This window comes from Pholcus phalangioides, unplaced genomic scaffold, assembly GCF_987345545.1.
Source record: "Pholcus phalangioides strain wild (caught in Gottingen) unplaced genomic scaffold, Ppha-v1.0 ptg000011l_1, whole genome shotgun sequence".
In the NCBI taxonomy this organism is placed as follows: Eukaryota; Metazoa; Arthropoda; class Arachnida; order Araneae; family Pholcidae; genus Pholcus; species Pholcus phalangioides.
Genome location: NW_028301604.1, coordinates 23,395,103 through 23,446,696, shown reverse-complemented (window position 1 = coordinate 23,446,696; position 51,594 = coordinate 23,395,103). Strand labels below are relative to the sequence as shown.

The following is a 51,594-nucleotide window of genomic DNA, read 5'->3' as shown; positions in this document are numbered from 1 at the left end:
AAGAAATATTAGAACGTGTTAAGGGGTTAGGGCATCAGGAGAAAAGTGACACCACACCACCTAAATATCCTGGACTACTGGACGTGCTGGATTAGAGCACGATCGAATTCTCGAGAGACTACTGTAGTTGAAATGCTCAAATAAAAATTTATCAGATAATTTATATATTTTTAGTTTTGCTTACCGTTATTTTTGAAGACTCTGCAATCTATATCCTAAAGGAAATCTTGAGGATCGGCATGGAAATTTTTTTCATTACAATAACACACATTACAATTACATTAACAATAAACACTTTTCGGTCTGACACAAAGATGTTGTCTACCCAAGCCTCCTTGACCAATCCAAAAATGTAGCTCTTTTTTTTAGAAAGAAGGAAAAGAAACCCCCTTGATTTTTTTCAGCCGGGGAGGGAGTGTTAAAAGAGAAACAGAAAAATCACGTGATTCAGAATGCATGTCATTCAGCATTCATTTCAAACCCCACTTTTTTTTTGTCATATGGTCGTATGGTTCCAGTCATAGATTGCAAATGTATATGTTGTTTGAACCAGCTTATAGTATTTCATTCAAACAAGTGGGAGACAAAATCACAATAAGAGCTCTACTACATTCATTTTAATTAGTACGAGTGTCTCTTCCTGTCGATGTCGCCGCTTGCCGATAGCCATCTTGTCATCCATTATACTGTATACAAAAGCTTACACCAAAGCTGTCGTATTATCGGCGCCCATAAAAGCATTTAATACTGTGGAATGAGACATCTGTTTATGCCTTCACTCCAATTTTCATTTCGGGCAGACATTAGGACCTGCTGTTCTCACCCCTCCTCCTGCTTGTGCCCTTAGGGAAATACTGTTTGAAAATGACCCTCCCTGAATGATCGCTTTACAATGTCTCTTCTTTCTTTGTCGGGGAAGAACTGGCCCTTGAGAGCTGCGTCTTGTAAATTGTTCTTTTCTTTCAGTTCCCGTTTTTCTTCCATAACTCTTATAGGTACAGTATACATTAAAAAAAAAAAAAATTGCGGTTAAAAAAAAAAAATTGCGGTTAAAAAAAAAAAAAGGTAGAGCAGATACTGTACTTAGTTCAAGAGATTTGTTGATGCGCATGTAAATTCATATGTAGGATGAAGCACACAACTATTTGGAGGCCCCCCGCTCTGCCGAGGCCCCAGGCGCGCGCCTCATGCGCCTGTGCGGTAATCCGCCACTGACTGTGCATATATATCTATATATAATTGATTTTCTGTCTGTGTGTATGTTCTCTATACAAATCCACAATTTTAGATCGATCGTCGCCGAAATTTGGATATATACCAAACAGGGCCCGGATTGAACGATAGGCTACTTCAGAAGTTCGTCAGAGAAGGGCAGATACCCGAAATGGACGAAAAGTGGTCGGGCAACAATGGTTTCTGGGCCTCAACAATCACTTTCGGAATGTTTACTTTGATTACCGTGGTTCCCTAGTAATGCGTTTTACACGTGCCTTTACAATGGCTTGTCACTTCTTTAATCCTGCCAGTATTATATATTTATTCCTTTATAATGGTTTGTCACTTTTCCAATCCTCCCAATAAATGAAGAAAACACGGGCAGCACCGGGTATTGTAACTAGTATTATGCATGATAAAACTGCAGTGAAATCTCAGTATAACGATATTCTGCGGACGAAGAAAAATACCATAATAGAGGTATTATCGTTAATCGAGAGACTTTGACATTGAACTCTAGCCATCAGGGCCGCAACTAAATGCTTGATCAGCTGAGGTAAGCACATATTTTGACATTCCCCCCCCCCCGTAATTTTGAAGAAGAGGCTATAAAAGGTGAATTTTGCGCAGTCTTCTGGTCCTGGGCAAGATACCTGCTTGTCCCCCCCCCCCCAGTTGCGGCCCTGCTGACCATGGATCACGATCACCATTGGCGTATGCAAAGGGGGTTTAAGGTTTTAACCCCCCCCCCCAGAGCCGAGATTATAGGGAAAATTATTATAAAATTATTGCACGAAAAATCCTGGCCTGGGGGCCCGGCACTAGCATGTGGGGGCCATGGCACTACCAACTGCAGATGCAGGAGTCGTGCTCGTGACTGTACCACCTTTATTTCCACTAAGCCGCCTCTCCCGGACCCATCGCTCTAGATCCGTGCCTGTTTTAACGATGTGATGAGTTTTTCGTTTAAGACAAGAAATCCATATTTCCCGGCTGTTCTGTTCGAAACGATAAGTTTTGCTGATCCATATAGGGACCATGCCTATAAGGACCCTGTTTGTGCCCCAGATACGAAATAAGTGTGTATCTGTGTGCACCGGGTAATATCTAATCTGAAGTCTCACAAAGAATGATTGGTAACTGAATTACTCACGTTAAACATACAAAAAAATAATCATCAAAATTAGCTTAGAAGAAACGATTTAAATGCAACGAAATCTTTGTACGAATAAAAATTACATAACAAAATACTGTATAAGATGCTAGACTCCTCTCCTCCCCTACATTCTGGAGCAAAGCTTCTAGGCTGGAATCTTTAGCGGGCCCCTGTATAGTGAATTTATAGCTTGAAAAACAAATAATGATGAGAATCGTCCCAGTGCCCCAGGGTTGGAGTCTTGTCATTTCAACCCCAGTAGTACAACGATATCGTTAGGATATCGGGGGAAGGGGACCAGACCCCCAAGTCCCCTCCCCTCGCTACGCCCTTGTCGAAATCTCTACGATGTTCTATATCCGTGTGCTACTGGGTATCCCTTGATGGGAGGGGGGAAATATAACTAAAGAATAGTATTTTGTCTACGCAACAAAAAACTTGTTTTGTTGCGTAGATCTCAATCAAAATCTGCACAAAAAGTTTTATGCTTTTGATTGATCATCAAATAATGACTGACGGTGGGAAAAATGTGAAAATTGTTTCTGGAACAACGGAAAAGTCCACGAAGTGTGATAATATTGAAAAACTGAGATAGGCAACTCTAAAATTGAATTGATAATTTGTTTATCCTTTGTGCACAGTAATTCGAAAGCTGGTGATTGTGATGATTATGACGGACGTGTGTGAAGAGAGGGAGCAAACGTGCTTATCAATAATATAAGTTGGCAACATTCCAAATAGCAACCTTTGTTTCCGTTTCTCTGCCGCAGTCAATGCCGTTCGTACTTAAAACGATTGTGAGATGGCAGAGATCAGATATGCGTGTCTAACAATTTTTTCAGTTTTATTTTTTGAAATATGTTATAGCCGCACTCACGCTTTAGAATTTGCACGTGTTAAAAATTCAGAAGGAATAGTTTTTTCTCGGAAGCGTTTAAAACATTTCAATAAAGCATATCCATCTGATATAACAACATTCCGTCTGCAAAGTATTGATCTAAGTCCAGAATCTGTTTTGGCTCTTACTAGTGAACCCGGAACTATAGGAAGTCCGTGCAATGAAAGTCTATTTGTTGTTAAAAACATTCACACTGCAGAACTTCAACATTCTTCTTCAGATGTTGTTGTTAATGCGGAATTGCCTCGCGGATCAAATGGTTACTTATGTATATTTAATCCTGAAAGGACTGATTCAAAATTCTCTTGGAGTCACATAGGAAGCTACGCAGTTTGGCCGTTTGTGAGGAAAAGACGAGAAGATGCAATGTGAGTAAGTTTACGCATCAAAGAATGGTATGTCTCTATGTTGTGTGCGTGTGAGTTCCACTTACGTGCCCGTGGAAATTGAATGTTATCCATTCAAGTAATATATTCGATGTAAAAAAACACGTCATTATAATTTTTTTTCGGTTTTTTTTTTCAAGTTGCTGCATGAATTAATAAAGAAGTCCGTGATAATAAGTGCAACATTCACTGAGATATTTGAATTTGTAAAATGGAACAAAGGTGGAAAAAAACATTAAATATGAGTAAATGGTTTTACCCGAGTAATTTCGTTATTCTCAGTTTAAAATGTTATTTTATTTGATAAAAATATTAAATTTCATCAATGGTTATAGTTTAAATTTTAATTTATAAACTACTAATTTTTGAAAATATTGCTTAAAAAAAACAAAAATCTCATCAGTATACAAATGCGATCTAAGTATAGGTTTGCCAGACACAGGGCCATTTTAAGAGCATCGTGGGCCCCTGGGCCAAATGATTTTTCTGGGCCCTACGAGGTAAATTTTTGAAAATCTCAACTATCCCATTTTTGTGAGGTCCCCCGCTGTGCCCGGGTGGGCCCATGCCTTAAGCTGTCACTGGTCGGACATCCTCCTTTTTTATGTCATTTCAAAGAAACCACCTACATTTCAGAAAATTTGCCATTTTGTCCTTTTTAAGTTCCTGGAATTGTTTTTTTAAGAGTTATTTTTTCCCATTCTAAAACATCTCTTCATTAATACAAGTGCTTTTCATGTGGTTTTTTTTTCCCACACATTTACATGCTTTGACCCAATCACCCTTGAAATTCCCAGAATACAAAAACCCAAGTTGTCTACATGTAGGACAAATGCTATTCTATGGCCCAGCTTGTCCCATTATAATGTGAAAAAAGAGTCCAAAAAAAAACAGCTTTGGAAAACCGCCCCATTCAGTTTTAAGAATACCATTGTATGCTCACAACATTTAATGTCATTTACTAAGGAGGGGAGTTGTTACTTATTTCATTCAGGAACAAAGAGAACAGGATTTAAATGCACTCAGTGCTGATTCCTTGTGGTGCTATCTGCATCCGGGGCACCAGACTCCCCTGCTCTCTTAGTTGCGGCTCTGTGCACAAGGTGTGGCCACCAAAAGGAATTTTTTTTTTATCCTTTCAAAAAGCTATTGAAGACTTTTGTTGAAAATCTAATTTGATTTTTTTAATGACTACGATTGGAAACCAGATTCCAATTATAAACCCCTCCCAATTCTGTTTACAAACCCCTCCCAATTCTGTTTACAAACTAAGAGGATGGCTAAACATATTTTGCTTTATTTTAGGGACGGCTCAAGTCTTTTGCAACTCGTGCAAAAACAGGTTTGCAGCCCTGTAAAACATGGTTTCCAATGCAAATGGAAGGGTTTTGGGGCTACCCCTCCAGATATTATAGTGAATTTTCGCAGTAAAGAACATAACATCCCGGGAAGAGAAAAAAATGTGAAACGCTGCCCCCCTCCCGAAAATCCTATGTACCCTACTTCCCCAGTGTTCATATGAACACCCTGATGTGCACTGCGTTTACATTGGCACCTGAGAATGATTATCAAACCACCATGGCAAGCATGGCTTTAAAAAGGATCATTCATTAATAAATTTTAACTATAGTGCTCACTGGAAGAATTTTCAAGTGGGCCCTGGCTATTAGGTAGGCTTATGTTCTAATTCAAGGTAAAACATTTCCATACTATTCACGCATAAAGGCAGGGACGCCAGAAATCATTGGTGTTGCTGGAAGTGTTTTCTTTGCAAAGAAATATATAAGTACAGTATATTTATTCATTTATTTTTTCCCATTTTTTTACGAAGAGAGTTGACACCTTTTCCTTTCCCGTTTCTACAATCTGGCCTTTTTGTGCACAGCCCAATCTTTATTCTAGACTAGCTTGGCCAGTTGAACAGAGGCGTCCTTCACTAATGGCATTGCAAACCAAAAAAGTTTGGGAACTAGGGCAATTTTCATCACAGTGTTTTAGGAAATGGAAACATTTGTGAAGAGAACACCTAAAAGAAATGCAGAATTTATGAATAGCAGATTGGGTGGTCTTTTATTCCCATTAGAAGGAGAGATGTAGAACAGTTAAAAGTTATATATAATCAGCTCCGCTTTGTATGATCATCAATGGCACTCTTTGTACCGATCACATTGAGGGTTGTGACAAAGTTGACAGTGAAAGTTGTCTTTTCTTCAAGAGTGGGGGAGGTTGAAAACCATCAGTTTAGAGCAAAACTATAGGAAGCTAGGTAGTTATGTTAGTGGAGTCAGAAGACAGGAATCTAAAGTGATTGTTGTGCCTTGTTTGTTATGCTGTCAAGGGGACAGCATAACAAACAAGGCACTACAATCAATTATGCTGTCAAGGGGACAGCATAATTGATCCCTGTTCAAATGGCAAAAAAAATAGTGTGTGATATTAGTGAGAGATTAATTTCATTACTGTTGACACTTTAAATTCGTAAATGGCGGGGGCGTAGCACTTTCGAGGGGATATTTTGTGATAACCCTGGCTTGGAGTGGCGAGTCATTGAATGATCTTTCAAGCTGAATGGTTTTAATCACAAATCAATACAGTAAAAATTCTTCAGAAAGAATTTGGATTGCTTGACAAGATATGCCTACTGCCTTTCAGGAGGGGGGCCAAAAAACTCAAAATGAGTTTCATGGAGATGAAAATTTGGTGATCCTAGTGAAATTTTCGATTTTATTTTTGTTACACAGTATTAGTTTTCAAGTTATAAGATTTTTTCAGCATCTTAAGTTATTTATTTCTGTTCTTCTCTTTCCTTGATGTGAATCTTGAATAAGAATTAAAGAAAACAAATGTATTTCTGCATATAATCCACAAATGTGAATTTCGCTAGTTTCAGAGAAAAAAAAGACATTGTATTACATATATTGTTCGCAGCAGTGTATAACCCTCATGAGAAAACTTCATCCATTAATGAAATTTTAAAGAGTGGCCATGTTTTTTTTTTGTAAATATGAAAATCAATATTTTTTCCACATCTATGTCCCTCAAGAAATATTTAAAAAATTGTTTTTATACATACATTTTCAAAGTAATTATAACTAATCAAACATATCTGAGAAGAAGAAAAGCTTCAGATGACTACTAATTTAGCCAACTTCTCTAATTTGGAATAATTATCAAAGTAGTTATTACTTCTAATTTAGTCAGCTAGGAAGGAGGAGGGCAAGTGCAAATCTGGGGGATCTGGGGGGGGGGGTGACCCCTCAGGAGTTCAATACATCATTCTGTATCTGCCTCTAAGGAGCGGGGAGGGCTGCTGGTTTGCAGTTTTGCACAAGGCGCTGCTTGGTCTAAGACCGGCCTTGAGTGTCCTTTACCTCCGGCATACAGATAGGCCTATTGGCAAAATAAAATATGATTCAGAATTTTGAATTTAATATTGTAGGGAAAATTTGAAGCACAAGCAGAGATGGGCTTAAGGGTTAGGGGTGTTACACAATGAGGATGTAGGCCTACATCATAGGCGGAGATAGACTTGGAAGTCTGGGGGGGGGGGCAAGATGATGATGATGTCAATTCATCTATACATATATGCATTAGATCAGTCGACTTCACCTTTGATGCTGGGTGGGCAATGCCCCCCCCCCCGTATCTCCGCCTATGGCCTACATCGAAATCCTCAACCATTTCAATCTACTGCTAGATGTAGGTCTCCTTTAAATTTTTACACTTTTCTCTGTGTAATTCTTTTGCTAACCTGCAGCAACTTTTCAGATGTCATCACTCCATCTTATTTGGGGGGTTCTTTCTTGAACAATTAATATTACAGCAGTACCAATTTAGAATTTTTGTGGTCCATCTGCTATACAAAGGCCACAACAGACAAAATGCCCAAGGCTGAAAAAAGATGTCCATAAAAAATATGGATGTCAAATATATATCTAAACTATATAAATATACAGCAACCCAATAAGAACAATAAAAACCAATAATTATGAAAAAATATAAATATACTGCCCATAAAAAAAATTACTTATTAGTGAATATCAACAAACTAAAACAGAAAAAGAAATATAAAAAAAAGAAAAAACACAATTTTTGCGAATTTTGGGGGAAGATTTAAAAATTAAATTTTCTTTTTTTTCCTCTTTCTTTTTGTAGTGGTTAATATGAGGATAAAATAAAACAAAACTTTCGCATGATTTGTAGTAATTTTGGCAACAGCAAGGAGTGCAACTATATGCAATATATATTGCATGATTTTCCCAGATGAGTACAAATAAAAATCAATGTAATGTCGCAATGCCTAAGATCGAATAGATTCATCATTTAACTGATTAAGGAGCATAGGACAAATTAAAAGAAAAACTCAATGCCACTGATTGAAAAATATATTGCTTCTCGTGTGTATTTTGAAAGGTAAGTCAATTAGTAATAATAAGGATATCAGGTGGTAAAGAGTTGCAAAAGTTTGGGAGGAAGTAAGTAAAATTCTTCTTCAGAAGAGTTTTGTGAATAAGTGGTTGCAAGTATTTATTGTTTAATCTCTTTGAGAAACGAGAACTGTTTAAAGGCAAAACAAATTGTCATCTAAAAATAATTATAGTAGATTTGTAGAAGTAAAGCTGATGTAGGGGATGGATTCCAAGACTGTGAAAAAGTTATTTGGAAGGGGTTAAAAAGTCATTTTTGTGATGAGTCTTATTGCTCTTTTTTGGAGTTTCATTATTGGTGTAAGATTTGAAACCAAAATTATGGGTTTCTCATCTAAGTATGGATAGCTTCTTGATTTATCCCAATATGTTTATTGTATTTCTTTTGAAACATATCAATTGTGTTAGGATTCATGACCCCCCCGAGGTGAGCTGTTCCTCAGGTTACACCACAACTCCCTGCAATACCCAGGGCTGCAACTAGATGCTTGGTCACCTGGGGCAAGTGCGCATTTTGGCACCACATAGGGCACCCCCATGTAATGTTGAAGGAGAGGTTTGAGGATAAAATTTGCATCCCCTCTAGTCCAACGCCTGAGGCACGAGACCCGCATGCTCCCCTTTTGTTGCGGCCCTGGCAACACCACAACCTAGAATTGTCCCTTATCAATAGATACTGGTGTTCCCCTTGTCAAAGCAGTTGATTGGTGATGTATTAATAACTCATGGTCCATTCTATCCATCCTGTTTAAAAATTTTAACACTTCAATCATATCCCCCCGCATATGTGCTCTTCCAATGTAAAAATTTTCAAAAAATCAAGTCTCTCTTCATAGCTTAAGCCCTATGTGTCATCAAGAGCATGCATGGCTCTTCTCTGCACCCCCTTGACCAAGTCAATGTCCCTCTGTAAGTATGGTCTCCAAAACCTGACGGTATACCCCAGTCCAGGACAAACTAAGTCCCGGAAAAATGGAAGGGTCACTTTATAGGAGAATACAAAGAGACATTGATCATCAAAAAGGTCAAAATTCTCTGAAAAAAAAAAGGGAATGATTGCGGAAACCTGAAAAAGGAGGACAAAAGGACAAATTTTCTAAAACGTAGGAGGACGCTTGAAATGACACCAAAAAGGAGAACGAATAGCAACTCCAATGGGGAGTGATGAGAGCGAGGCAATCACTCCCTTCCCGAAAGAGCCTGGAATACAAAAATAACAATAATGGTTCTGTCTCTGTCCACGAAATACGGCGAGACGCATTATAGAAGAATGCAAAGAGTCATTGATCATCTTTGTCACACCACATTCATTTTCTGCACACGAGGGCTACAATTTATTGCCGTTAAAAAGCAGTATAAGCACCCTTCTTGGCACTGCTTTGGCACAGAGTCTAATGTAACCCCACGAAAGAGAAATAAAAAAGATTTTTTTCACAGCTCACCTGTTTTTTTTTCATCCTCCACCACACGGCAACAATCCGTTAGAAATATAAATAATCCTTGAAGCACATACACGTGAAAAAATCCAAAATGCGCGTAATAAATTGAAATAATCCAACGGAATTGAATGGGCGATAAACTCATACTACTGAATTTTAAATATAAGTCATGACACTACAAAACTAAAATCACCAGAAAAATAAACCAAAATGTTTGAAGTTACTAGGCCTCAGCCCAACAGAAGCTATTTTAACACCGTCAAGAATTAAAAAAATTGGTGCTGAATTCTGTTTTCACCACTACCAGAAACATGGCAATATTATTTCACTAAGCAGGATTAAATCCCTAGCAGACCGAGAAGGCAGTATAATCCAGTTGAAGCAGAAGGTAAACGTTCCCGAGGTGCCACAGTTGGCGGCTTTTTGAAGGGGTCTAAACTGCATCCCCACCCATTCAGAATAATAACACCATTCAACTTGTAAGTGAAACGTAGATTGTTTCAACCAAAATGAGCAGCCATGCACTTTTTAATGCTAAAAGACATGCTCCATTCATTTGCCCATGCCACAAAGTTTAGGTTGGTCTGGAGCAATTCCCTATCGCTTTGATTCCTCACTACCATCATTAGCTTCACATCATCTGTGAATTTGCTAGCAATCCCATCGATACCCCTGATAAAAAGGGAAAATATAGGGCCTAGGACACTTCCTTGAGGGACTCCACTTGTGACACCTGTCCAATCCGAGAATTCCCTGTTCACTATAACCTGATGTGACCTATCTCGTAACCAAGATTCTATCCAGTTCAGCAAGTTGCCCCCCTAGTCCTAATCTTGTGTTAATCTCATGTAAATGCTTCAAGAGTTTACCATGTTGGATCTGATCAAATGCCTTCTGGAAATCAAGATAAACATTTTTGCCCTTACCCAAAGCCTTAGTCACATGATCATAAAGGCAAAGGAGGGTGGTTGCATGTGACCTCCCCTTTCTGAACGCATGCTAATTATCCTACAATACATTATTCTCGTCTATCCACTTCACCAATTGCCTTTTGATAATTTCCAAAATTTTTAAGAAGGAGCTTTGTTAATCTCACTGGACAACTCATCAAACTTACTGAGCTTGTCCTGTCTTCTTGTGCAGTGTGTCCAGCCCATTTCCATTTCAAACATTTTAATTTTTTCCATGACATCATATGCCTTTGTTTGGCTTCTTATCCAAGTGAATCACTTTGTCTCTCCTTGTGATGCCTAGCATATATCTTTCCATGCCCTTTTGTGCTGTCTGTAATCTTTGTATCGTTTTGCTTGTGATGTAAGTGTCCATGTTTCAGCATTCCCAAATGCGCAGTTGATATATGGCTCTGCTCAGTGGCGCCATCTACTGGTGATAAATACAAATTCTCTTCCCCCATTGTTTATATTTGAGATTGGATTGCGGAAAATCACTTTAGCTGGAAATTAATTAACGTGTGATACCATGGTGATCTTTAAATCTTTGTAACCATTTGTGCTAAAATCGTTTTGCCTATTAAGCATACAAAATGTAATGCTTTCTCTTTCAGCAAGGGGGTCTGTCATTGGAACATTTTCCCGCCTCACTTCTTCAAACCCTTTCAAAAGAGCTGCTTCCACATCAGTATGAGCTTCTTCTCTGAATCTCTTCTTGGAGATGTTCAGCTCACCATCTGAAAACTTTCTTTTCAATTCTTCTTTTGTTTTCAAAATTGTGGGTACCGAACTTGGAAAAATTCTGAATTTCTTTGAAACACCTTTTTTTTCATTTTCCATTCTCAACCAACTGTATAGCTTCAATTTTTGAAGCAATACATAATGTTTTGTGTTTGGACATTCTCAAAAATTAACTCTCACGAAAAAACCACCACAACCAATATCCGAATCTAGCTACCAAGTAGCACGAGTGCACTAAAGGTGTTATTAGATTGTTGAAAATAAAACCATTTTTTTTCTAATGAGGTTTTCTGCAGGCAAAAATAGAACTTGATAAACAAAAAGAAAATAAAAGGGAAGCAAAGAGGATTATATAGTACTTAAAAACGCCCTAATAGAATGCCTTCCAAGAAAAAAAAAAGGGCATTATCAGTAGCAGCTACGCATTGTAAAAAGGTAGATTTACTGATAAGAAGATCTAGATAAGATTACAAAGAAATGTGGGAAAATTTGTGGTTAAAAACCGGTTCAAAATTCATTATAGCGTACTTTGCTGCAATCTGTGTTCATAATAAGCAATCAAAATAACACAGATAAACACTTCAAATTCTCTGAACACAGAAAAACTTCGTTATAAGTGAGTTTGACTGTATATACATTTGCTAATGCAATGACAAGAATCCAAACTTTATAATGGAAATTACAGGGGTACAATTTAACTGGTTTTTATTATCTTTTAAATTGAAATAATAAAAAAAATTAATAAAATGGTATCCCATAATTATGTTATATATGTTACTGCCAAAGCCTGAAGTTGGCCAGTTCTATATCGTATATATCACCCTATATATCGCTATGATTTTGGGTTCATTGTTACATTCAGTTCATTTTTTTGTATAATTATGGTTACCCTATGTAGGGGCCAGCCAAAGAAAACAAAATGATGATTTTTTGCGTTATTCTAATTTTTTGAATCAGAGTTGTACATGTTTTGTTTCAAAAAATAAAACCCCACAAATTTACAAGAGCAGATCATGAAATGCTTAAGTGGAAAAGTCCAAAGTAACAGTATGGTTATAATTTGCATTTTCCAAGAAGTTCTTTTTGAACATATCGATGTCAAAAAATTTGCATAAAATATATTTAATGCATTTTAAAATGCCAAATGAATTTTTCTTTTTGTTTCAAAAAATTACAACATTTGATTTGAAATGTATTATTACAAGAATATTTTCATGTAAATTCACATCAACTTGATCGAAAAAGTGTTGTATGTCTTTCCTGGTTATATATGTAAACCCATAGAATAGAATAGAAATTCTTGATCTAATCTGCATTTTCCATCTTCAGCTGCTGGAACCAAAAAAAAAAAAAGATGCCAATGAATTAAAACTTTTTAATAATAACGTGATCCTCACGTATTCCCAAGGGATCAGCATGATCCGTCCAGGGAATTTGTTAGTGTTAGTAAACATCCATGCCCGAACCGGGATTCGAACCCAGACCTGCACAGTGAGAAGATAGTTCCCTAACCACTCGACTGCCAGGCGGCACTTCTCTGAATGAAGGTGTACATTAGGCTTTCTATTTTTTAATTCCAGAAGTTGAAGAATTGTATGCAGATGGAAATTTCATTTGCCATCAAGATTTTAATCATGTCCAAGAAGCTGTATCAATGCTGCTGCAATTCTTATAGGAAAAATCTTGATGGCAAATGAAATTCCCATGTCTATACAAGTCTTCAACTTCTCGAATCAAAAGGTAGAAAGCCACTTCCACTTCCTGGATGTAGTACACTTACATCCAGAGAAGTCTTCTGATTCATTGGTCTTTTTTTTTTATTCCAGCAGCTGAAGACTTTGTTTGAAGATGGGAAATGCAGATTGGATCAAGAATTACATAATTTCCATCAAACATCATCTATATTTTGGTGGTTTCATATCTGATGATTGGAGCCCAGAAGTTTAGGCATTAAAAATGGTCAAAATAGGCAGGCAAAAAGGCACTAAAGATGCCTAAAATAGGCACTAAAAAAAAGGCAATTTTTTGAAGGAAAAAAAAACTACAAATAACTAAAAACAAAGGTATTAAGGGTCCAAAAACTAGCTGAAAAGTTGGTTGCACTTAATCCTATTGTTTTAATTACATTTTATGATAACTGCCTTATTATCCAAGTTAAATTTATTTCAAATTCAAAATAAAATGTTACTAGACCCTCAGGATTAGGCCAATTCCAGGGCTGCCATTACCAAATGCAGAGTCAGTAGAGATAATGATGTGTGGGGTTCTCTCGAGTTGCGAACCCCTGAAGGGGAACCCTTGTCAATTTAATCGAACACTAAATATGTATGTTTAATAAATTGCCATGGTTGTTTGCAATGCATTTTTGGTGCAAAAAGGATTAACAAAACAACATGGGCCCCAGAGCTCTGTCTGCTTCTATCCCGCCTTGTGTGAGCCATGACATCAATTCAAGACCTCTTGGGACAATCGTCGGTCCACAATGCACATGCAATGCAGTCCAATGCCTGAGTGAGACATATCATGTGAAGCCTGTGGGGAATTCGTCTGAAACAAAATAATTCACATGTAACACCATCCGGTCAAAGCCAAATTAATGCATGCCAACACCAATCTCTCAGATCATTGGGCATTGAAGTTTTCAATGCACAAAATATCCAAGTTTTACAGATTATGGCCTCTGAAATTCACTAATAAACTTAAAACTGTTAAAATAGGCACTTATGGCACAAAAATGTCAAAAAAGGCATTTTAACCAAAAAAGTTTGAAAATAGGCAAAGAAAGGCAATTATGGCATTTTGCCTGAACTTCCAGGCTCTACTGATGATACTGATCCTATCAAGAGATTGTGGAGTCGGGCTAAAAAACAGAGCTGATCAATTGCAAACCAGCTACTATTTGCTCTAAAATAGTGATAATGGAATTCATAGTTTAGGTCCAATCCAGATCTGTGCCGGTCACTGATCAATTCAATATCTTGATTAAAATTCATGATCAAGGCCAAAGATGGCTACAATGTACCCATACAATATCAGTACATGTTTTCTCATACTGTTCAAACAAATGCACACGTAATTTTGTGACTGCAAAAATATCCTGTTTTTCTACCCATAATGTGCAGATTAAACTATTCTAGGTTTACATACATAACCAGGAAAGACATACAAAACTTTTTCTATCAAGTTGATGTAATCTAAATTTGCATGGAGATATTCGTGTAATATTACGCTTCAAGTCAGTTGTTCTATATTTTTGAAATAACTTTCGAGGTGTTCTATTTTTTTTAAACAGAAAAGAAAAATTAATTTTGCATTTTGAAGTGCATTCAGTGTATTTTATGCAAATTTTTCAGGTCTTCATGAATCTCATTTGTCAGATCGCTGTAGCGACTGAAAAATTGGCATTGGTGCCTAAAGATTTTCATGTGTGGTAACTAAATTGGGATCTGAAGACAACACAGAATTTTCATAAATTATGTCAGCATTTCTGCTTACATAGAAAAAAAAGTGATCAAGTGAGTTGGACATTTCACCTGCCCTGACCATATGAGTGAGCAAGAGAGTGACCAAGTGAACATTCAGCCCAGGATATTTCACACCTGACATTTTGTCCCTTGTATAAATATTACGTGTGTATTTTCGTGGACTGTATGTTTGTTTTCAATAGCTAACTAGTTCTCACCAGAGACAGAGGATCAAGTCGTATAAGTTCACACCAATATAGAGTAACAATAATAACTATTTAATTGCAAACAGCTTAGAAACAATCATTAAGATGGGCGAACAGAGGTCCCGTAAACTACGTGTGTGTCTCTGAAGAAGAGAACCCAAACTTGACTTATTGAGGAGTGCGCTGTAAGAGAGAGAAGAAAAGACCGACCCACCCCGGAGAGGTCGATCCCCCACTCTCTCTCCCAAAGCGCTTCCGTACGGCGAATCACAAATACATGGATGCTTATACGCACGGGCTTTAACAATGTGAGTATGCTGCAAAAATTGAAACAATGTTTTAATACAGTGAAATCATGATATAGTGATATTCTGCTGACCAATTAAAAATCTCAGCTCGAAAGGAATATTGTTATACAATTACACCTTCATATATGTCATTTATGTTGCAAGGGGTTGTATTGTTATTAAAATAAAAATTAAATTTTAATACAGACTCCCTGTACTCAGAAACACAATTAGAAAGTTGTTGCTCTCTCCCCCCCAGGGTTTAACCAGTTTTGGTTTAAACCAGTTTTTTTGTTTTAAATAGTATTAACATTAAAAACAATAAAATTTCTGAAAAATCATTCAAACTTCTAATAATTAATTAAAATAAAATGTTTATCAATGTAATTAACACTATTCCCATATTTAATTAATCAATAAATATTTCTTATTTTAACAAAAACCAACTTTTGCAATTTAATTATTTTTTTCTTAACTCAATGGATTACTTGTGTGTGTTCTTTTAATGTTAATCGTCATATAATATAAAGATGTTTTCTCCAGTTACTTTCAGTATGCTTAATTAGGAAGCTATTTTGCAAAAACTGTGATTAAAAATTAGGTGAATATAATGTATTTAATGAAGTATAAATAATGCAGATTAATTAGAGATGATTTACGATAGACAAGGTGATTATAACTAAGGTTCTGATTTCAAAACACTGTAAAAAAAAGAACGATTGTCAGAATGACTTGAAAATTGACATGAATATTCCTGAAGAAATAGAATTTTATTAAGTGAAGGGGAAAAAAAAATACTTAAAAATGTAAAATTAATGACATCCAACACGTGGGAAATTTGCTCACAGAATGGAAACAATAGCCAGCCATGGCAAAATGATAACTTAATTATAGCATTACACGAGAATGATGTCACTCTCTGCTATCCATATGAAGGTTTTTAACATCCGACTGATGCAAAGATGAATTTTAGGAAAGAGAAAATTCAACTGCCCTTGCAGGGAATCGAACTCCAATCCTATCACTTGCTGGGTGAGTGCACTAGACTACAAAGGCAATGAATATCTCAATATTTCCTTAGAGCTCGTGTGTACTGAATGGGACTGTCTCGCTCTTTCCTAAAATTTATCTTCCCATCAGCCAGCTGTTGAAACCTTCATATGAATAGCAGAGAGTGACATTACATCCTCGGATAAGTCACTATCTGGTAGCAGTGTCAGCAATTGTGAGCTTTGGCCTGAATTAGGTCTGACCGTCCATGTACGGTCTCGTTCAGTGCACACAAGCTTTAAGGAAAGATTAAGATATTTGTTGCCTTCGTAGTCTAGGGCAGGGGTTTTCAACATAAAGTTTCTCGTGGAACCCTTGATAGTTATAAGGCTGTACCACAGAACCCTTGATGATTATGAGGCTGTTCTACGTAACTCAAACAAATGTTTGAACATTTATCTAGCAAAAAAATTTCCCTATAAATGTCTCAAAAGCATCATAGCCCCAGGGCAAAATGAAAGAGAGTTCAAGCATCACTTCTTAATATACATATTTATTGTCAGAAACCATTGTGCCAGACCTTATCGTAGAAGTCCCTATGTAATGTGGTCCTTGCAAGGAGGGGGTCTGACAGGGCTCGAGATGGTTCTTTATCTCTCTTTTTATTTTTCCAGGATGTCTACCATCAAGAAAAGTCACGGAAGTCCCGAAAAAGTCACAATTTTAGTGAAGGTAAGGGATTTTTTTTGATTCTCCAGAGATCTTTTTTTTTCGATTTTTTTTTCCCTAAAATCTAGGTTTTGTGGCATTCAATATTTTTTTCTTCTTTCAGGTTTTATTCCTACTTTTTTGCCATGGAGGGATGGGTGGGTGAGTAGAAACAAAAGAACAATATCAATGTGTAGCCACCCTACATTGGGGCAGACATTATATGGGTGAGGCAAAAAATCTGATGAAAAAGAACTTATCTTTCTTTGCTTGTCCGGACCTTTCAACATCTGTAATATTCCGCCTAAAGCAGTGTTCTCACTATTGCGTGATAATTCCTAGAAAGGGGGAGAACTGTAATAGACCACGGCAGTAGGGGGGTTCTCTCGGGAACAATATTGGTTTTCCGTAGAAAGGATATGACCTTTTCCCCACATCGTGGAGCAGGGCTGTTGGATCTTTGGCCGGTCCTCAAGCCAGAGTTTTCACTGAATGGGGCTCTGTAGTTAATTTATGGCATGAATAAACAATAATGGTGATTGTCCCGGGCCTAAGGGCAGCCTGTCAGCCCCATCCTTGTGTTATATCGAACCACTGGAAGAATATATGTATATGTAATTATCTAGATTAACCCAGGCTCCTAGTGGTCCAATATACATTTAGAATAAAACGATGACTCATGAAAAGAAAGAATCAGTTAAATTTCAATAGCATTTAATATTTAATCAAATGATCATATGAAAAGAATGAGTTATATTTATACAAATAAAAAGTCAATTAAAAAAAACCATTTCCACGATACCAAAATCTGCATAATACATAGACAGAATACTATATGTTCAATTATAATAATTTTAACTTGATGTTGGAATAACTCTCTTTTAATCACTCTTTATACCCAATTTCGCCATCTGCCCCCTGTTAATTCCTCATAATTTAGGTTTTAATTGAACCTCCATAATTTACTAAAAATGTAAGAATTTCTTTCCTACCTTTCCTCCATCACTTTTGTCACGGATGATCGCCGCTCCTGATGGGAATCGAATTTCAATGTCTATAAACAAAAATCTAACTACATCTTTTTCTCAACTTGATTTCTAGCTTTCACTAATCAATCTACTTCAATTTTCTCAAAGATTCCAAAAAGTAAAGTTTTGAGGGGTACCAACCCCCTATTTCTAATTGGTAGTCCGGCTTCAAAGAAAGATCCTTCCATCGGATGATGAGGATTACGTAGGTACAAATTAGTATTAATATTGACATCATTGGTCAAGGTTCATCCCCTACGATCTTTCGAAGCATATGGGAGGAAGACGTTTTTTTCAGTGGTGGGGGGGGGGGTTTGTACAAAAAAAAAAGAGAAGGAAAAGAAAAGAGAGGAAGCAAGAAAGTCAGAAAAGGCACATATTCCCAGGAAGAGATGCGAAAAATAGATGAAATAAAGCCGTAAAGTCAATTGCCTGCAGGTGGCAATACAATGATGAAGAGATTTCAGTATTATAGGGGGAGAGAGAGAAATGAAGAATACGGAGCGGCTATTACGCAATCTTTGGAGGGGCCCCTTAAGTAAGTGGCCATAAAATTAAGGAGTGTTGATGGAGGCGAAAGAGCATGTTTTGTACATTTAAATGGCTTAAGTCCCCTTTTCCCTTATTATTATTATATTATATTGGGCTGGAAATTGGAACTCTCCCGCTTCATCTGATAGTGATGGCTATCGACGCCATAGCAATGCACGTCCATCTTGCTGAAAAAGAAAAAAAACGAGAAAAAAAAAAGGAAATATAAGTCGGGAGATTACAATACTAGCAATAAAATTATGTTTGCTCTTCAAAACATGAATGAAAATCTGGTATGTACAAATGTACATCACTTGAAACAGGTAAGCAATGTAGGAATGCATTGAAAAGAATACTCATGCCTAGATATACATATGTGAAAAGAAAAAAATATATGTGTAATATAAAAATTAGAAGTGAATATACATTATGTGTTGTAGATATATACATGTGCTTCGATATTGTCATAAGTAAATTGCAGAAAGATAATATAAGCTGAAATAAAATAATATACAAAAGAGCTTTGCACAAATCGCTGAGCGTGAAATACACAGAAGCTTTTAAAAATTTCATGAATTCATAACGTAGATTATAGTATATCATCCCTTTTGATGATTTATCTGAAGTATTTTTTTTTTACTCGGTATCCTTGTAGTAGCGAAAATACGTATAATTTTTTTTTTTTTTTTTCCGGATAAGATCACATAAAAATATGTCAATAATATGTTTAGACATAGCAACAAAAAAAATCACTGTTGCATTTATCACTGAAATAAATGTAATATTAAGTGTCGCAGAACATGTTTCCCTGAAAATGCTGCACATTGATACTAGATAAGTTACAGCACATTCATTACTCTGAACTTCAACGTACTTGTTCAGTGCCTCGAGAGTTATTAGTTCAAAAGTGTAAATTTTCAAAATCTAGCTGTACAGGAAACAAATTGCCTTGTCGTGGCTCAATCCGCACTAGACCCAATGTTAGGAATCAGTCGTCATGATGTTCAGCATGGGTTGCACTTTACAGCGAATGTATATTGTAGAGAGAGCGTCGAATGTGTTTGTTATTTTGTCATGTGACATGTCAGTCACTAAATTATCATTATGACTTTATCAATTTGAACATTCTCTCAAGAGTCATCATTTGTTCATGTTTTGACATTTTTATCTGAGTCTCTTCACTTCCTGAGTCCCACTCGGTTGACGCCCCAGGTTATTACTCGCTGACCATTTCAAAAAAGTGTGAAAATTGGGAATAGATTGTTTTGATGAACTTACTAAGTCTTAATATGGAAAAATATGTGAGAAGATACTGTGCATTAGATGATGTGTGCTCCCCTGGGACACGAGGACCCTGGGCCTTTGGGACGATATAAAACAGTATAGAGAGGAATTGGAAGAGGGGAAAAAATTGAAATTTAGAGACTGCATTCAAGCTTGAAAAAAAGTTTTCATGTTCGTAGAGATGAGGATAGGGCTTGTGCCGATATAGCAAAAGAGTCCCAGGAACCTGTGGACACAAATGCTAAAAATAGTGAGGATGACCTTCTGAGGGTTGAGAATCCCGAGAGCGCCGTGAGAACCCAGGCAGATAGTGAATTCGTGGGTGGCACAGAGGTTGTACGGGGGCATTTGGGGAATGATGCCCCTGTTTTAAATAGTGAAATTCCTGTTAGTAGGGAAATGGATAGGAGGGAAAGGATCCCCCCATAATGCTTACGGACTATGGGGTCTGCAGTGACCTGGCAAAAGAACTAAATTCGATTTGTAAGGACAAATTTGAAGTCAAAGTTGTGCAGAGAAAACAATGATGATTTTAATGCTGTAAAAGAATTTTTGGTTCAGAAGGGGGGGGGGGGGTCAAGTTTAGTACTTACCCCAGCAAAAATGACAGAAATATCAAAGTAGTCATTAAAAATTAGAAAAAAGCTTTAGGTGATACTGAATGTATGATGATATTAAAAATGCCCTCGAGAATTCAGGGTTTGAAATAATAAGGTTATCACAAATGCATAGTAGAAGGGCAGGGGTGAGGAAGGGAGCACAAGGGTGTGTATACCTCTTTGGCTCGTAGAATTACCCAGGACCCCCTGAGAGTAAGAAGATTTTAGAATTACAATGGCTAAATATTTTGAAAGTAAAGGTGAAGATGTATAGAGGAAGAGGAGAATTCCCCAGTGCTATATGTGCTAATCTTGGTTCCATGTGTCCCGTTTTTTTGTTTTAGGGACCCCAAGTGCGTTAACTGTGCAGGCCCGTATAATTCCACGGAATGTGAGACCCGGAAATGCGTATATCCGCCCAAATGCACTAACTGTGGTGGCCCTCACACGGCCAATTTTAGAGGTTGCCCAAGGGCCCGATGGCAAAAAACCCTAGAGGGTGCCAGGTAGATAGTAAGAGAGTAATGAAACCGTTCCCTCAGGGGTCTTCGGTCCCAGGGAATTTATTTGATATAAACAAAATTGTTGTTGATAAAATCCATGATATAGTGTTTGAAAATAGTAAATTTAGGAAAAATGCTGGTAGGCCTAGAGGTCAAACCAATATTATAGTCAAAACGTCCGAAATATGAATGTGACAACCCAAACTTTTTCTGATATTGTGGCTAAAAGAAGTACGAATGATCAGGGAGAAATACGGGGTGGCCTGCCGAGGGGGAAACCCCCTCCCCTGTAAGGACAGGGTGAGACAAATCAATAAAGAGATGGAAGAAAAGATTGCTGAGTTGAAAGATGAAGGAATTTCCATACCAGTAAGGGAAGTATTTAAACTTATGGTAGATACCATATGGTGAAATGCAAAAAGTTGGAACAAATGCTGAGAAATTTAAGATTTTTATTGATAAATTTTTAACGACAGCTCGAAATTCTTATAAATTCTCTGAAAGCTGGATAGTTTTATTTTGTTTTGTCTGTATATAATCGTATTTTAATTTTTCTAGTTGTAAATTAAGTTCTTATGGTTGGTTCTGATGGGGGGCCTGTTGAGGAGGGAATTGGCGAAATTTTTGATTCTTAATTTTGAAACTACGTAATTTTTTAATAAATAGTTTTTGAATAAGTCTTAGTTATTTTTGTATATTTTACGAGTATAGTAAGCTCATTGTGATGCTCCGGTGCCGATGGTGGGTGCAGGCGGGACTTGCTAAGTAATGAAGGGCATGTGCTTTTCATGCCCAAGAGCTAAAAGGAACTCATAAATTGCTGATGAATATTCTCCTGTGAATGAATTTTCCGTCCGACATTGTTGAGATTTTCCTATCCCCAAATGTGCCAAAATTTTTCTTTCCTTTCACAAACAAGCACTACATAATTTACATATATGCACAGTCTTGTCTTTGTTGTCTTCATAAGGGGCAAGGTATCAACGAAAAACTTTTGTTATGGTATGGTAATTAGAGACCCCAACTCTCGTAGGGAATGGACACATAAATTTTTGCTCTCAAATGCTAGCCTAACTTACCTTCTACGGCCCATACCCAGTGTCAGAGTGTTAAATACCTTCAAAATGTAACTTAATAATTGTCTTAATTTAATCACGCTTGAATAATAATGTCTAATAGTAAATTGAAATTCCGATGCTTTCTCCACGACATCATGATGGAGTCAAAAAAAAGGAGATGGAATGAGATCATCCAGCTAACTCAGGACGAACATTTTTTTCCCCTACAATTTTTTCTCCACAGAAAAAAAATTTTTTTGAAGAGATTTTTTTTCCTTTTTTGGACAGCTTGAAAGATGGGGAAAGGAAAAAGAAAAAAGATGGAGAATTTTCCGATTAAAAATTTAATTTCAGAGAAATTCGGCTGGAGGCCTAGTCTTTTTTTTTTTTTTAGAATGTTTCCTGCTTCGGCGAGAAACTTTTCAAAGACAAATTGCCTCTCTTTTTTTTGTTTTCGATTTTAAAACGTCCTCAAAACATAGCTTCGCAAACTCGAAGACTTAATAAGTTGAGTTCGAGCAATCGTCTGAGTCATTGACAACTTGACAATTTTGTTGCAGTGAAACCTTGTTTATACGATGTTCAAGAGGCAGATCAAAGCATTGTATAAATTTATGAGTCCAACAACTGAGACTTTTTAAAAAATGACACCCCCCATTATTTCTCCACAGACATACAAAATATTATAAAATTTTATGTGTTTGATTGCATCTCCAATTCTGTTCTAAAAAAAAAATATTTCAATCGTACTTGAGGGGAAAAAATCGAATGACATTTCAAATCACTTAAAGAAATAAAATTTAGCAGATTACTTTTGGGAGACAACATTGGGTACAAAATTCCAACAAAATCTTCTAAACTTGGAAAATTTCCAATCTTGGACTCATTTGTTTGGCAGTAGATGATTTTCAGCCAGCAGTTTGCTCTTTGATTTTGTTTCTCTGCTGTGCAATCATTTTCACAAGGATATTCAACTGTTTTGCAAGATAAACTTTCATCATTAATTCAAAATTCTTGTCGATTTCTTCCAAAATTTCCAGTTCTTTTTTAGAGAAAGCACTTTTTGTTTTCTGGACATTACAAATAGCGAATTTGACACATTCAGTAAGCAAAGCACCATATCGTAAGAAAATTCTACAAGAAATGATCGAAAGAACTTACTGTGCGTTATTAGAGATCCATGAGCGAAATCACATGATTCAGTACACATCAGTCAGCAGTCATTTCGTACCCTACTTTTTGGGGGGGGAAATATTTTAAACAAGAAATCTTGATGAGTATTAGTAATAAGAGTTGGCACCAGAGGAAAATAAGTCATACTAAGCAGGAAAACATAAGTGGGATACACTGTATTGTACAAAAGCTTACAGAAAAGTGGTCACTTCATCATTTTCCACCCACGAGGGTGAACTGACAAAGCTTCAGCCTTGGGGCCTCGACCATTCTCGTCATTTTTTGTCACCATAAATTCACTATAGATAGGAGTCCGCTGAAGAGCCGTAGAACAGGGGCCTCTATTCCAGTCCTGAGGGAAGGGTCATGCGCTCTATCGGCACCCACTGGCATTTCACTGTAGAATGCGACATGTATTTATGCCAATTTTCATTTCAACCAGATATTATGGTCTTCTATGCACTGAAACAGCAAGGGTCATACTATAGCTCTGAGGGCACACGCCCAGTCAGGTGTCCTTAGGGAAATACGTCAGTAGCCATGATCATCATAATGTCTTTCCTTCCTTTGTCAGGGAACAACTGCTACCCGAGACCAGGCCCCTTGCACATTGTTCTTTTCTTCATTCCCCTTTTTTGGTTACATGTGCATTGCTAAAAAAATTGCAATAAAAAGAATAGAACATACTTAGTTCAAGATATCCGTAGATATGCATAAAAATTAATATGACTGATGTTAAAATGTCCTGTCTGTTTATCTATGGAACATATCTGAAAGGAAAGAAAATCAAAAAGACCACCCCATGGGGTCCCCCTTGACTCCCTGGTCCTAGGGCTGAAGCTCTGTTAGCTTCCCTCTTGTGGGGGCTCATGGGGGGATCCCTCATGAATAAAAGCACTTTTCTGTACAAGAAAAATAATTCATGAAGTTAGTTCAGCCTCAACGACCCTTCATGTTACATAAACACAGATTTTTGGTCTTCATATTTCTTGCTTGTAGTTTGTTTATTGTTCATTTTTCATTGTTTGTTTGTTAGTTTATTTATTAATGCTGGATTAAATTTGAGAGATTAGGTGAAAAATATTGATTCTTAATAATTAATTAGATTTTTAATTAATAAGCAGTCAATTTAAATATTAAAAAAATCCAATTTTTTTATTTTTTTAAATATTAGGATCTGTTTTCATACCTTGCTTCCAGTGGTCAACCGGCCTTAAGTGGTTGTTGTCTGTCCCACCTATTGCATAATTTTGGGGTATTGCTGTAATACAGTGGTTTTCAAACTTTTGGCAGCTCCCTTGCCCTTGTCAACATTTACCCTCAGCTCACTTGCCCTTGTCAACGTTTACCTGCAGCTCCCTAGAAAAATCGAACAAAAACCCACTTCAAAGCATCAAACAGGCAAGCATAAATATCACCAGCTTAACACAACTTCCCTAGGAGCCATGATGCACACTTTGAGAAACACTGCTTTGATAGCTAATAGTGCAACTGCCACAACTAAAAGGTGCCATCACCATTATCTCCCTCTCTGAGTGGTTGGAGGGATTCTTTTTTTATATATTGTAAGAGCTCAACATTCTTATTTTATTATATTTTTCACATTGGCTCTTAAACCAACATGGCTCTCATACCAACACGCTCTAGTCATGTCAAAGAATCTCTGTACATTCTGTACTGAAGCACAAGATTATTACATGGCCAAATGCCCCTTTGGAGTGTCCGAAGTGTGCAAGAATACTCAGTCGATTTCCCAGCTCTCACATGAAGATGCACATATGTAGTCTCTCTTTTTCTCTCTCAATCTAATGTAAATGTACATATGCTTTAATCACTTCAATTAAATGCCATGTATCTTTAAATATAACTCTTCAGTTCAAAGTCAGATGCCTCACTGTCCAACACCATATCAATACGTTTATTGATTATTATATATTTAATTATATATAATAATTATATTTACTTATATACTGTATATTTTTGGTTTTGTGAATGGTGAATAAGTATTCTGGAATACTTCATATTAATTACTCATGTTTCCAAGAACTGAATTCTGGGAATGTATGGCTTAAAATCCTGTTATCAAGAAATATCCAGGGGTACATTTATCCCCTAAAATAGGATTGTTCATGTTAGGAATAATTATTTCCAGGGGTCTTTTCAGACCTTTTTGTAAGGTCCTGTTTTTGTGAAAATGTTCTTTATTTTTGTGAAAGTCATTAATTTTTTGAAAATATATAACTTTGTGGGAAGCGGAATAATCTAGTTAATCTCACAATAAAAATGAACTACCAAATTTCTAGTTTTTCAAATACAAATACAAGGCCACAACAGGCAAAATGCCCAACAAGGTGGCTGAGGAAAGATGCCCATAACAAATATGGATGTCGTATATTTGAAATATAGCAACCCAATTAAGAATATAGTTCTAAAAATTAAAAACACATGATAAAATATAATACAGTGCCCATAAAAAATATTTATGGTTGTCTTATATCTAAGTATGGATAGCTTCTGGATTTAACCTCAACATGTTTATCGTATTTCTTTTTGTCAATTGTGTTCAAATTTAGTACCCCAGGGGTGTAAGCTATTCCATTTATTAGCAACCCTATTAGCGAAAAATTCCCTGCGATACCACAACTTCGAATTGTCCCTTACCAATTGAGACTGTTGTCCCCTTTGTCAAAGCAGTTGATTGACAGCATATTGATAATTCATGGTCGATCCTATCCATCCCATTGAAAATTTTGAACACTTCAATCATATCCCCCAGACACCTGCATTCTTCCAATGTACACATATTCACAAAAATGAAGTCTCTCTCTCTCTTCATGACTCGTGTCCCGTGTGGCCACAAAGACATGCATAGCTCTTTTCTGCATCTGTTCAACCAAGTCTATGTCCCTCTGTAGGTATGGTCTCCAACACCTCACAGCGCACTTTAGTCCAGGATGAACTAAGCTTCGGAAAAGCGAAAGAATGACTTTTGGAGAATGCGAAGAGACTTTTTTGAAAATGAAACGGAGCACTCTATTTGCTTTTTTGACCACCACGGAAAAATTTTCAGAAAACCTAAGCTACTTGTCAATGAGAATTCCCAAATTGGTGACCCTAATTGCATTCAAGATAGTGACATCATTCAACTCGTAAGAGAACCATTGGTTATTCAAACCAAAATGAGCAGCCACGCACTTGTCAGCACTAAATGTCATGCTCCATTCATCTGTCCATATTGCAATCATTGAAGTTGGTCTAGAGCAACTCGCTATCTCTTCCTGACTACCCCCCATTAGCTTCACATCATCTGCAAATTTGCTAACAATCCCATCAATTCCTTGATCAAGTTTATCAATAAAAAGTAAGGGGCCAAGGACGCTTCTTTGAGGAACACCACTTGTGATGCCTATGCAATCAGAATTCCCCTCCATAAAAACTAATTTTTATTCATTTTTGCTTTTGAAGAGTCTATTTTTGGATCCAGAATTTTGTGAAGGTTCATTTTCCTGGTACAGAATTTTGTGAAGGGTCCTGAAAATGGACCCCCAAATTTTAGCTGGGCAGACCCTGATCTGTAATCTCTTATACAGTAGAAGTTCCCATAATTTGCATTTTTGGTAGCAGATACTGTTGTGGGTCCGTGTAATAGAGCAAAAATGTGCAGTATTTAACCTTGTTAGCTGACACTCCCCTTTTCAGACATATTTTTCCACTTCTATGTAGGGGGACCATAAGACCCGTGATTCATAGGACATTCTCATATTTTCTCTTATTTTAGCTGTCTCTGCTTTTTTTGTATAAAAATATCCAATTTTTTCAAAAAAGTTCACAGTCCTTACTGAAAGCGTGAATGAAGATAATTTTTATAAATTATATTATGATAACTATATATAACAATACAGTAAAACCTTGTTAAGTCATCACTCCGATTAAGCGTCATTTTCCTTCAGGCCCATCTAGCTTTCATAGATGACAATGTATTAAACCCTCATTTACTCGTCACAAATTTTGGTTAACTCATCACTATGAAAAAGTTTTAAGAGTAGACCAGATTAATTTTATGGGTCTCTTTAAAAAAAGAGCTTGTTAACAGCATTGTCATATGCTTCAAAGTCACCATAAAAGCCTTATGTACCAAAATGAAATAGTTCAAGTAACAAAAGTTAGCTGGGGAAGCCTGTTTGCCAACTAAAATTTTTGATACATTAGGGGACTATTCGAGCTAGACATAATTTCTGCATGGGCCCCACTAATTTAGGTCTTCAAATTTAAACAAAATATCTTTTTTCTGAAAAACCAGACGTCTTCTAATGTGTGCTTTTCCCTACCCAAGGCCCCCTCAAATGAAAAGTGAGATTAGAGTCTAAATTACTATTATAAATCAAAGCGTATCCATTTATTTTATCATAAGTTAGGTAACAAGAGCTTAAAAAAGGTAAAATTTTCTATTTTTTCTTTTGAAATCCATAAATTTTATTAATATTGTAATTTTAATTCATATTTTAATAAATGTTATATTACTTTAAATTTACACGACAGTATTGCGCATTGAAACTGACGACACTTTGGTTAAGTTGTCATTCCGCTTAAGCCGTCATAATTTTTTGATAACATGAGGCAATGACTTATCGAGGTTTTACTGTATAAATATTCTCTCACATTTTTCGTCTTGTTCAACGTCTCTTTCATAAGATACATTTTAATTCCTTGCAACTTGTGGTGGCCCTTTATTTCCTGCCCGTTGGCAGTTTTTCAACAATTTTGCTAATCAGCAAATTTTTGTGAGATAAATGGCAGTATCCCATATATTTCATGATGAAATATGATCACCCTATGTCCCACTGTATTTATGAAACACCATAAAATCAAAGAAATTGTATTTAATTTTTCTCTCTGATTTTGGAACGATTAATAATAGTATTATAGCTACCATACTTATATTTTGTATAGTAGGCTTTCTTAAAAATAATTAAGAGTTAACCTTTTATTCAACGTGTGCTTTGTTTTGTTTTTCATTTTGAAAACACCCAACCACACACACTGACGTGAAGATAACATTTAGTCAGAGTGCAGACTAGGGCAGGTTGCAGCACATACCATATGTATGGAATTCAAAGACGTCTACATGGATGAAATTATTTTTTTATTTTCATAAATTTAGTATCCTATTAATTATGAATTGTCATTAATTTTTGTTCAATGTGTCTGGTTTTATTTTTATTTCAGTATTTTTCAGCATTTTATATATTCTGTAACTGGATATGTTTTTGGACACCAAACTTTGCTATTTTAATTTTTTTTCATTTAGGCTCCAGTAGGGGTGACTCTATGGCCACGTGGGGCATCGCTATAATAGGGGAGTCAAATAAGGGATAAAAGAAAATTGCACAAAAATGTAAAAATATGTTTTTACAAAATTCAATCTGAATGTATTGGGAATGGGCATTATTGTGTGAAAACAAAAGGACAGACAAATTATATCGCTGGGAGAGAAAAAATGATCACATCCTATAAAAATGGGACATGATTAGTGAAATTAGGTTTTGAAATTCAGAGTGGCAAGCACATTGAGAATGGTCCTACTTATGTTGTCAATCTGATATGTCTTTTCCCCTGTAAAATAATGTGTTTTGATGATAAAAATATAATGAATAGCTGAATTGTTGCCATACAATGAGTAACACTGGAGTATCTAAAACATTTTCATAGATATTGCCTATGGCATCTGAACCATTAGAAACCAGCCTGTAGCATAACTCTTTCTTATAAATTAGAAGTATTCTTGAAGTTTTAAAAAATATCTATGTAAAGTAGCATATCAATTTCTTAAAAGCAAAATGACATTAGTTTTAAAAGAAAGACCAAGTTTAAACTTATTTTACATTAATTTCTATTTAATTTAGGTTCAGTGAAGAGGGCGCTTCAACTCGTATTTTTGGTCTACGTGCTGAAGGTGACCGTGCCTATATCACTGACGAAGGTTACACTCAAATACCTGCTAATGTGAATGTTACAGTCCGTATGTTTGGTGTAAATTTTTCTAACCACACCGAATTTGCTTTCACAAGTACGCGCCAATCTCGTGGTAACTCCTGTGATAACAGCCCCATCGTACAAATTGTTAGTGTGTCTTCTTCTGGAAGGATTGTCAGTGAAAATATTGTGGAAGTTTATCTTTCACTTCCTATACCTACAGAAACTAAGGAGTACTTTATCTGTGTAAAAGAAACTAGCAGAAATAGAACGTTACGATGGGTACATCAAGGATATGACCCCTGGTTGATGCTGGAACCAGTTGGCCGTCTTCTACCTATGTGGCTCCAAATTTGTTTAATCATTTGTCTTCTTTGTTTATCAGGATTGTTTAGTGGTTTGAATTTAGGACTAATGGCATTAGATAGACTGGAATTGCAAGTAATTGAAAACTGTGGTACAGTATATGAAAAGAAATGTGCTCGGACCATCTCGCCCCTAAGAAACCGTGGGAATTATCTTTTGTGCTCATTGCTTTTGGGAAATGTTTTAGTGAATAGCACTCTAACGATACTGCTGGATGATTTGACTTCCGGTGTTATTGCTATCGTTGGATCAACGATGAGTATTGTTGTCATTGGTGAGATCATACCCCAAGCACTTTGTTCACGTCATGGTCTCGCTATTGGTGCCAAAACTGTATTGATCACAAAGTTCTTCATGTTGGCTACTTTTCCTTTGTCATTTCCTATAAGTAAAATACTTGATTGCATGTTAGGTGAAGAAATTGGTAATGTTTATGATCGTGAAAGGTTGATGGAATATATTCGTATCACAAAACCTTATAACAAGCTTGAAAATGAGGAAGTAAATATCATCTCAGGAGCATTGGAATTGAAGAAAAAAACTGTTGCTAATGTGATGACAAGAATAGATGATGTGTTCATGGTTCCTTATGATGCCATTTTGAATTTTGAAACTATGTCTGAAATCATGAAGCAAGGATATTCTCGTATTCCTGTTTATGATGGTGATCGCAATAATATTGTAGCTTTGCTTAATATCAAAGATTTAGCCTTCGTAGATCCAGATGATAACTCACCCCTTCGCACTTTGTGTGAGTTTTACAACCATCCCATAAATTACGTATTTGAAGATGAAACATTAGATATCATGCTGAATGAATTCAAGAAAGGTGTGTATATAAGTAATTGTAATAATTTTTTTTGTTTAGGGATTTTTTCTTAAAGTTTAAAAATAAAAAAATTTAAAGGGAATTTTTACCGTGGCTCAGATTCTTCCAGTTTGGGTTTGATTTCATTAATGCTTTCTCTACTCAGAGCCACCCTTAGGAGTGTGTGACAGTGTTGGCTGCACCGGGCCTTCACGGAAATATGATTGAAAAAATAAATATTATTTATGATTATAAAACAAGGTGACTTTTTCTCATTTCAATTGTGAAAATGTTTATGAAAATCTTAATAGGATAAACCCACGATATATAGATTGCCAATTGTTCTCATTTGTTCAATAATGCCAAGATGTCAGGACTGACTAGATAGTCATGAGATGTTACAGAGTATACATTTGAGTTCTTACACACCCTTTATCTGTCGTTGTCTTGCTTTGAGTCTTTGAGTCTTTCCAGACAGCAAAAATGGTGACAAGATGGCTGCAGAATACATTGCTACTACAGGAAATCCCTAACTGTGTGTGAGGGGTTAGCGTACCAATCCTTGCTAAAAGGTATATGTAAAAAGTGGTTATATCAAATGCTGCCATTCAGATTCGGCAACTAACTGTAGGTTTTGTTCTACTTAGCCCACGTGTGAAGAAAATAACTATGGTGTGACAAAAAGGATCAAATGATACTATTTATCTTTTGAATTGGTGGTCATAAAAACATACTTTTAATTAGAAAAATATCCGAATAATGTCCTCATTTTTGTTACGCTGTTTATCTTGCATAGTAAATGATGGGGTAGATAAAATCAGGGTTGGACTTTTTTAATGTAACAAGCATCAAAAATATATTTAAACTATCAAGAACTTAATCAATGTATTAAAATACTTTTTTGTAGAGTAGATATGTTGAACAACCGTAAACATTTTTTATGCAGACTACAGTTTGAAATATTAATTTATTATAATTATATCAAGTACAAAATATTTGGCATATTTTTTTATGATAATTATGCCATTATTATCATTATTTATTTCAACCCTCAAACTGCAGTCATGATGCAGTTTTCTCTCCAGATTTTTTTTTCCTCCAAAATTTTTTAGAAAAACTATATGCTTATATAAATATTTTTATATCACTTTTCTGTCTCAAATTTCACTTTTTTTTCTCTTCACATGTAGCTAATCCAATACAGCTGCTATATGTAAACATGCATCATACGCTGGCGATTTAAAAAAAATGGAATTGGCCCCTACTAGGCCATCTTACAGCAGCACATGATGCTTTGACTAGGGATCTCCGGTCACTTTGTGAAATGGTCAGCCAAAGTCTGAATCATTTCAGACTTTGGCTGAAACTATTGGCTAGTTTGTGAAGTAGCTAGCCCCATCGTAAATTGGCCGCACTTCAGGCTTTGGCAGTAATATATTTATTTCTGCTCGTGGAAGAGTGCTCTCTTAATGAGGTTTCACTGTATTAAACAATTAGGCCCCTACAGCTTCTACAGTTAGAGATTTACTTATCTGTCCATTGTTTTTTCAGAAACTATTATTCTCATTTATTTTCATAATTATATTATTATATTATTCAGGCCAATCTCATATGGCTTTTGTGCGTCATATAAATAATGAAGGAGATGGTGATCCATTTTATGAAATCATTGGAGTGGTGACTTTGGAAGATGTCATTGAAGAGATATTGCAGTCTGAAATCATTGATGAGACTGATATACTCAGTAAGAATTCATATCCTCTTTACTCTTAAGGTCCACATATGTGGATTATTGGATAATTTGCTTTTAAAATTCTTGGTAGATATTACTCAATTTATACTTTTTGTTGACACAATGGTGGAAGTTCAGGCTTCTAGATGATACCAATAAATGGTAGCTTATCATATTTTAAGGGAAGATGAACATAAAGCTGCATTAACAAAATGGCAGCATAGATGCTTCTTCAAAAGTTTTTATTTTTATTACTTTTGAAATTTTAAGAGTTAAAGATGATATATTTTGATAATTTGTAATTGAATTCAGGCACATATTGAAAAAGTTTTTCCAGTTAATTAGGACCTTTTATAAGATCAGCACATAGAGTTTTTATCAGGTTCACATGCAGTCAAACTTGATATAACTCTAATCTTATCAAATTCCTTGATTTAGCAATTTTTTTAGATGTTTCTGTGAATATACTTGTGTTTTTCAACTTTTCAACCTTGATATAACAATTTTCTCGATTTAACAAAAATATCAGTTTTAGCTGATTAGTTAAACCAGGATTTGACTGTACGTATGCCTTCTGCATTAGTGGCAAATTTGATTTTCCCCCTATTTTGGTTTCATTTTGAAAGGAAACTGGTTTTGGAAATGAAAAATCAAATACATTATCAATTCAATTCATAACTTAGTATCTGGACTGGAAATAACATTGACCCTCAATTATAAAACTGCCAGCCAGCGAAATTGGCAGATATGTTGTACAAACCTTAAGATTCAGTTTCTAAATCATAGCAAAATTCAACAGCTCCACCAACTTATACTGTAGCCTTTCAGAATCAGCATATATTTATTACACATGATATTCTGATCGACTAAAAAATTCTTACTGGATTATCTCCTAATAATTGATACCATCTTGGTAATAATTCTACAAAAATGCTTAAGTTTTGAGGAATGTGGATTTTTCACAGAACATAATGTAACTCTTTGTTCACAAAGGTTGAGGTAATGCTGAACAGTATTTTGTGATAATACAGTCAAATCTTGTTACGATCAACTTCAAGTTAAAATTTTGTTCATTATAAGCCAGGTTGACTATAGTAGGTTTGACTATATAGGGAGACGAAAGTCAGTGGTGGCACCATACGTCAGTTTCATTCATTGGTAAATGGAGAAAAAAAAATCAAGTAGCTTGCCTGTTAAATTCAGGAGCTGACCTCTGCTATAACCAGTGAAAGTACCACTCTCTTACACCACTCACTTCACTTGAGTTGTTGACTTTTTTTCATTCACACCAGCACAACTCTGGTTTATCGCCATGGGCAATTTATTACTGAATGAGTAATACCGGAAGTGTGCATGTGTACCTAACAGTCTATGTGCATATCTAGTGTTGTGTGTAAATTTTTAGTGCTGCCATCTATTTTTCAAATTGTTAGTGAAGTGTAATGATTGAATATTTGTACCATTGTATAAATGTTACTTTCTGTGTTGAGACTTTTTAAACAGGGAGATGGGCTCTCATTCATGTCATAAAGTTGAGAACCACAGAAAACTTCAACGGACCATCACTGCATTGTCAGTGGGATTTTAACCCAGGTCCTCACAATGTGAGTCTGTCACTTTGACCACACAGCGACTGAGTCTGTGACTGTCATTGGTCTGAACCTTGAAAGATGATCAATATATGCTATAAACACTATAACTGTCATAATTTGTGAATTTACCATTTTTCCAGAGTTACAGCAGATTTCATTATAACAGAAACATAGCTAAGATAACTCTGTTTAGTGCTCTGATCAAGAAATGCTCTAGTCTTAAAGCACTTACTGACTGATAACTCAGTTTTTTGATGACCGTCTATAAATAGTCTCTAGGCCCCGCAACATGACTGCTCAAGCCAATTTCCCTGGTTGTCTCACCATGACTTCACTGTTAATTAACAGATACTTCATATTCATGGCCTACTTATAGGAAGGGCGGTCTGACTGAGGTCTACCTTGGAAATCCAGGGATCAATTTTGTTTATTTTAAGTTTTTTTTAAGAAAATAATTTTAGTAGGCTAACCAAAAATCCTGGCATATAGGGCCCACTTCCAGAGGGGGGGGGGCGGGAGTTGCTGCTTTATTCTCATTATTAAAATTTTCAAAAACTAAGTAAGATAGTTTTATATACACCCATATATTTGTTATGGGTATCTTTTTTTTCAGCCACCTTGTTGAGCATTTTGCCTGTTGTGGCCTTGTATTTGTAATTTCTGGAATTGTTGAGAATTATAGGAAAGTACTATTACCTCTTCCCAGCAGTCCAAAAATGTCAAGAATTTTGCAATCCTGGTATAGTTCAATGGTGCTCGAGTGGCGTGGTGGTAAGATACTCATCTACTGCCATGAAAGTTTCTGTCACGGTCCCAGGTTCGAACCCAAGGGAGGATATAGATAAGATATTTTCCCTAACAAACTTGAGGCGACCACCAATAGACAGTGCCCTCATTTCCAACCCATCTCATTAATGGCAGTAAATTGTGATATAGTGATGTGGCCAGAGTTGGTGTTTGGTGAAGTTAGATCAATGAAGTTAATTTCAATGATAACTCAGTTTTTCATTGGCCGTTGTATATTCAACTCAACAAGATATGACTGTTTTTTGTTGATTTAAATGCTATAACACAGTGGTTCTCAAACTTCTGTCAATCGCGGCTCCCCCTTGTCTAATTCATGGTTTATCTGCAGCTCTTCAGAATAGCCGCTGTGGTGGTCGAGTGGTTATAGTGACGGACTCGCGATGCGAGGATCTGGGTTCGAGCCCCACAGTGGTGGTCGGCTGAAGTTGGTTTTCTGTGGTTCCCAACTTCAAGATGCGAATGCGAGTCGATCTCCCCATTAAAAAGTCTCGCCACAGAGAGCAGCAGGCCTACAACGTTACAAATATTCAATCATTACACTTCACTCACAATTTGAAGTATAGATGGCAGCACTGAAATATCATACACAACACTAGCTACACACTCAGACTGTTAGGTGCACTCACTTTGTTCCAGACTCTGCCATGAAGCTGGGCTGGAAGAGATCTCGGCAACGGGATAAGTCCGGTGGCAGAGACCCTGGCGTTCATTCATTCATTCATTCATTCAGCTCTTCAGAATAGTTTATTAGATATTTTACCTTCTGAAATTACCTCTTAATGCATAAAAAGCACACAAATCAATATCTCCAGCGTACCGTGATGCCTCTGACAAAGGTTGACGATGCCCCTAGGAGTCATGATGCACACTTTGAGAAACACTACTGTAACAGATATTCAGAATTTTCAGTTGAAGTACAAAAGTGGTCTGGGTCTTCCAGCTCTGAAAATATTGGAAAAATAAGCATTTTTAATTGTCAATTCATTTGATTACTTAATTTTTTTCATTGTATTTTCATTTTGTGAAATTTTATTTCAAAAAAATTTTTTTGCTAAATTTTTAGCTGATAATCGACGAAAACAAAGAAGAAAAGAAGCACAAGTCAAACAAGATTTTTCTGACTTCGCAAAGATAGGTGGAGGTCAGCAAGGAAAAAACTGCATTTCTCCTCAGCTTGCTTTAGCAACATACCAGTACCTTTCTACATGTAAATCATTCGTTTTATCATTTGAGATTTTATTGCTTATTTTATGTTTTTTCTAGCTTTTATAAATGATTTGATATTCATTTCAAGAACTTTGGCAGATTCCCCACTAGGGCATTCTTTTGGTTGCATTTTCCACTTACCTTATTTTGATTCTTCTTAATGTTATTTTTTGTCCTTTTTTTAATCAGAATTATTGAGCTGCTGTCATTTTTTTTTTGTTATAATTTGTGTAAGGAAATACTGAATGTGTAAATTTTCTGCTGGGAAATGTAGGTGTATGTTGATTTGTCTTTATAAACTTTCAGTATTTCTACATTATTCTTCATAAACCAAAGAAATCATTTAAAGCAAAGGTGCAGTAATTATTAATACATGATTGTCACATTCATGTGACTGAACGACTGCCTAATTTTTTTAATCTGTTTATTTATGTGGAGAAAATTTGTATAGATTTATTTCTATCTAGATACTAAAACAAGGATCACTATGAAAGCTTTTATGCTGTATCACTTATGTTGTATTTGTCACTGAAAGAAAATTATGTTATGTTTTAGCAGCCCTCCACTGGACAACAACAAAAAACATGAAAAAAATTCTTGTACCCATTCAAAGATATGGTTTTGTGAGAATATAGAAACTTTCTTAAGTCTCATATTCAAAGAAAGGAGGAATTTTATCAGCGGTGAATGAAGCCAACTGCACGGGAAAAAAAAATCTTTTTTGTAACAACTTTAGGAGTCACAATTTTTTTTATGTGTGCCTCTAAGTTCAAGTCAACGTCCATGAACCTGAGGAAGAAAAGGAAGCAACAAAATAACTCCTGTCCTAGGCACAGGGTTAACACAGCTGAAGTGATCATTTTAGGAAGAATCAGAAGGCTAGTCATATTCAATACAACAATCAAAGAATCTATTCTAGCTGCAGCTGATTTCATTGACTGAGACATTGTCCTGCTTATGGCACATCCTGTTATAATTGTGTGATGTAGAACCATTTTTACAATGTTTGTTGACAACCTAGAAGACAGCAAACATCAAAATGTCCTCATCAAGTTTCATCAACTAACTGTGTGATAATGCATATGTTGCACATATTGGTTGCCTTTCTTCAACTGGAAAAAACCTGGGGCAATGGTTCTCAAACTTTCTTTTATCACCTGTTTCACCCCTTTCCCCAATCAACACTTATCCGCAGCTCCCCCAAAGCAGTCTAGCAAAGAATCGCTTCAAAGAATGTTTGTCAGAGGTGCCATAGAGAGGCATCGCACAGTTTGAGAACCCCTGACCTAGGGTGTATGCAGGATCAACCTTTGTAGGGCACAAAAAAAATTTCCTAAAAACTTTTGTGTGAGTGACTAACCTCCATAAACCATTGATTAAAGTGGCATATATACAAAGGTATTTTCTTTCAATATTTTATTAAACTGTATTTAAAATATTTTTAATTTTTTATCATCTTGGGGTCCCCCCTACCTGTGTATGCCTTAACAAACAATAACTGGCTCCAAGAATTTATTGTGAATGGATATCCTGTTACCATCAAGTTGGGTAAATGTTATTTTTTACCTTATATGCTATGCTTCCAAAATTAAATAGTGATTTAGTACCAAATTCTACATCACAAATGGTGCACACAACCCTACACTTGACTGTTTGTACCAATAATGGTCATTGACATTGATGGACCAAAATTAACCTGCTTAACATCTCCAAGAGGAGACAAACCCTATAATATGGTTTGATCCAAGAATGCCGTGGATGCCTGAGCTCACCCACAATAGTTTTTTTTGCATGGGCTCAGAACTGATTCAGAAAGGAAAATCTTATTTAAAACTCAAGATGAGCACCCACAGGTTTGAATCACTTCCAACATTCCTGATAATGGTGATTCATTGCCAATACTTGTGTTGAATGCATGTTGAACTATAAGAAATCGTGTTCATCAATTGAAATGCATTGTCATCAATCGTGATATAAAACCAGTATTCGGAGCAGAAGCATATGCAACTTTGAATCCTCTACAGCAAATGTATTCCTCTGATTTTATCAACCACTAGCTATAATACCCGGCGCTGCCCGGATTTTCTTTAATGAGGCTTTTTGGATCACGTGATATCTCCCTCTTTCCTTGAGAAACATGCAAACCGTGTATAAGTTAACCAATATGGCAAGTGATGAAATAAAAAACCTAGATTTAAAGAAACGTAGAAATGAATTTATTTTTTTATCCTTTTTTAAGGGGCGCTAAGTATTTCGATCCCCCTGAACTTCAAGTTGTCCATCTGCCTGTTTCAGCTTTCAAAAATGCTTAATTAAAGCTGTGGAATTTTTTCGATGTACTTTTTACGTTCCCATAATTAATTTTAAAATATCCTAACTCACACGAATTTATGCAGTTGAATATTAAAAGACAATACGGAGATATTAATTTTCATGCTTGAGAAGATATAAATAAAAAGTTGAAATCAATGTTATTGCATGAATATCCAACTCAAAAGTAGGTCCGGCTAATTACTGCATATTTAATTTTCTGGGCTTTGTATATCTCTAAGCAAACTCATATTTCAAAAATCAAGAATTCTATACAATTTTCAAAATTATTGATGTTAAAACCCCACTAAATTTCCGCATTTTCACAGTAAAATCAGCAATTTTAACACTGATTTCTATAGGATCATCCTTTGCCTGACCCTCAAAGTGATGCCGATGATAATTATGGCATCTATTCAAAAAGCCTTATTACTGGGGGGATTGAAAAAGTGGCAAACTATTACAAAGGCATAAACTATTATACACATAGTAACAGGATTAGAGAAATGACAAACCATTGTAAAGGCATATACAGACGTCTGAAACGCATTGCTAGGGAACCACTGTAACCAAAGTAAACGTTCGGAAAGTGATTGTTGAGGCCCAAAAACCATTGTTGCCAGACAGTTTATTGCCCATTTGGGGCATTTGCCTTGCTCTGACAAAATTTTAAAGTAGCCTATCATTCAAGTTGGGTCCCATTTGGTGTATATGCAAAATTTGGTGACGATCGATCGAAAATTGTAGATTTGTGTAGAGAACATACACACGCACAGACACACAGAAAATAAATTTTATATATTTAGATTTTAATGTTCATAGTAGTAACAGTCATTCATTTAAATTGTCGGGTAATTTAATGATTTGTCAAAGGGATTGATCGCTTACATGAAAGCATAAAATCATTTTGCAATCAAATGCCACACCTATCATTACTGCAGTTCCCAAAATCTCTAAAGCACTTGAACAAGAGGTCAAAGACAAGCTTTCCAGAATGGAGCAAAATGGTATTATTGAGCACATGACCATAGGCGGAGATTGACTTGGAAGTCTGGGGGGGGGCAACGTCATTATTGCTGGGGGGCGCAATGATGATGTCAATTCATATATACATTAGATCAGTCGAGAGAATCCACCTTTGACGCTGCCCCTTCCCCCCCCCCCGTATCTCCTCCCACGCACATGACTACAGATTGGGCAAACCCAGTTGTGGTTGTACCAAAGAAAGTTCTATCAGAATTTGACAAACCGCTCAGGGTTGTCCAAGAGTGTCATTGCACACTGTACTGTGCATCCAGACTCCTAGTGTCATATTGATCTTGCCCACCACAAGAATTGTCTCGTACACCAATGCTTGACAAACATGGAGTCATCACACTTCCTGTTCAAAGAGCATCACAAGATAATTCAATACAACAATGGTCAAGCTATGAACTCTGAATATTACTTTACTTTTAGGGAATTAAATTTAACATCCAAATTTTTAGAAATTTTTGACAAATTATTTGTTACCACAAATTGCCATATAGCTCATCAATATTTTGAGTCTATGGGAGTCAGGTCATTGCAACCTAAAGTTTGATGTCAGCGCATCAGTTTCTGTGTTGTTGGATTCCTTTGCTTCTGAAGCCTCACAACATGAAGCAGCTTTGAGTAGAATTCAGAAACCTTCACTGCCCCAACTGCACACCACATTTGCACATTAAACAAACCATCACCCCAGAATCATCAAATGGCAACCCACACTGCCTCCCCATAAACAGTCACCAAGTGTCTCTCAGAGACATTACCCACACCAGATAAGTTCATCACGTCCGATGGACTCTGGCCAATCCCTGGGATCTCAGGTGAAAATCTCAATTCAAAATATTAAACATTAATTTTATAGCACTTATTATGTATGGAGTGGTTCATTTCTACCTGCTGTGGTTCTGTACTGTTACACAGTGGACTTAGGTCTGGTGACAATGGAAGCCACACCACAGGTCCTCCATGTGTTTCTAAGTTATGCTTTTCTGACACACAGTGGATTGCGACCATAGGTTCCATCATAATTATTGCTCATCTTGATGGGTATTATCGAACCTCCAATTTTTTCTGAACAGTTTATGACACCCTGTACAATATCAAGGGACTGTCATCAGATCCAGAAAGATAAAAACAATTGCTGATTTTCCTGTTCCAGCTGACAAGCAAGAACTGATGAGATTTTCAGGTATGGTCACCTATCTAGTGAAATTTTTGCCTCAATTTTCACAAGAAACTGCAAAACTGAGAACCCTGTTTTAAAAAACAGTTGTTTGAACTGGGCTGACTTTTGTCTTCATATTTAGAAGTGTATAGGAGCCTCATTGATTATGCATCTGAACTGGAAGCAGAAATGAAAGAATATTCAGAAACAGCCACAATGTTTAAAAAGACTTAAAAAATAATGCAGAATGAATTACATTTGACTGCATGTTGTATGTTTTCAGAAAAGAAATAGAAAACAAATAAAAGTGTGTGTTTTTTCTTTGGATGCAGAAGTAATGTAAAAAAACTGAGTACAAATTGATGTTATGAATTAATTAGGATAAATTATGAACATCACAATTGTAAAAATTTATTACTGATATCTTAGATGTGAAAATTTGTTTTGCCTTCCCCCCCCCCCCAACCCAAAATTTTCAGCCATGAGCCACCACTGCCAAATACTATTAATTTGTATCCTTTCCTCTTTTCTGTTAAAACTGGTTTTTGTGCTTACGTATTTAAATTGCAAGTTTGCACTTTTAAATTCAATTCTCTCTTTTATGATTAAAATCATTCAGAATAGTGATTTATTCATTTCTCATCTGTGTTTTTCTTTTTAAAGCTGTTGAACCATTCAAGAAGATCTATTTGTCTGAAACTGTTCTCAAAAGACTGATGTCGCAGAATATTTTTTTTACTGTAAGGCAACTTTCAAGCACAAAAGATGAATATTGTTCTGGTGATACATTATATGAAAATGGGAAATCAGCAGACTATTTCATTTTGGTCTTGGAAGGTAAATGCCGTGTTACAGTAGGGAAAGAAAAGTTGGTTTTTGAAACAGGGCCTTTCAGTTATTTTGGTCTCCCAGCCTTAACCATAAGCCCTATAATTGGTAAGTATCTTTATGGATTTTTTTACTTTATATTGAATATGGTATATCTGAAAGCATTATCAAACATTTGTTTGGAACTTTCATTAAAAACAGAGAAAACATGGTTAACATACATTTTGTATTCAATGTTTAACAAGAGATCTCAATTTCAAAGCTTTCCCATTAGAAGAATTAAATTCCCATTTAAGAATTAGAACAATATTCTTTAGCCATTATCTCTTACATCAATAAAAATTCAGTTTTTTAGTGTGCTGGACTTACAATCATTTTACTCTTTTTTTTTAGTGGAACCAGCTAACGAAAAAAAATCCAAAATTTTATTAATTGCTGAGTTGTTTGACAAGTTTGCAGATGGCATGACTTCATTCTACAGGGTCATTTCCAATTTGCAATAGTCAGACAGTATGAGAAAATAATGAACTAAACTCTATGAGAAAACTTTTAGGGTTTATATATTTTTCAAATAAAGTATTTCATGTTTAAACTGTGCTGATAGAAAGTGCAGCAACAAGAAATACCTACAGTATTTGCTAAAACATTCTATCAAGATGAACTTAAAAAATATAAGATAAAAAGATCTTCAAGGATGACTCTTCTGCTAATCCATATGAAGGTTTTCAACAGCTAGCTGATGCGAAGGTGAATTTAGGAAAGAAAGAAAATTCAACTGCTGCCCTTGCAGGGAATCAAACCCATGTCCTCACTTGCCGGTGAGTGCACTAGACCACAAAGGTAACGAATTTCAATCTTTCCTTAGAGCTCGTGTGTAGAATGGGACTGTGCATGGACAGCCAGACCTAACTCAGACAAAGCTCACAATTGCTGATGATGGTGACTCATCAAAAGATAATGTCACTCTCTGCTATCCATACGAAGGTTTTTAACAGCTGGCTGATGCGAAGACAGACTTTCTTTCTTTACTAAATTCATCTTCACATGAACCAGCTGTTAAAACCTTCATATGTATAGCGGAGAGTGACATTTGATAATTCACCATCTGGTATGGCGGTGTCAACTATTGTGAGCTTGGCTTGAGTTATGTCCGACAGTCCACATACAATCCTGTTCAATGCACAGAAGCTCTAGGGAAAGATTAAAATTCTAACCTTTGTAGTCTAGTGGTCTAGGGCACTTGCCTGGCAAGCAAGAGGGTGTGGATTTGATTCCCCTCAAGGAAAGTTGAATTTTCTTTCTTTCCTAAATTCATCTTTGTATCAGCCAGCTGTTAAAAGCCTGTGTGACTATATTTTCCCCCTTAAAAATATGTCATTGTGGCTTTTAATAAACATATTTTCAGTTTCTTCTCATTTTGATTTTTTGTCAAACTTGAGATATATAAAATTGTCATTAATTTGCTAGTGCCTAGGGCTGTAACTAGGATTTTTGCTGCCCAGGGCAAACATGATTTTGCTGCCCCTACAACTTTAAAATTCTGATAATTTTATAAGTGTTCTTTGTTACCATCTAAAACTGCTACCCCTTAAATTTTGCCACCTGGGGCAGTTTCCCCTCCCCCCTCTAGTTCTGGCCCTGCTAGTGCCACACAAAATTTGTATGTTAACCAATCCATTTGCATGGCATTCTTGCTTGCCAACCCTCTACAACACCAAGTCCACACCAACAGCATCCTGGAAGGTGCACATAGTGAAAAATCAGCTGTTGAAAATAGTTATCTCTCTCTAGTGGTGGCTGGTGGCCTTGTTGCATGATTGTTCAACCATTACCACTTTTAAAGAAAAAATAAATAAATAAAAGGGTGCTTTATTTTTCAAAAAGTCCATCAAAGAAGAGGTTAAACTCATTTGAATATCAAATGACTTTATATGAGCAGGGCCGGAACTGGAGAGGGGGCAGGAGGGCAACTGTCCCAGGCTGCGAAATTCAGGGGGCGTCAGTTTTAGGTGGGAATAAGGAATACAGTGTTATAAAATTATCAAATTTTAAAATTGTGGGGAGACAAAATAATGTTTGCCTCAGGCAACAAAAATCCTGGTTACGGCCTTGCATGTGAGATCAAAAAAATAAAAACATTTGAAATTATCTTCTCAATTGTGACAACCAGGGCAACAACTAACCTAATTCACTTGTTCTTTCCTATGATAAAGTACAATGAATATTAAATTAGTTAGTACCGATTTCCCTCATTGCCTCTTATACTAATACTGATTGTGGATTGCAAACTCTGTCTGACTTGCTAGCCTTTCTGAGCATGCACATGAGCAGAGTTTGAAGAGAAAAACAGCCTTTTCCCTTATTTTTACTTGACACTCTATCAATTCACAACTTTTTTTTCCTATCAAAGAATTCGGAGTTATGATTTTTTGATTCGAATCAGTGCTCTTTTTAATGAATTATTGATTTAATTATTCATGTACCAATAATTGAGGTAACTTTTATCCAATTAATTAATCTTGAAGAAGAGCTTATTTCAGGCTTACTAATTTTAGTCATTTCTTTTTAGTTTCCAATTTTCAAATTGATTTTTTTAATGCTAGTTTGGTAGTTTACCCACCTCGGTCATTATTAACCTGTACAAGATTGTTTATAACTCTTTTGTACATGAATGTTTTATTTTTAAAAAAATAATATTTTGACAAAAAATATAATTAGCATTTCTGATACAACAAAAATTTATTGAGAAAGTAATAGGTTTTATTTAAAAAATGTTTTCTGTAACAACCAGTTTTTACCCACAAGCCTCCACTGGTTCACTGTATGTATTTTCCATTTACTGTGTGTGTTTCAAAACTGTGGAAGTCAGTTCACCCATATCACCTTGATGGGTCTCCAGCTGAGTATACCAGGATCACTCTGCCAGTCTCTTTCCCTAATATTTCGGGGATAAAACTATTTCTACCATCTCTCTTTATATCAGCTGGCACCCAGAATTGCTTGTGACACTCAAATTGCATATGTTGAGAGAATATAGGCCAATTAATGAGACAACCAATTTTCATGCTCATTACACCACTTTGAATTGATGCCACTGATTAGATTGGCATCAATGTGATGCAACATTAGGGATGATGAGTGAAGAGAAACTTAATCTAAGCTTATCAATTTTCAGTCATTGCTTTTAAAGTGTCTGGTCACAGTAAACCTCTTGACATCATGTTGCCACATGCAGCTACTGAGTGATGTTGCCCACAGACTGGTGTCTGCATAATAATAAAATGCTCTTCCACCCTGTGACATTTTATTTATTTCATTTTTTATTTTTTGGCAAACACTGCCAACCTTCCACACAACTATATCACTGTTTTGAAAGGTTTCCAACAAATGTGAAATGCCACTATGAGCAATACTCTTTGACTAGTCATCACACTGTGTTTTTCCTTAAGCTTGTCAGTCATTCTCCCATGTCTGTTCACGTGATTTCTGCTAACCATGTTACACTTACTTGATGTTTGGCAAGCAGTACCACCGACACATTTTCCCAGGCTACTACAGTGAAATCTGTATGAAACGTAATGTCAAATGACTTAAAGAATATCCCATTTTAGGCAGATTTATGTTTCAAACAAATTTTGTTCTCCTAAAGTGATCCATCCACTTTTCCGTATCTTACTCCCATGTGGCGTGAATTCTACTTCAACACTACTTGACACGTTTGAAAAGAAATACGCTGTTCATATTGATATAAATCTATCCATACTTCATGTATTGCATGTTTCTTGTTCTAATAGTACTGCTATCTGTTTTCCATATTTTGAAGTGAAAATGGCAGATGCCTGAATTTTTGTGTTTTTGAACTTGTGTAAACAAGGTATTAATTTTTAATAAAATTTCACTCTATATTCATATAAAAATTTATAACTAATGCTGATGCCATGATCCCATTTTGTGTATAATAAAAAAAGTGAATCTGATTATTCGATTTTCTTAAGTGTGACACAGGCAGTTACATTCAAACTTTCACTAATTTGTCACAGAATAAGCTGCTCAATCCCATTTATAAATAGATTTCAAAATTCTCTTATCCATTACTAATTAAACACGCATTTCTTTAAAAAGATGACTTTTTTTTTTTTTTATATCAAAGTGAAGACAATTTTATATCCCTCATTTCTAAATGAATGTTGGTTTTAAAAACAAATTAATATTTTTAATCATATTATTATTATTTTTTTTTTTTGTCTTTCTATTTCAAGTGTTAGATATGATTAATTATGCATCGATTTTTCAATAAAGATGGGAAAAATTACATAAGGCTGGTTCTTATGATTGAAAAGGATAACAATTTTCATACAGTATAACTGAGTGTATACAGAAGAACCTGTCGGACACCATATGAGATGGAGACTTATCTTGAATGGAATCAAAAAATTAATTCATTGATGGTTAATGCTTTGATGTGCACTTCAGTAAAATAAAAACCTATCTAGAACAGAATATTATTTCAATCTCATGTTCATTTTATCTAGTTTTCGCTGTATCTACAGTCCCCCAATATTCATATTTTTCCCCCTTTATTGGAAAAAAAAATTGGCAACATTCAGCAATCGTCTTTCATGAGTTTTTTTTACAAAATTTGAGATGTGCATGTTTAAAATGGTTCATTTTCCTGGTGCTACTAATAATGCTTCGAAAAGAAAAAAAGAAGTGAAAACTTTACAAGAAAATTTCAATATATTGACTATGCTTGGCGGAAGTCAGTTAATTGTTGCTGTGGCCCGCCATTATGGAATCAACAAATCTATGGTGACGGGCATAGCCAGAAATTTCGTTCGGGGGCCACTTTCATTTTGGGGGACCAAAGTGATCGATGTGACCATCTTTTTCCCCCTTTTCGGTCATTTTCTTACATTTCAGGGGAGGGGGACGAGACTCTCAAGTCCGCCCTTGTATGGTGAGATATATCAAAAAAAAGGAATCTGAAATTTGATCTGCTGTGGTGGTAGTTGCACCTGTGGCAGCAAAAACTTTACATTGCCTATGGGATCCATGTGTTTCTGGTACAGAAAATGCTGTTTTTTTGTGGGTATAAAACTGCTACAAAAAAAGGTATTCCAATCGGTTGTAATATTACAATGGAAAAGGCAAAAAAATTTTACTCTTCTATAAAGGAAAGGGATAGTGAAATGTCTATTTTTTATCAGAATTTTATGCAAGTAAAGATTAGTTTCATAGATTTAAGAAATGATTCAGATTATGCAATGTAAAAATCACTGGTAATCAAGTCTCTGCCAACCAGGAGGCAGCTAGAAAATTTCCAAAGACTTTGCAGAAAATTATTGAAGGGAAGTGTTATGCCCCTCAGCAGGTATTTAACACTGATGAAACTGCACTATTTTGGAAGAAAATGCATTAGAACATTTATCCCCCAAGAAGAAAAGCAAGCTTTTGGTTTTAATTCAAGTAAAAATAAACTTACTGTAATGTTTTGTGCAAATGTGTATCAGTACATCAGTGTTTCCCAAAGTGGGTGATGGAATGATCCAGGGGACGATAGAAGCTACAGGTATAACATATGATCCTATGGGTTCACTTCAGTTGGGGCAATAGAAGCTACTGGTATAATGTAGGATCCTATGGGTTCACTTCAGTTGGGGCAATAGAAGCTACTGGTATAATGTAGGATCCTATGGGTTCACTTCAGTTTGGGAGGTTGTTCCAATTGATTATTGTTCAAGGAAAGAACCCCCCTCCCCTAAATTTGAAACAATCTGTAGATGCAAAGATGTGTTTCAATTTTTGGGAATGGTTAATTCTATATTGGAAAAGTATGAAGCTGGAGTTAGAGAATTGGAAGTGTCAATATGAAAATGGCCACGAAGGATTTTGAAAAGGAAAGCTAATCTAAAGATATGTCTATGGGTGAAAAGCGGTTGCATGTTGAGTTGGCACTTGAGTTCAGTAACAGAGGTGGAGGATGACCAACAGTTAAAAATGAAGCAGACAGATTTATTTTGAATATATTCTAATTTGTCTATGTTTGAGAGAGTATGGGGGGGGGGGGATCCCAGATTTCACAGGCATATGAGAGTACAGGAAGGATATAGGTTTGGAAGCAGAGATGTCTGACATGACGGGTGGAGTTTTTAAGGTTCCGACGAAGAAAAAGAAGTTTTTGGAGAGACTTATAAAAGACGTAATCAACATGGAGATTCCAACGGACGTCGACAGAAATAATTACACCTAGATTTTTATAATTAGAAATTTCAGTGATTAAAGAAATATTGATGAAGTAAGAAGAATCAAGGGGAAGTCGAGGGTTGCGAGTAATTTTCATAAAAGCTGTTCTTGAGGAATTAAGGGGTAATTGCCAGGACGAGCAACATTCTGATACAATGTTGAGGTTATTTTGGAGAGATGCTTAGTGGGATTCATTGTGCACTGTTTGGTAGATGACGCAATCATCTGCAAAGTGTCTGATGTGGAAATTGATGGAATTAAGAAGATTGTTTTTATAGATCAAAAATAATAATGGCAAGAGGACCAAACCCTGGGGATTGCCAGACTTAACCTGAAGAAATGGTGAGTTCTGGCTTTTGAAGGAGACAAACTGAGTGCAGCTGGTGAGGAGGGCTTCCACCCATTTAAGCAGTTGAACACATAGGCCAAGGTTTAGGAGTTTATTGTGGGGCACCCTGTAAAAAGCTTTAGAGAAATCCAAGAAAATTATATCAATTTGGACGTTTTTGTTGATACTGCTTGATAAATCGTGTATGAAAATAGCTAATTGGGTAGTTACTGATAAGATGATCCAAACCCATGTTGGTTTGAGAAGAAGTTTATTGAATCAAGTTGTGAATGGATTTCCTTGGCAATTATATGCTCAAAAAGTTTGCAGCAAGTAAAATTGATGGTGACTGGTCTGAAATTTAGGGGATTTGAAAGAGTGCTGATTTATGAATTGGAATAATGTTATTAATTTTCCATTCAGAGGGCAAGTTGGATGTGTTTAATGAGACGCTTTGAAGATAATTAAAAGATAATTAGAAATTTCATCAGCGCAAAATTTGAAAATATGATTCAGGATCCCATCAGGGCCAGTGGAGTGGGGTTTCAGTTTTTTCAGAAGGCCTGTTTTAATGAAGAAGACAGGGCTATAGTTTAATAATGAATTGAAAAAGGAGTACTGAGAGGGAGTGGGGAGCTGATGGTGTGGAAGTCCTTTATATGCCTCCTAATACAACATTTATCATTCAGCCCCTTGATTGGGGGTAATGCTATCAAGGGGCAACGCTCTCTATACGCCACTCAATGCAGATGATTGTGCATGCAATAGAAGAAAATGCAAATGCAGAAAATGTCTTGAAGGTATGGAAGAATTACACTATTGCCAATGCCATTATTGTCATCATTTGAGTCATGGCAGCTCTTAAGAAATAGTTTCTCTAGTTGGATTAACCTTTGGCCACAATGTGTGCACCAGGACACAACCATTTCTACTGAGCCAATGAAGAGATTATAAAAGACATTGTCATATTAGTGAAACAGGTGGGTGGAGAAGGGTTCAATGATATGGATGTAAAAGTTGTTGAAGGGCTAATTAATAGCAATTCAGAGGAGTTGACCGAGAAGTAATTAATGTAGCTGATTTCTCCTGAAACTGAAGCAGTACCAGATGAAAAAGATCAAGATAAAAAAGTGGAAGACACACAAGTTCACCATGAGTAACATAGTGGAAGGGCTTCACCAGTTCAAATCAGCAATAGATTATTTTCATGACATAGATCTCTCTATGGTACGTTCTTCACATGTAGAAAAATTGGTAGAGGAAGCCTTGTCAACATATTCCAACATACTTGATCATATGAAGAAGAAACAGCAAACAGAAATCACAATTTTCTTTCAGAAAGCATCGCCAACAATCGCTGCACCCTCTTTTACATTCCCTTCTACCTCTGTGTCACACTGCTCTTCTCATGATGTTCAGTAAACTAGATACACACAAAAAAAAACAACCTATGGTTTCAGTTATTCACAGATTTCCCGTTTCGCGATCACCCCTGAGCGTAACCCCTACTAATATGGGGGGGGGGCAACTGTATACTTAAAATAAAACAGTGGGTAATACAAGTATATATACAAATGATAAAGTGAATAATACAATGCATTTACTGTATTATTCAATGTGTGATATATCAAAATATTGTCTATTTAACAGCCGATGTTATGCCTAGAAATCAATCCCTTTCATCTCAGAGTATTTCTGCTAACTCTGAAAGTGGAGCTTCACGATCATTTATTCCGGATTATACTGTTGTAGCTATTTCTCAAACTTTATACATGAAAATCCATTGGACTGTTTATCTTGCTGCATATCGTGCAACACTGATGGAAAAACAAAAGTGTGATTCAAGCTCAGAAGAAACCCGTCATAATACATGGGAACAAGATATCTTCTCAGCTACCATGTATGATGAATCTTCAGAAAGCAGCCCAATGAACCTCACAAGTAAAAGCTTTGACAGTCATCTAGGAAACAAACACATAGAAAAGTGTGGTGCTAAAGATAATGAAGACATTATTCGTAGAGCAAGTGTTGAAGTTGGGTGCATTAGTCATTGTGCAGGCACTCCTACAACTAGTGCCGGAGATTTCTTAAAGCAAGAGGATAATTCTCAAGGCCTTTCATCTGATATTCCAATGATAGATATGGAATCCAATCTCTTAGGTGTTCATGAAAAACAAAGTCATAATAACAAAGATAGAGCTGATATTTATATAAAACACTTTGATGATGGAATAAATTCCAAAAAAGTATCGTCTCTTAATGGTGGTCAACAACAAGCAGATGAGTGCACAAGATTGTTGTACCCTTCAGAAGCATAAAAAGTGTTAAAACTCTAGTATTGTGTGACTTATTGTTACAAAGTCTATTTATACCATGTATATATATATATGCGCGTGCGTTTATAGATATTTATAGTATGTTTAATTTTTCATTTCTCTCACTGTTGCTATAGTAGTAGTTTCATGAAATCATTCCTGAATTAAGTTGAGTGCTTATATTTAATGGAATTGCCAACCTTTAAGAATATATTGGTGGATAGATAAATCACATAATTCCTATAAAGTACCTGCATATTTTTATTGTATAAAAATATATATTTTTATAAATATATGCATTTCAAGGTGAAATATGCACAAAATGAGAATAGCCAGTAAATTGTGACAATCATTACATTTATTATGCAATATTTACTTTTTGTTTTCATTTAGTTTTTTTCCAATCAAATATTATTTATATTAAACAAAAACTGATAATTATAAAGGAAAAAACCAACCAAGGAGATTGGGTGTCTCATATTTATTATTACAATAATATAAGTACTGTATTTCTTACAATAAAACCATGCAGTGCAAAAAAAAAGAACATTAAAACATGTTTGTGAGCTGCAGGTAAGCATCATATCTTCTGTGGATAAAATTTAACTTTCATGTATAGATACCATTTTCTAGTACTCCACAAATGAATATTTGTAAAAAATTGCTTCCTAAATGGTCAGAGTCAATTTTAAATAGTTGAAACATAATAATTAATTGATATGTAAAAGTTCTATAATCATGTTCATAGTCAATTTCTTAGAGATTGTGCTTTTTATTAAAAAACACAAAATGAATGTAGGTGCTACAAGTCACCAAAGTTTAAGTTTTTTAAAATGTAAGCATTGCGGCAGATAGGCCAAAAAATATGGTAAAATTATAACTTTTTAACAAAGGCTTTAAAAAACTTTGTAGCAAAAATTATTAAAATTCACAAATTACCTACTTTATTTTCTATTGCCAAAAACCGGTCATTCAAAGCCTGCTTCAGTTGGTTTAGCTCTGAAATCATGCACAGTTGAATTCACTTATAACCCTTTGATGATTTGAGAAGTGTATGTTATAATCAAGGTCTTGAAATTAGCATATATGGCAGTTGCATACATGCATAAAGTACATTATTGAAATTTTTGCAGATAAAATAAGCTTATGCAGTACATAATTACATTTAATACAGCATGAATGTATAGTTTTTGGAATAATCTGAGAAATTTTGAAAATTTAGTAGACATATTTCTTTTATCATTTATTTTTAAAATGAAGATATTTTCTTCTTTTAAAAAATGGTAAATAAGTGGAACTCCATTTATATGGCATTCAATAGGCCATGTGTCAAAACATTCTATAAGTTTGCCGCTGTGGTGGTCGAGTGGTTATAGTGACGGACTCGCGATGTCTGAATCCGGGTTCGAACCCCACAGTGGTGGTCGGCTGAAGTTGGTTTTCTGTGGTTCCCAACTTCAAGGCGCAAATGCGAGCCGATCTCCCCGTTAAAAAGTCTCGCCACAGAGAGCAACAGTCCTACAACGATAAATCATTCAATCATAACACTTCCCTCATAGTTAGAAAAACTAGTGGCAGATGGCAGCACTACACATAACAAGCATTACAGAGAAACAACAAAAACTTCACGTCAGGTTTCACTACACGTACACGCACATTCCCGCATGTACCGATTCGTTGGGGGGCCGGGGGGGGGGGGGTGCATGTGTGGTGTAGTAGTAGTAGGTAGGGCCTCCAAAAAATGGCTCGGGATACATGATGTTCTTAAGTCAGCCACCTCATTGGGCAATTTGCCTGTTGTGGCGTTGTATTTGTATTTGTATAAGTGCAAAAGTCATATAACTCTTAAACT

The 51,594-nt window shown here is 35.9% G+C and overlaps 1 protein-coding gene across 3 annotated transcripts; it reads left to right on the top strand.

The window, feature by feature from the left end:
- The first annotated feature begins 3,129 nt into the window (after positions 1 to 3,129).
- On the top strand, positions 3,130 to 51,365 carry uex (metal transporter uex). 3 transcript variants are annotated; one of them, XM_089239327.1, is made up of 6 exons: positions 3,130 to 3,637; positions 28,947 to 30,211; positions 31,791 to 31,934; positions 35,385 to 35,528; positions 40,692 to 40,964; positions 45,116 to 45,549. In XM_089239327.1, exons 1-6 carry the CDS (start codon positions 3,174 to 3,176, stop codon positions 45,151 to 45,153), a joined length of 2,328 nt encoding a protein of 775 aa, XP_089095453.1. In that variant the 5' UTR covers positions 3,130 to 3,173; the 3' UTR covers positions 45,154 to 45,549. The 3 variants fall into 3 exon arrangements, with proteins under 3 accessions (XP_089095453.1, XP_089095452.1, XP_089095451.1); XM_089239326.1 differs by lacking the exon at positions 45,116 to 45,549 and adding an exon at positions 41,250 to 43,410 and having other exon boundaries at positions 3,141 to 3,637; XM_089239325.1 differs by lacking the exon at positions 45,116 to 45,549 and adding an exon at positions 49,078 to 51,365 and having other exon boundaries at positions 3,147 to 3,637.
- Positions 51,366 to 51,594: the final 229 nt, after the last annotated feature.

Bases quoted from the DNA above. Each gene is read 5' to 3' on its own strand.
- uex (XM_089239325.1), top strand. From the start codon at position 3,174: ATGGCAGAGATCAGATATGCGTGTCTAACAATTTTTTCAGTTTTATTT. The intron at 3,638-28,946 runs GTGAGTAAGTTT...TATTTAATTTAG, and splicing joins AAAAGACGAGAAGATGCAAT to GTTCAGTGAAGAGGGCGCTT. The intron at 35,529-40,691 runs GTAAATCATTCG...TTCTTTTTAAAG, and splicing joins ATACCAGTACCTTTCTACAT to CTGTTGAACCATTCAAGAAG.